The 70,661-nt window shown below is 42.8% G+C and overlaps 7 non-coding genes and 27 pseudogenes across 7 annotated transcripts; all 34 read left to right on the forward strand.

The window, feature by feature from the left end:
* The first annotated feature begins 19,813 nt into the window (after positions 1–19,813).
* On the forward strand, positions 19,814–19,932 carry LOC136733155 (uncharacterized; annotated as a pseudogene).
* Positions 19,933–20,147: 215 nt separating this feature from the next.
* Positions 20,148–20,266, forward strand: LOC136732975 (uncharacterized; annotated as a pseudogene).
* Positions 20,267–20,477: 211 nt separating this feature from the next.
* LOC136733145 (uncharacterized) lies at positions 20,478–20,596 on the forward strand (annotated as a pseudogene).
* Positions 20,597–20,815: 219 nt separating this feature from the next.
* LOC136732901 (uncharacterized) lies at positions 20,816–20,934 on the forward strand (annotated as a pseudogene).
* A 215-nt stretch (positions 20,935–21,149) lies between these two features.
* On the forward strand, positions 21,150–21,268 carry LOC136733072 (5S ribosomal RNA). Its single transcript, XR_010810089.1, has one exon. It is a non-coding gene; the product is annotated as a 5S ribosomal RNA (ribosomal RNA).
* A 215-nt stretch (positions 21,269–21,483) lies between these two features.
* Positions 21,484–21,602, forward strand: LOC136732886 (uncharacterized; annotated as a pseudogene).
* Positions 21,603–21,817: 215 nt separating this feature from the next.
* LOC136733190 (uncharacterized) lies at positions 21,818–21,936 on the forward strand (annotated as a pseudogene).
* Positions 21,937–22,157: 221 nt separating this feature from the next.
* On the forward strand, positions 22,158–22,276 carry LOC136732691 (5S ribosomal RNA). Its single transcript, XR_010809975.1, has one exon. It is a non-coding gene; the product is annotated as a 5S ribosomal RNA (ribosomal RNA).
* Positions 22,277–22,492: 216 nt separating this feature from the next.
* LOC136733171 (uncharacterized) lies at positions 22,493–22,611 on the forward strand (annotated as a pseudogene).
* A 220-nt stretch (positions 22,612–22,831) lies between these two features.
* On the forward strand, positions 22,832–22,949 carry LOC136733065 (uncharacterized; annotated as a pseudogene).
* A 209-nt stretch (positions 22,950–23,158) lies between these two features.
* Positions 23,159–23,277, forward strand: LOC136732985 (uncharacterized; annotated as a pseudogene).
* A 224-nt stretch (positions 23,278–23,501) lies between these two features.
* LOC136732762 (5S ribosomal RNA) lies at positions 23,502–23,620 on the forward strand. The gene has a single exon (XR_010810042.1). It is a non-coding gene; the product is annotated as a 5S ribosomal RNA (ribosomal RNA).
* Positions 23,621–23,840: 220 nt separating this feature from the next.
* On the forward strand, positions 23,841–23,959 carry LOC136732943 (uncharacterized; annotated as a pseudogene).
* Positions 23,960–24,169: 210 nt separating this feature from the next.
* Positions 24,170–24,288, forward strand: LOC136733007 (uncharacterized; annotated as a pseudogene).
* Positions 24,289–24,512: 224 nt separating this feature from the next.
* LOC136732942 (uncharacterized) lies at positions 24,513–24,631 on the forward strand (annotated as a pseudogene).
* Positions 24,632–24,842: 211 nt separating this feature from the next.
* LOC136732913 (uncharacterized) lies at positions 24,843–24,961 on the forward strand (annotated as a pseudogene).
* A 210-nt stretch (positions 24,962–25,171) lies between these two features.
* Positions 25,172–25,290, forward strand: LOC136733043 (uncharacterized; annotated as a pseudogene).
* A 215-nt stretch (positions 25,291–25,505) lies between these two features.
* LOC136733027 (uncharacterized) lies at positions 25,506–25,624 on the forward strand (annotated as a pseudogene).
* A 210-nt stretch (positions 25,625–25,834) lies between these two features.
* On the forward strand, positions 25,835–25,953 carry LOC136733058 (uncharacterized; annotated as a pseudogene).
* Positions 25,954–26,168: 215 nt separating this feature from the next.
* On the forward strand, positions 26,169–26,287 carry LOC136733083 (5S ribosomal RNA). The gene has a single exon (XR_010810090.1). It is a non-coding gene; the product is annotated as a 5S ribosomal RNA (ribosomal RNA).
* A 220-nt stretch (positions 26,288–26,507) lies between these two features.
* LOC136732835 (uncharacterized) lies at positions 26,508–26,626 on the forward strand (annotated as a pseudogene).
* Positions 26,627–26,842: 216 nt separating this feature from the next.
* Positions 26,843–26,961, forward strand: LOC136733028 (uncharacterized; annotated as a pseudogene).
* Positions 26,962–27,172: 211 nt separating this feature from the next.
* On the forward strand, positions 27,173–27,291 carry LOC136733090 (uncharacterized; annotated as a pseudogene).
* Positions 27,292–27,508: 217 nt separating this feature from the next.
* Positions 27,509–27,627, forward strand: LOC136732763 (5S ribosomal RNA). The gene has a single exon (XR_010810043.1). It is a non-coding gene; the product is annotated as a 5S ribosomal RNA (ribosomal RNA).
* Positions 27,628–27,844: 217 nt separating this feature from the next.
* On the forward strand, positions 27,845–27,963 carry LOC136733170 (5S ribosomal RNA). Its single transcript, XR_010810098.1, has one exon. It is a non-coding gene; the product is annotated as a 5S ribosomal RNA (ribosomal RNA).
* A 219-nt stretch (positions 27,964–28,182) lies between these two features.
* On the forward strand, positions 28,183–28,301 carry LOC136732971 (uncharacterized; annotated as a pseudogene).
* A 217-nt stretch (positions 28,302–28,518) lies between these two features.
* On the forward strand, positions 28,519–28,637 carry LOC136732935 (uncharacterized; annotated as a pseudogene).
* Positions 28,638–29,185: 548 nt separating this feature from the next.
* Positions 29,186–29,304, forward strand: LOC136732856 (uncharacterized; annotated as a pseudogene).
* A 214-nt stretch (positions 29,305–29,518) lies between these two features.
* On the forward strand, positions 29,519–29,637 carry LOC136733189 (uncharacterized; annotated as a pseudogene).
* A 213-nt stretch (positions 29,638–29,850) lies between these two features.
* Positions 29,851–29,969, forward strand: LOC136733091 (uncharacterized; annotated as a pseudogene).
* Positions 29,970–30,184: 215 nt separating this feature from the next.
* Positions 30,185–30,303, forward strand: LOC136732776 (5S ribosomal RNA). Its single transcript, XR_010810056.1, has one exon. It is a non-coding gene; the product is annotated as a 5S ribosomal RNA (ribosomal RNA).
* Positions 30,304–30,518: 215 nt separating this feature from the next.
* LOC136733138 (uncharacterized) lies at positions 30,519–30,637 on the forward strand (annotated as a pseudogene).
* Positions 30,638–30,853: 216 nt separating this feature from the next.
* On the forward strand, positions 30,854–30,972 carry LOC136733117 (uncharacterized; annotated as a pseudogene).
* A 213-nt stretch (positions 30,973–31,185) lies between these two features.
* Positions 31,186–31,304, forward strand: LOC136733092 (uncharacterized; annotated as a pseudogene).
* Positions 31,305–70,661: the final 39,357 nt, after the last annotated feature.

Consider the following 70,661-nt stretch of genomic DNA (forward strand, 5'->3'; position numbering starts at 1 on the left):
TCATATTCCCATGCTTTGCGATCTAAATCATCCCAATCGGGCCTGTCGTCCTCGGAGTGATCTGTGTCGCGACGCGCTCCTAACACGGCAGCACATCGCGCACCTACACCTTCACCTTTTCTGACCACTTTTCTTGCCCTTCTAATTTGCCTTGTAGTTCTATTAATTCTATCGTATTTTTCACAACTTCTTCTCTCAATTCACATTACTGTTTATGATGATCTTCCATTTCTGTTATTTTCTTTTCTTGATTCTCACCAACCTGACACAATATCACAATTCCTTTCTCTGTCTTATCTGGTTGTTGTTGCTTCCACCAGTCCCGGTGCTCCTTCGGAGACCAGTCTTTCTCCCAACTTCCTTCCAACATTTTCTTCTCTACATTCTGTTTTTTTATTTCTCAAAAAACCAATAATGCTGGTGTCACTCACTGTGACGATTTATCTGAAATATTACATTATTATATATTATATTATGTATATATATTATAATAAAAACAAACACTCCAGTAAGGTACGGACACCCGTACATGACACTGGCTAAGGTAAGGGAACCCATAAACAACCATAAGCACCTAGGACCTAGGACAGACTGTAACTTGCTAACTTGCTAACTGTTTTGTTTGCTTCACATCGTTTGCTGCTAGTTGCATGCCAAACGAGTTCGTTCTGTCCAAAATATAAGCTTTTTTCTTCTAATAAATTCAATAAAAATACAGTGCACTAGCAACTATTTCCCTTTCAAAAGTTGTAGTCCCGTTTCAGTTAAAACAAAATGTGTTCTTCAAACAAAGAAAATACTTGTGTTTCTTTTCCCTCTTTACCTGCTCTTATCACAAAGCTTCTCAACACAATCTCAGGTGCAGGTGCACTCTGCGCTATCCTTTGCCCGAGCTTTGTCCAGGAAAACTCACTGTAGCCATCTTAGTTCAACACGGGCTCTCCTTACCTGCGAGTCACACGGGTCCAGTTCACTTTGCAAGTGAACAGTCTCTTCTCAGAAACAATAAGGAAACTTGGAAAGAAACACAATCCCAGGTCGGTGTTAAAAAAAAGTTCTTTGTTTTCATATTAAAAGAAAACATTTGTATTTTCTCTGCACACTTCACAGCTCCAATTAGCACACTCAACTAATCCCTGCCCCCCTCAGAACCGTCACTAAAGAAAGGTACTCACAGTCATTTTAAATATGACATCCTGTAGTGTTTGTTTTCAAAATATGATCTTATTATCACTTGAACCAAATAAATCCTTTGACCCAATAATACCAAATTACAGTTATGGGGGCCACAGATGTGATTTGAAAATACGATCTTCCATGTCTTTCTGTTGTGTTTTGACCTGGGGATCTGTAATTGTCCAAGTGGCTACTGCACATGTACTTATTTAATATTAAATGTGTTATTTAATTAGGCTTGGTTCTGGTGAGCATGTACAAGACGTCAGCTTTTTAAATAACTGTGTGTATTGGATCATACACATTTTAGAAATACTCTCTCAAACTTCCCGCATTGGTACCTCACCAGGGAGGTAGAAAACAGCAATAGCATTGAAAAAGTGTGATTGTAGTTCTGCTCTTCTGCAATATATTTCTACAATATCTTTAACATCTTCTTTAACATTGTTTTAAAGGCTGGGACCAATATGGTGGAATATCTCCAACACACGGACATTGAGAGACTCGACCCCTTTGTGCTGCTGCTCAGAGACCAACTCTCAGTTGTCTCTGAGTAGGCTATGGATCAACTTCCTTTCCTAATATGAAGGAGACCATGGATACAAAACCTATGAAAAACAGGTGATTATTGTTATTCTTCTCATTATAAACTACTTAATACATCTCTCCCATAAAGTACAACAGGATAGTGGTGACGTCATTCAGGATTGGATTGCCATTGGTCAAAAGCCCTCTGAGAGAAATTGTGTGGCGACATTCCACACTCTTAGAAGAAATTGTTCTGCACAGAACCATAAAGGGTTCCTCGAGTAATCGCTCTGGTGGATCCCTTTATGGTTCTATGTAGAACCCCTTCAAAGGGGTTACATGAAGAACCCCCAAACATAGCGTTCTACACAGAACCATTCGTTTTAAAATGTTATATATAGAACCCATTCAAAAGGGGGACACGTGCTATACCTGAATTTGTTTTCCAAATACAATCTTTAAAAAATGTATGAGTTCATATATACAAACACACATACACAACGTAGAAATCGCACTACTAGTGAAGTAACTTCATTTACATTATATGCCACAACTCCTCAATTTGGAACGCAAAAACAAGACATCTGATGTAAAAGTGTAAACTAATTACGAACAGCACTTTTGATTTTTATCTTCAATTCAGGGGCTACTTATTCGAACAGTAAACTGTATTCTCTCTTCAGAGTGACTGGAATGTTTTTGCCTACATTCAACTTAAATATGAAAGTTTCCAAAAACGGCATAGTTTTCTTTAAGGCTATTCAATGCCAAACACAAAATTCTCTCTGCTTTCAGTGCTTGTCCTTCAGCACAATTACACAGGTTCATGATGTTCTCATTTCAATACATTGTTTTCTTATTTAAACTATTTGACTTTGAGCTTACATTGAGAATAAAATCACTTTTGCAAGTAAAACCTGGCCAAGAAAGGAAGCAGCACTACAATAAAACAATACACAGAATACAAAGCAGTTCCTTCAAAAGTGAAAGTGATAAAGAGTGATGTCTGTCAGTAAATTACGTTGAGATACATATTGGTTATTTTGAATTAGGAGTCCAACTTCAATAACTTCTATTAACAAGCCAAAATACAGATCAGAATTACGGGTAATTGAAAATAATATGTAGCGCCTAGGTAAGCTTGGATGTGTTCAGAGAAACACTAAAAACGGACCTTCCTCACACCCGTCTTGTTGAGGTGGACGTGGTCATACAGGTGATGTGGCTGGATGTCTCAGTGGTGTGCCAGGTGGACGTTGGGGAGGAGGGCACATCTTCGGGATACTTCTGCGTTGATGGCCTGGATGATGTGCAGGGGCACGTCTGTGCGGGGCAGCAGTGTGGAGATGGTGATTTTGGCAGTTTGGAATTCCTCTGTGGCTTTCTTTGCCACCTGTCTCAGGGCTGAGGCCACATCGCCCCTGCGGGCACTCAGGTCGTTAGTGCCGGTGTGGATGAGGATGTGTTTGACCTGGCACAGCCTCCTCTTGGAGAGCAGCTCCAGGGCTCTCTGTGCTGTCGGGCACCAAAGCTTTTTCACTTTTCGCCCAGGGAAGAGGCGCCTCTCATCCAGGAACTTCCCATTGGAGTCGCTCAGAATGACCACCTCTGTGTTGACCTGCCACTCCGGGTTTTGCGTCGGGAGTGGTGGGGGCAGCGGGTGTGTTTTAGGGGAGTGGCGTTTCAGGGGTTTGTGTATTAGTGGCAGGTCTGGTGATAGTGGGGGTGTCAGGAGTGGTGGGGAGTGTGGGTGGATCAGTGGGTGCGTCAGTGGGTGCGTCAGGGGTTGTAGGTGTTGTGGGGTCAGTGCAGTGCAGTCTCTGTGCTCCTCTCTTAGCTTCTCCAGCTGGCTCTGCAGGCTCCTCAGCTGGCTGTGCTGGGGTGTCCTGGTCAGCTCCTCCCTCGCTCTGTGCAGCTCCGTCCTCAGGGTTTGGCTCTGCTCCTCCTGGTCTCTCACTGCTGCTCTCAGCTTATGGATCTCAGCCTTGTGGTGCATCTTTAGTCCCTGAACTCCGCAAACTTCAGCTCCAGCACTGATAGGCATTCCTTTAGTGTTTTAATGTTGCTGGAGAGTTTGGGTAGACAGGGGGGCAGTCTGTGGGAGATGGGGCACTGTCTGGCTCCGTGTGGCTGGGGGCAGACTGCAGGGTGGCTGGCTCTGGCTTGTGTTTCTCTACCTCAGTCTGCTGCTTTGAGGTGTGGAAGCCGAGAGACAATTGGTCCAGGCTGCTCTCGCTGTCCTGCACCATGATGGTCCCGTTGTGGTATACATTAAAAGTGAGCATCACACTGTCTGTGTCTTTCTCTACCAGCACTGAGATCTGCCTGCCTCTGCAAATGCCCCTCTTGTTGTTATTGGGGTATGTCTGGCACAGGGTTTTGTGAAAGGCGGTGGGGTACTGAGTGTAGAACAGAAGATTGTTCTTGACCCTGTTTTCTCCTTTACCGGTGTAGTCTAGGATGAGGGTCTCAGGAGATGCTCTCATCACAGCTTGTTTGTAGTCCTTCTTAGCCTGTGCAGAGCGAATGTCTTCAGGGTATCGGATTTCAAAAGGCAGCTCTGCAGTCAGACTGCTGTTCGATAGATTTGTATCAGTCTCAGTGGCAGTTGGGCTCTCTCCTACTGTCACTCTATTCAAATCGGAGCTCTGCATTTTCATTGGCTGAGTCAACTACTGAGAATGCTTATTTATTTTATTAATACATATTTTTTTGTTTAATTATTTGTCTCTATAGGTGAAAGGTCTTACCTCCAATTCTTGTCTTCAGCTTTTCTTTTCTGACTTTTCTTCCTGAACTGTCTCTCTGCTTTCTTCTTTTTGTGTTTCTCTTAAAATTATTATTTTTTGAATACTTTTCCTTCTGAATTTCTATTCCATGTCTTCTGTGTATGTTTATAGTGCTATATATTCATTTGTAAATGACAAATTAAATCCGCTTATGTATAAAAACAAATGTTTTTTAGGAGCTCATATTCCTCTCTCTCTCTCTCTCTCTCTCTCTCTCTTTCTCTCTCTCCCTCTCAATTCAATTCATTTGTATTGTCAAAGCAATTGGACATACATACATATACATACATACATACATACATACATACATCTACACGGAAAATAAATAATAGAATTATGAATCACAATAAGATGTAATGAAGTACAGAAAATGAAAATGTAAAAAAATGTGATCTTTAATACATACAAATAAAGAAAATAGGTTTACTATTTCCAGATTCCTTTTTTGAAATACAATGACATGCATAACAAACAAGTATTTACATTATATTTACAGCCGGTGCTCGTGTGTCACTGTGTCCCTCAGGCTGTGGTAGGCGCTGACATATTGGGCAGCCAGGGTGGCTGTGTGTCCCTCCCCCAGGAGGACTGGCGTTTTTCTTTTTTCTCAGTTTTGTCACAGGTTGGGTGGGCATCCATTATGTTGTTACAGAATTTGTCCCTTATTTTGGGCTAAAGCTTTCCGTGGAGGGGAACGTGGATCAGTTTGTACCATTTTTGGGAGAATCTGCCTTGTTGGGGCGGAGCTGTGACCAGGTGAACAGCAGATCGGGCATAGGTGGGCATGTGGGCAGAGGAGTTGGAAGGCCGGTCAAGCAAATAAGCTTGCTAAGGTACGCAGCAGCAGCAAGCATCCCCCACATCCAGCCAGCCAGCCAGTCTGGCTGGCAGTGACTGAGTGGTTGTCAGACGGCAAGCAACGGAATGTACGTGCTCTGTGATGTCATAGCAGTCAGCTGAGAGAGGCTCGTGATGTCATCGCTGAGCTGGCTGGCTGGCTGGCTCTGTGTGTGTGTGTGTATGTCTGTGTGTGTGTGTGTGTGTCTGTTTGTCTGTTTTTCAGTCTGTCTGTCTCTCTCTCTCTCTCTCTCTCTCTCTCTCTCTCTCTCTCCCTCTCAATTCAATTCATTTGTATTGTCAAAGCAATTGGACATACATACATGCATACATGCTAGAAAGTCATTACTATGTTATCTTAAAGGCTAACTAAGCAGAACATATATCATTATAGAACAGAGTCCATAGGTCTACACATGGTTTTAGGGAACAGGCACGTAGGTCATACCGTTTGACATTGTTTCCAAGGTTCTCATCGTAAATAACAAACAGAAATCAAACTAGCTTCTGGCCTGACCTTCTAGCTTGACTCTATCTTTCCGCCTTATATACTTGGTGAATAATTGAGGAAGTAGCACCAAGTGACCACATTAGGCTGCCTGAGGGTTTCTGGGGAGTGTAGTTGTCTAGGGTCGGTTTTCTTCCCTAGAGTGCAGACCTTGCAGCAGACCTGGCCTGACATGTCTGCCATGTATGACCCTGCCCCTTGGTTTGTCCCACATCCTCCCCCCCAGCTGCGACCCCATAGGTCGAGCGACAGCCGCAAAAAAGCATGCACCCGGGACAGCCCATCAACATTCCCCATGGCCTTCCCTGGCCTGTGCTGCAGGGTGAAATGAAAATGTTGGAGACTCAAAAACCACCTCATCACACGGGCATTCCTGTCTTTCGAACGATGCATCCAAGTGAGGGGGGCATGGTCAGTGATCAGGGTGAAGTGCCTGCCCAACAAATAGTATCGAAGACTGTCCAAAGCCCACTTCACTGCCAAACATTCTTCTTCAACTACCAAATAATTTATTTCATTGGATTCCAACTTTCTGCTAAGGAACAACACCGGGTGTTCGTGATCACCCATTCTTTGGGACAAAACCACTCCGATCCCCACCTCAGAGGCGTCCGTCTGGACTATAAATTCTTTCTGAAAGTCAGGTACCATTAAAACGGGGTTGCGGCAGAGCGCCTCCTGTAGGCTCCGGAAAGCCCGGTTTGCTGTATCACCCCATCTAACCATATTGGGTTCTGTAGCCTTAGTCATATCAGTCAGAGGGGCCGCTAAGGTAGCATAGTTGGGAATAAACCTCCGGTAATACCCAGTTAACCCTAAAAATGCCCTAACCTGCTTTTTATTGACAGGCCTAGGCCAAGAGTTTATGGCTTCAACCTTGGATATTTGGGGTTTCACCATACCCCTCCCTACTGTATAGCCCAAGTATTTGGCCTCTTCCAACCCCAAATTGCATTTGGTTGGATTAGCCATCAGGCCTGCTGCATGTATTGAATCCAATACCGCTTGGAGCTGAGACAAATGTGATTCCCAATCTGGACTGTGAATGACCACATCATCTAAATATGCTGCCGCATACGTCCTGTGTGGTCTAAGTATGTGGTCCATCAACCTTTGAAAGGTGGCAGGAGCACCATGCAGGCCAAAGGGCATCACTGTGTAGTGAAACAGACCATCTGGGGTTGCAAAGGCTGTTTTTTCTTTGGCACCCGGGGTCAAGGGAATCTGCCAGTAGCCCTTGGCTAAGTCAATAGTTGAAATATAGCGAGCATTCCCAATATTCTCTAACAATTCATCTACTCGGGGCATTGGGTATGCATCAAACTTTGAAATTTCATTAACCTTTCTAAAATCATTACAGAATCTCCAGGAGCCATCAGGTTTGGAAACCATGACTATAGGGCTGGACCACTCACTGTGGGATTCTTCAATAACCCCTGCCTCCAGCATTTCCTTAACCTCATTTCTAATAGTGTTCCTGCGAGCTTCTGGTACCCTGTAAGGCCTCATATTTACCTTCTTTCCTGGGAGAGACACAATGTTGTGAGAGACTAAATGGGTACGCCCCGGTATGCCTGAGAAAACTTCCCTATTACGTATTATCAAGTCGTTCACCTCCTTCAACTGGTCAGGTGACAAGGCAGCTGCAATATTCACCTTCGGTGTCCCTAGTGGCTGAGGGGGGTAAGTCAACATCAACACTTCCCTGTCCTTCCAGGCTTTTATTAAGTTGACATGATATATTTGTTCTGGGGGTCGGCGGCCGGGTTGCTGAACCTTATAGTTCACTTCCCGTATTCGCTCTATAATCTCATAAGGTCCCATCCACGTAGCCAGAAATTTACATTCTACAGTGGGAACCAACACCAACACCCTATCACCAGGCTGGAACACCCTCAGTGTAGCCTGACGATTATAGGCGAATTGTTGGTGTTCCTGTGCCTGCCTTAGGTGCTCTCTCACAATGGGAGTGACTGTGGCTATTCTCTCTTGCATAGCATTGATGTGCTCGACTACACTCCGGAAAGGAGTGGACTCGTGTTCCCACGTTTCACGGGCTATGTCTAATATCCCCCTGGGGTGCCTCCCATATAACAGTTCAAAAGGCGAAAAGCCCAGGGAAGCCTGTGGGACTTCCCTAATGGCAGACATCAAGTAGGGCAGCATGAATTCCCAATTTTTCCCATCCTTATCGATTACCTTTCTTAGCATGGACTTCAGGGTCCTATTAAATCTCTCAACCAACCCATCTGTTTGTGGGTGGTAGACTGATGTTCTCAACTGCTTAACCTGCAACAATTTACACAGATCGGTCATAACCTTAGACATAAAGGGTGTGCCCTGATCTGTTAATATCTCCCTCGGTATCCCCACCCTACTACACATCAACATTAGCTCTTTTGCAATACCTTTTGAAGCCATGGTCCGCAGTGGAATGGCTTCTGGGTACCTGGTGGCATAATCCAAAATAACCAGTATATACTGATGCCCTCTGGCTGATTTTGGGAGAGGTCCCACCACATCCATAGCTATCCTAGCAAAGGGGGTCTCTATGATGGGCAAAGGGACCAGTGGGCTTCTGAAGGCTGGTTTAGGAGCATGTAGTTGACATTCAGGACATGAGCTACAATGTTCTGTCACGTCTGCATGTACGCCTGGCCAGTAAAACCTCCTCAGGAGTCTATCCTTGGTTTTGTCCATCCCCAGATGTCCCCCGAGGATATGCCCATGTGCCAGATTGAGAACTGTTCGTCTGAATGGGGTGGGAACTAGCAATTGCTCCACAATGTCCACCCCTATCTTATTTACACGGTACAATAGGTCATTTTTTACCATAAAATAAGGATAAGCTGTTGGCGGGTCTGCAGTAGTCATAGGGGTCCCATTTACTACCTTCACATTTTCTTTAGCATAGTGTAGAGTGAGATCTCGCACCTGTGCGCTGCCAAAATCAGTGGGGAGTCCCTCTAACACTGACACTTCTACATTGTCAGCTTCAGGGGTCTCTATGAATGGATTCTCACCCACCCTGCTAGTGCTGGGTTCCTCACCCTCCATAGGGTCATCTACGTCACTACATTCCACCCTTATGTTTTCAGTTTAATTTTCCCCAACCAAAACCTTCACTGTCGACTCAACTGGAACCAGGTCTACTTTTAGCTCTAGTTGTGGGATCGAGGCAACTTCTGGCTTACAGTTTTCAGTGTGCATTTCCAATTTACTATGTTTTCTATCTAGTTTTCCAAAATTAGGAAAATATCGTCCCAGTATCACATCATATGGCATGTTGGGTACCACACCGACTTCGTAATCTAGTTTCCCGGCCTCTGTCTGTATGTTTACAAGGGCTGTGGGATAGGGGCGTGTGTCACCATGTGTGCATGTGATACTGAGCTCCTGATGTCTATCCAGCTTGTTGGTCGCTACTAATTTTTCTGTGACCAGTGTAACCATACTGCCAGAGTCGAGTAGAGCAGCCACTTCTTTCTCATCGACTATCACTGTACACATGTGTTTTGGATTAGGTACTCCGCCTATGAAAACATCCGTCCCAACAGGGCAGGCATAAAATACCGGTTTCTCTTTCCCCATATCACACACATTACATTGCATTGGTTCCTCTCTACCTGGGCAGTGGGCCGGAATATGTCCTACTTTGTCACAATTGTAGCAGACAATTGGTTGTGATGGTGACCCCCTATAACCCTTAGTCTCGGCTTTAGGCCCCACCTTTGCCCCCCCCAGTCTTGCTCTTTTCTTCCAATCCAGCGCGTCATGTTTCCCAGAGTACTTTGGAACCATCTTACCCGGTCCGCTGGTTCGTCATGGCCTGGGGAACGAGTTTTTAACCTCCGGTACATGCTCTGCTGCTCCGGCTGTATAGAACCGCTCTACAATGGCCACCAAGGTGTCAGCGGACAGCACCTCATTCTGGCCAACCCAGCGTCGAACGTCCTTGGGCAAACAGCGTTGGTAGTTGTCAAGGACTATGGCCTCCACCACCTCGGCTGATGAATGGACCTCTGGCTGTAGCCATTTCCTGGCCAGATGGATCAGATCAAACATCTGCGTTCGGATTGGTTGTCCTGGTTGGTAGGCCCACTGCTGAAACCGATGTGCCCTCACTGCGGTGGTCACGCCCAATCGGGTCATTATCTCCGCTTTCAATTTATCATAGTCCTGGGCGTCCTTCAGCTCCAGATCAAAGTACGCTTTCTGTGCATCCCCTGCCAGATAAGGTGCCACAAGCCCTGCCCAGGAATCTTTTGGCCATCCCTCTCTCTGCTGTCCTCTCAAAGGTCATAAGGAAGGCCTCAACATCGTCCTGTTTTGTCATTTTCTGCAGAAAGTGATTGGTGCGGGGAGTGGAATGGGTTGCAGCCCCCTGTGGCCCAATCCTGGTTGCAAGTGCTTCAACACTCTCTTTCAGCTCTTTAGTCACCTTTTCCTGCTCTTCTCTAAACATTTTATTTGTATCATGCTGGACCTGCAGTGCTTCCTGATGCATCCGCATAGCATCCTGGTGAGCCACCTGCTGCACCCTGGTCGCTTCCTGTTGGGCTATTACAGCCTGTAGTTTTTTTTTTTTTGGATAAAAAAATTCACTCAGCCAGTCTGGGTTTCATGAGGTGCTGCCCGCTTTCTACACCAAATGTGACAAAACGCCTTGGCTGTACACATGTGCGGGTCTTCTCTGTGATCTTCTTAGGAGTAAAAACCAGTCATGACCCAGGGAGGAGGTTGCAAATACAGGGCTGTGCCTGTATGTTTACTTCAAACAAAACAAATCTGAAAACAAAACCTAACTCACACTGGAGTTGTAACTAATCTTACATAATCATTCTATTTTAAACAAAGTCTGGAATAAATAAGTCTTGGCTTTCTCCTTATGAGCTACCTCTGTTTTCCAGATAACTCACCCTATTGTCTCTCACTTCTCTCTCTCTCAGGCCCGCCTTATATACCTGGTGAATAATTGAGGAAGTAACACCAAGTGACCACATTAGGTGCTAGAATGGCTGCCTGAGGGTTTCTGGGGAGTGTAGTTGCCTAGGGTCGGTATTCTACCCTAGAGTACACACCTTGCAGCAGACCTGGCCTGACATATCTGCCATGTATGACCCTGCCCCTTGGTTTGTCACAATACATACATACATACATATACACGGAAAATAAATAATAGAATTATGAATCACAATAAGATGTAATGAAGTACAGAAAAAGAAAATGTAATAAAATGTGATCTTTAATACATACAAATAAAGAAAATAGGTATACCATTTCCAGATTCCTTTTTTGAAATACAATGACATGCATTACAAACGAGTATTTACATTATATTTACAGCCGGTGCTCGTGTGTCACTGTGTCCCTCAGGCTGTGGTTGGCGCTGACATATTGGGCAGAATGTGTCCCTTATTTTGGGCTAAAGCTTTCTGTGGAGGGGAACGTGGATCAGTTTGTACCATTTTTGGGAGGATCTGCCTTGTTGGGGCGGAGCTGTGATCCAGGTGAACAGCAGATCGGGCATAGGTGGGCATGTGGGCAGAGGAGTAGGAAGGCCGGTCAAGCAAATAAGCTTGCTAAGGTACGCAGCAGCAGCAAGCAGCCCCCCCATCCAGCCAGCCAGCCAGTCTGGCTAGCAGTGACTGAGTGGTTGACAGACGGCAAGCAACGGAATGTTCATGCTCTGTGATGTCATAGCAGTCAGCTGAGAGAGGCTTGTGATGTCATCGCTGAGCTGGCTGGCTGGCTGGCTGGCTGGCTGTGTGTGTGTCTGTGTGTGTGTGTGTGTGTGTGTGTGTGTGTGTGTCTGTTTGTGTTTGTCAGTCTGTCTGTCTGTCTGTCTCTCTCTCTCTCTCTCTCTCTCTCTCTCTCTCTCTCTCTCTCTCTCCCTCTCAATTCAATTCATTTGTAATGTCAAAGCAATTGGACATACATACATACATACATACATGCTAGAAAATCATTACTATGTTATCTTAAAGGCTAACTAAGCAGAACATATTTCATTATAGAACAGAGTTCATAGATCTACACATGGTTTTAAGGAACAGGCACGTAGGTCATACCGTTTGACATTGTCTCCAAGGTTCTCATCGTAAATAACAAACAGAAATCAAACTACCTTATGGCCTCCTGACCTTCTAGCTTGACCTTATCTTTCTTAAGTATACAAGAGAGAAAAACAGGTTTGTGAAAATCATTTCTAACTTTCCTTCCATACAATAATACATACATACATACATACGGAAAATAAATAATAGAATTATGAATCTCAATATAATGTAATGAAGTACAGAAAAAGAAAATGTAATAAAATGTGATCTTTAATACATTCAAATAAAGAAAATAGGTTTACTATTTCCAGATTCCTTTTTGAAATACAATGACATGCATTACAAACGAGGCTTAGGTGGGCATTTGGGCATAGGAGTAGGAAGGCCGGTCAGGCAAATTAGCTTGCTAAGATACGCAGCAGCAGCAAGCAGCCCCCCCATCCAGCCAGCCAGCCAGTCTGGCTGGCAGTGACTGAGTGGTTGACAGACGGCAAGCAACGGAATGTACGTGCTCTGTGATGTCATAGCAGTCAGCTGAGAGAGGCTCGTGATGTCATGGCTGAGCTGGCTGGCTGTCTGGCTGGCTGGCTCTGTGTGTGTGTGTGTGTGTGTGTGTGTGTGTGTGTGTGTGTGTGCGTGTGTCTGTCTGTCTGTCTGTCAATTCATTTCAATTCAATTCAAAGGTGCTTTATTGGCATGATCTATCACAATATTGCCAAAGCAGATACAAATGTTCTATCAATCAAGACAAAACATTGCAATACAAGATTCAGTGGAACAAATATAGTACACATTGAAATAAAATTAAGTAGGATATAAACCATATTTGTTGTTTGTATCAAAATTTGTGTCATGACATCAGAAAAATCACTGTTTTTATTTTGTTTTGCAAATGGAGTGCCACAGGCTGGTGTCTACACACTGTCTCGCAGGCTGTGGCAGGTGGATACATATTGCGCTGCTAAGAAGGCAGTGCGCTCCTCCTCTCCCAGCAGGACGGGGAGTTTGCAGCAATCGGGGATCATGCTGAACTCAGGGATATGCATTTTTAATATTTTAAAGTATGTCTCCCTGATTTTTGTGTATTTAGGGCAGGACAGCAGGAAATGCGCCTGTGTTTCGACCTCCCCTAGGTCACACTGGCTGCACAGCCGCTCTTCTCTGGCAACCCAGAATTTTCTGTAGCGGCCTTTTTCAATGGCGAGGCTGTGGTCACTGAGCCTGTATTTAGTTAGATTTTGTCTCTCTTTTATATTTTGGATTTTTAAGTATTCAGCCAATGTAATGTTTCTATTCAGGGCCCGGTAGCATTCCAATTTGTTTTGTAATTCTAATTCGTGTCTCTAATCTTTTGTGTATTTGCTTTTCAGGTACATGTCAATTTTCCCAATTGTAGTTGTTTTGGTCATTGTGTGTTCGGGCTCTGTGAGCCTCAGAGCCGTGGGGGCGTTTCTGTGTACGTGTAAGATGTTTTTATTAAATTCTAGGTGGAATATTTCCATGGGGCTTTTGTCCCAATTGCTGTTATTGAGGTTCATGAGGGGACCCCACACTTCGCTCCCATATAGCAGGATTGGTTGGATGATGGAGTTTAATATTTTAATCCAAATAGTTATTGGTATTGTTGTTTTCCCAAATTGTGTCTTTATGGCATAAAATGCCCGGCGTGCCTTGTCTTTTAATGCGTTTATAGCCAGGCTGAAGCTCCCTGACGCACTGATGGTCAGGCCAAGGTAGTTGTATCTGGTGCAGTGCTCTAATCCAGTGCTGCCCAGAGTGAAGCGGTACCTGTTTCCCTGAGATGGGGCTTTTTTCTGGAAAACCATAACTCTGGTCTTGTCCAGATTGACTGCCAGGGCCCATTTCTGACAGTACTGCTCTAGCAGCGCCAGGTTCTGCTGAAGCCCCTGCTCTGTGGGCGACAGCAGCACCAGGTCGTCTGCGTAGAGCAGGAACTTGATCTCTGTGTCATGGAGAGTTAGGCTGCGGGCGTCAGACTGCTCCAACACTGTGGCCAACTCGATGATGTAGATGTTGAACAGTGTTGGACTCAGACTGCAGCCCTGTCTCACTCCCCGCCCCTGAGTGAAGAACTCTGTTCTTGAGTTGCCAATTTGAACTCCGCATTTGTTTTCAGAATACATTGATTTAATGATGTCATAAACTTTACCCCCTACACCACTCTGTAGAAGTTTATAAAATAATCCCTTGTGCCAGATTGAGTCAAATGCCTTTCTAAAGTCTACAAAACAGGCAAATATTTTTCCTTTATTGTTTTGGGTATATTTATTTATGAGGGTGTGTAGAGTGTAAATATGATCGGTTGTGCTGTGTTTTGGTAGGAAGCCAATCTGACTCTTATTCAGGACACTGTGCTTGGTAAGGAAGGCCAGTATCTGGGCGTTGATGATACTGCAGAACACCTTCCCCAGGTTACTGCTCACACAGCTGCCCCAGTAGTTATTGGGGTCTAATTTGTCTCCACTTTTAAAAATCGGGGTGATCAATCCTTGATTCCCGACCTCAGGGAAACACCCGGCTCTCAGCACCAGGTTAAAGAGTTTGAGCAGAGCCTCCTGCAGCTGCGGGCTGCTGTGCTTCAGCATCTCAGGGCTGAGGATTTTGAGGATTTTGAGTTGATGTTTTAGTTCCTGTATTGTAAATGGGTTATCTAAGGGATTTTGGTTATTCTTAATGATTTCTTCCAATTTATTTAGGTTTTTTAATATTTTAACCTGTTCTGGCTATGGATTGTTTTCAACATTTTGGTAAAGTTTTTCAAAGTGTGTTTTCCAGATTTCTCCATTTTGAATTGGTATTTCATTTTTTGTTTTTGGGGTATTTATTCTGCCCATATAGTGGTCTTTTTTCTTACTGAGGAGTTGCTTGTAGTGCCGCAGGGCCTGGCAGTAGCTGAGGCGAGCCTCCTGGTTGTCGGGCTCTCTGTGTTTAGTGTTGGAGAGATGTCTCAGGTGTTTCCTAGAAGTTTCACACTCCTGGTCACACCACTGTTCTTTTTTTCTTTTAGACGATTTCATATTTTGGTTTTTAATTGTTTTAATGTTTGATTTTAAAGCCAGTCTCTCAAATATTTCATTCAGTGTTTTGGTGGCTGAGTTTATTCCGTTTTGGTTTATTTGATAGTGTGAGGATTGATATCTGTCTAACATGTTTTCAATCTCATCACTATTCAGGGCTCTTGTGTAGTTCTCTGTGCTGGGCTCTGACCATCTCTAACTGGGTGGCAGGGAGACCAGTTTTGTGGGAAGTTTGGCTCTGACTTGTGGCTGCGCTGATCTTTTTAGGTAAAGTGTTATTTGGCTGTGGTCTGATAGTGGAGATTGTTGTCTGACTATAAACGCATTGTTGGCTTGTGGGTCCAGGTCAGTTATGGCGTAGTCCACCACACTGCTGCCCAGAGCCGAGCAGTATGTGAATCTCCCCAGAGAGTACCCCCTGGTCCTGCCATTGATGATATATAGACCCAGGCTTTTACATAGGCGCACTACCTGCTTCCTGCTCTTGTTTACCACGCTGTCGTGGCTGTGTCAGTGTGGAGGTGTGTGTGTGGCACAGCGGGGAGTCTCCGAACAGGTGTGTGTTCCCCTCTGTATTGATGTAGTCCATCTCTCTGCCAGTCCTGGCATTGAGATCGCCACACAGCAGTACAGAGCCCAGGGTCTGGAAGTGGCAGATTTCGTTTTGAAGCTCATGAAAGCCTTCCTCATTATAGTAGGGGGAGTCTGCGGGTGGCATATAAATTGCACATAGGTATATATCTGTGTTATTTTGTAGGGTGTCTTTTCTGATTTTCATCCACAGGTGTGTGTCTCCTCTCTGTACTGGGCATAGGGCTGCTCGGAGCTCCTCCCTGTACCACACGATAATCCCCCACGAGGCCCTGCCACACCTGACTTTGGGTTTTTTATAGGAGGGCACAATCAGCTCCCTGTATCCATTGTATCCATCCAGTGTATAGACATATCTGCACAGCACCAAGTCTCTACAAGAATGAAAACATCTGAACTATTTACAGTGTTGATCAGTTCAGGGCCTGTGCTCTTCATTCCAAAAGTTGAGGAGCGTAAACCCTGCATATTCCAACTGCTTATTTTAAAGGACATGTTAATATATTTTATTATACTTGTCTCTTCTACATAAGAAAGTTTAATTTGTGGTCTACAACTGATATTATATTACTATTAATAATTATATATGGATATACATAATAATCACTCAAAGATTTTATCTTTGCATCAAAATATCAGAATAATTAAATCACATTTTTTCTTACTCTCCATCTCCACAACCATATATATGTGTGTTGAGGCTCAGTTAACTCAGCAGTGTGGTACAGATGACACTGAGGAGTTGCCTTATCTGGGCCAGCTGGGCAGCATCGGGCCTCCAGGCTCTGGAAGCCGCTGCTGCGTGGCTGTGTGGCTGTGCTGGTCCCCGGCTGTCCGCTCTGCTGTGCTGGACGGGCCCTCTGGGGATGGGGGGGTGGGGGGTGGGGAATGGGGCCGCGGGGTCTCAGGGGCTGGGGCTGGGGTGGAGCCGGTGGCTGGGGATGTGGCCGGGGGCTGGGGGGTTTGCTCCTGGTCTCGAGGTGGGGGTGTGTGGGGTTTCGGCCCAGGGTTGTGTCCTTGAGGACCTTTGAGATGATCCTCACACCCGTCTTGTTGAGGTGGACGTGGTCATACAGGTGATGTGGCTGGATGTCTCAGTGGTGTGCCAGGTGGACGTTGGGGAGGAGGGCACATCTTCGGGACACTTCTGCGTTGATGGCCTGGATGATGTGCAGGGGCACGTCTGTGCGGGGCAGCAGTGTGGAGATGGAAATTTTGGCAGTTGGGAATTCCTCTGTGGCTTTCGTTGCTACCTGTCTCAGGGCTGAGGCCACATCGCCCCTGCGGGCACTCAGGTCGTTAGTGCCGGTGTGGATGAGGATGTGTTTGACTTGGCAAAGCCTCCTCTTGGAGAGCAGCTCCAGGGCTCTCTGTGCTGTGGAGCACCAAAGCTTTTTCACTTTTCGCCCAGGGAAGAGGCGCCTCTCAACCAGGAACTTCCCATTGGATTCGCTCAGAATGACCACCTCTGCGTTGACCTGCCACTCCGGGTTTGCGTCGGGAGTGGTGGGGGCAGCGGGTGTGTTTTGGGGGAGTGGCGTTTCAGGGGGTTGTGTATTAGTGGCAGGTCTGGTGATAGTGGGTGTGTCAGGAGTGGTGGGGAGTGTGGGTGGATCAGTGGGTGCGTCAGGGGTTGGAGGTGTTGTGGGGTCAGTGCAGTCTCTGTGCTCCAGTGATGTGTAGCTCCTCTCTTAGCTCCTCCAGCTGGCTCTGCAGGCTCCTTAGCTGGCTGTGCTGGGGTGTCCTGGTCAGCTCCTCCCTCGCTCTGCGCAGCTCCGTCCTCAGGGTTTGGCTCTGCTCCTCCAGGTCTCTCACTGCTGCTCTCAGCTCATGGATCTCAGCCTTGTGCTGCATCTTTAGTCTGTGCATCTCATCCCGGAGCTGATCGCACAAGGAGGTCTGGGCCAGGGTGCTCAAGGTCTGCTCCCTGAACTCCGCAAACTCCAGCTCCAGCACTGATAGGCATTCCTTTAGTGTTTTAATGTTGCTGGAGAGTTTTGGGGAGACAGGGGGGCAGTCTGTGGGAGATGGGGCACTGTCTGGCTCCGTGTGGCTGGGGGCAGACTGCAGGGTGGCCGGCTCTGGCTCTTGTTTCTCTACCTCAGTCTGCTGCTTTGAGGTGTGGAAGCCGAGAGCTAATTGGTCCAGGCTGCTCTCGCTGCCCTGCACCATGATGGTCCCGTTGTGGTATACATTAAAAGTGAGCATCACACTGTCTGTGTCTTTCTCTACCAGCACTGAGATCTGCCTGCCTCTGCTAATGCCCCTCTTGTTGTTATTGGGGTATGTCTGGCACAGGGTTTTGTGAAAGGCGGTGTAGAACAGTAGATTGTTCTTGACCCTGTTTTCTCCTTTACCGGTGTAGTCTAGGATGAGGGTCTCAGGAGATGCTCTCATCACAGCTTGTTTGTAGTCCTTCTTAGCCTGTGCAGAGCGAATGTCTTCAGGGTATCGGATTTCAAAAGGCAGCTCTGCAGTCAGACTGCTGTTCGATAGATTTCTATCAGTCTCAGTGGCAGTTGGGCTCTCTCCTACTGTCACTCTATTCAAATCGGAGCTCTGCATTTTCATTGGCTGAGTCAACTACTGAGAATGCTTATTTATTTTATTAATACATATTTTTTTGTTTAATTATTTGTCTCTTACCTCCAATTCTTGTCTTCAGCTTTTCTTTTCTGACTTTTCTTCCTGAACTGTCTCTCTGCTTTCTTCTTTTTGTGTTTCTCTTAAAATTATTATTTTTTGAATACTTTTTCTTCTGAATTTCTATTCCATGTCTTCTGTGTATGTTTATAGTGCTATATATTCATTTGTAAATCACAAATTAAATCCGCTTATGTATAAAAACAAATGTTTTTTAGGAGCTCATATTCCTCTCTCTCTCTCTCTCTCTCTCAATTCATTTCATTTGTATTGTCAAAGCAATTGGACATACATAAACATACATACATATACACTCACCTAAAGGATTATTAGGAACACCTGTTCAATTTCTCATTAATGCAATTATCTAATCAACCAATCACATGGCAGTTGCTTCAATGCATTTAGGGGTGTGGTCCTGGTCAAGACAATCTCCTGAACTCCAAACTGAATGTCTGAATGGGAATGAAAGGTGATTTAAGCAATTTTGAGCGTGGCATGGTTGTTGGTGCCAGACGGGCCGGTCTGAGTATTTCACAATCTGCTCAGTTACTGGGATTTTCACGCACAACCATTTCTAGGGTTTACAAAGAATGGTGTGAAAAGGGAAAAACATCCAGTATGCGGCAGTCCTGTGGGCGAAAATGCCTTGTTGATGCTAGAGGTCAGAGGAGAATGGGCCGACTGATTCAAGCTGATAGAAGAGCAACTTTGACTGAAATAACCACTCGCTACAACCGAGGTATGCAGCAAAGCATTTGTGAAGCCACAACACGTACAACCTTGAGGCGGATGGGCTACAACAGCAGAAGACCCCACCGGGTACCACTCATCTCCACTACAAATAGGAAAAAGAGGTGAGACATTCAGATGGTAGAGTCAGAATTTGGCGTAAACAGAATGAGAACATGGATCCATCATGTCTTGTTACCACTGTGCAGGCTGGTGGTGGTGGTGTAATGGTGTGGGGGATGTCTTCTTGGCACACTTTAGGCCCCTTAGTGCCAATTGGGCATCGTTTAAATGCTACGGCCTACCTGAGCATTGTTTCTGACCATGTCCATCCCTTTTTGACCACCATGTACCCATCCTCTGATGGCTACTTCCAGCAGGATAATGCACCATGTCACAAAGGTCGAATCATTTCAAATTGGTTTCTTGAACATGACAATGAGTTCACTGTACTAAACTGGCCCCCACAGTCACCAGATCTCAACCCAATAGAGCATCTTTGGGATGTGGTGGAACGGGAGCTTCGTGCCCTGGATGTGCATCCCACAAATCTCCATCAACTGCAAGATGCTATCCTATCAATATGGGCCAACATTTCTAAAGAATGCTTTCAGCACCTTGTTGAATCAATGCCATGTAGAATTAAAGCAGTTCTGAAGGCGAAAGAGGGTCAAACACAGTATTAGTATGGTGTTCCTAATAATCCTTTAGGTGAGTTCATCGTAGCTCTTAATACTCTCTTTCTGTCTGGAGGAGATATAATTGAAGTATTGTACACGTACCCGGCTACTTTCAACACCCATTGCTGCACTGATATTTTTCCCTCCATTTTTCTTTATCCATTTTTTTTTTGCTGGAAGTTCCGTCAATACCCGTCAGCCTTTAAGAGACATCATGCAGCCAGGCCTCTTGGCTTGCGGCCACACCGTCCTGAACGCGCCCAATCTCATCAGATCTCGGAAGCTAAACGGGGCAAGGGTTCGTCAGTACTTGGATGGGTGACCTCCTGGAGATATCAGGTGCTGCAAGTTATTTCGTCTGCTGGGTAACTTTATCGTAGCTCTAAATACTCTCTTTCTGTCTGGAGGAGATATAATTGAAGAATTGTACACATACCCGGCTACTTTCAACACCCTTTGCTGCACTGATATTTTTCCCTCCATTTTTCTTTTTTCTTTTTTATTTTGCTGGAAGTTCCGTCAATAACCTCCAGCCTTTAAGAGACATCATGCAGCCAGGCCTCTTGGCTTGAGGCCACACTGGCCTGAACGCGTCCGATCTCGTCAGATCTCGGAAGCTAAACGGGGCAGGGCCTGGTCAGTACTTTGATGGGAGACCTCCTGGAAATACCAGGTGCTGCTAGCTTTTTCGTCTCCTGGGTAACTTCATCGTAGCTCTTAATACTCTCTTTCAGTCTGCAGGAGATATAATTGAAGAATTGTACATGTACCCGGCTACTTTCAACACCCTTTGCTGCACTGATATTTTTCCATCCATTTTTCTTTTTTTTTTTTTTGCTGGAAGTTCCGTCAATACCCGCCAACCTTTAAGAGACATCATGCAGCCAGGCCTCTCGGCTTGCGGACACAAAGTCCTGAACGCGCCCGATCTCGTCAGATCTCGGAAACTAAACGGGGCAGGGCCTGGTCAGTACTTCGATGGGAGATCTCCTGGAAATACCAGGTGCTGCCAGCTTTTTACGTCTCCTGGGGAACTTCATCGTAGCTCTTAATACTCTCTTTCTGTCTGGAGAAGACATAATTGAAGAATTGTACACGTACCCGGCTACTTTCAACACCCTTTCCTGCACTGATATTTTTCCCTCCATTTTTCTATTTTTTTTTTTTTTTTTTTGCTGGAAATTCCGTCAATACCCGCCAGCCTTTAAGAGACATCATGCAGCCAGGCATCTCGGCTTGCGGCCACACCATCCTGAACGCGCCCGATCTCGTCAGATCTCGGAAGCTAAACGGGGCAGGACCTGGTCAGTACATGAATGTGAGACCTCCTGGAAATACCTGGTGCTGCAAGCTTTTACGTCTCCTGGGTAACTTTATCGTAGCTCTTAATACTCTCTATCTGTCTGGAGGAGATATAATTGAAGTATTGTACACGTACCCAGCTACTGTCAACACCATTTGCTGCACTGATATTTTTCCATCCATTTTTCTTTTTTTTTTTTTTTTTTGCTGGAAGTTCTGTCAATACCCGCCAACCTTTAAGAGACATCATGCAGCCAGGCCTTTCGGCTTGTGGCCACACCGTCCTGAATGCGCCCGATCTCGTCAGATCTCGGAAGCTAAACGGGGCAGGGCCTGGTCAGTACTTGGATGGGAGACCTCCTAGAAATACCAGGTGCTGCAAGCTTTTACGTCTCCTGGGTAACTTTATCGTAGCTCTCAATACTCTCTCTCTGTCTGGAGGAGATATATTTGAAGAATTGTACACGTACCCGGCTACTTTCAACACCCTTTCCTGCACTGATATTTTTCCATCCATTTTTCTTTTTTTTTTTTTTTTTTGCTGGAAATTCCGTCAATACACGCCAGCCTTTAAGAGACATCATGCAGCCAGACATCTCGGCTTGCGGCCACACCGTCCTGAACGCGCCCGATCTCGTCAGATCTCGGAAGCTAAATGGGGCAGGACCTGGTCAGTACTTGAATGTGAGACCTCCTGGAAATACCTGGTGCTGCAAGCTTTTACGTCTCCTGGGTAACTTTATCGTAGCTCTTAATACTCTCTATCTGTCTGGAGGAGATATAATTGAAGAATTGTACACGTACCCGGCTACCTTCAACACGCTTTGCTGCACTGATATTTTTCCCTCCATTTTTCTTTTTTCTTTTGTTTCTTGCTGGAAGTTCCATCAATACCCTCCAGCCTTTAAGAGACATCATGCAGCCAGGCCTCTTGGCTTGAGGCCACACCGTCCTGAAGACGCAAGATCTCGTCAGATCTCGGAAGAAAAACTGGGCAGGGCCTGGTCAGTAATTGGATGGTTGACCTCCTGGAAATACCAGGTGCTGAAAGCTTTTTACATCTCCTGGGTAACTTCAGCGTAGCTCTTAATACTCTCATTCAGTCTGGAGGAGATATAATTGAAGAATTGTACATGTACCCGGCTACTTTCAACACCCTGTCCTGCACTGATATTTTTCCCTCCATTTTACTATTTATTTATTTTTTATTTTTTGCTGGAAGTTCCGTCAATACCCGCCAGCCTTTAAGAGACATCATGCAGCCAGGCCTCTTGGCTTGCGGCCACACCGTCCTGAACACGCCCGATCTCATCAGATCTCGGAAGCTAAGCGGGGCAGGGCCTGGTCAGTACTTGGATGGGTGACCTCCTGGAAATACCAGGTGCTGCAAGCTTTTTACGTCTCCTGGGTAACTTCATCATAGCTCTTAATACTCTCTTTCAGTCTGTAGGAGATATTATTGAAGAATTGTACACGTACCCGGCTACTTTCAAAACCCTTTGCTGCACTGATATTTTTCCCTCCATTTTTCTTTTTTCTTTTTTTTTTTGCTGGAAGTTCCGTCAATACCCGCCAGCCTTAAAGAGACATCATGCAGCCGGGCCTCTCGGCTTTCGGCCACACCGTCCTGAATGCGCATGATATCGTCAGATCTCGGAAGCTAAACGGGGCAGGACCTGGTCAGTACTTGAATGTGAGACCTCCTGGAAATACCAGGTGCTGCAAGCTTTTACGTCTCCTGGGTAACTTTATCGTAGCTCTTAATACTCTCTCTCAGTCTGCAGGAGATATAATTGAAGAATTGTACACGTACCCGGCTACTTTCAACACCCTTTCCTGCACTGATATTTTTCCCTCCATTTTTCTATTTTTTTTTTTTTTTTCTTTTGCTGGAAGTTCCGTCAATACCCGCCAACCTTTAAGAGACATCATGCAGCCAGGCCTTTCGGCTTGTGGCCACACCGTCCTGAATGCGCCCGATCTCGTCAGATCTCGGAAGCTGATCGGGGCAGGGTCTGGTCAGTACTTGGATGGGAGACCTCCTAGAAATACCAGTGCTGCAAGCTTTTTACGTCTCCTGGGTAACTTCATCGTAGCTCTTAATACTCTCTTTCTGTCTCCAGGAGATATAATTGAAGAATTGTACACGTACCCGGCTACTTTCAACACCCTTTGCTGCACTGGTATATTTCCCTGTATTTTTCTTTTTTTTTTTGCTGGCAGTTCCGTCAATACCCGCCAGCCTTTAAGAGACATCATGTAGCCAGGCATCTCGGCTTGCGGCCACACCATCCTGAACGCGCCCGATCTCGTCAGATCTCGGAAGCTAAACGGGGCAGGACCTGGTCAGTACATGAATGTGAGACCTCCTGGAAATACCTAGTGCTGCAAGCTTTTACGTCTCCTGGGTAACTTTATCGTAGCTCTTAATACTCTCTCTCTGTCTGGTGGAGATATAATTGAAGTATTGTACACGTATCCAGCTACTGTCAACACCCTTTGCTGCACTGATATTTTTCCATCCATTTTTCTTTTTTATTTTTTTATTTTTATTTTTTGCTGGAAGTTCCGTCAATACCCGCCAACCTTTAAGAGACATCATGCAGCCAGGCCTTTCGGCTTGTGGCCACACCGTGCTGAACGCGCCCGATCTCGTCAGATCTCGGAAGCTAAACGGGGCAGGGCCTGGTCAGTACTTGGATGGGAGACCTCCTAGAAATACCAGGTGCTGCAAGCTTTTTACGTCTCCTGGGTAACTTCATCGTAGCTCTTAATACTCTCTTTCTGTCTCCAGGAGATATAATTGAAGAATTGTACACGTACCCGGCTACTTTCAACACCCTTTCCTGCACTGATATTTTTCCCTCCATTTTTCTATTTTTTTTTTTTTTTTTTTTGCTGGAAGTTCCGTCAATACCCGCCAACCTTTAAGAGACATCATGCAGCCAGGCCTTTCGGCTTGTGGCCACACCGTCCTGAATGCGCCCGATCGCGTAAGATCTCGGAAGCTGAACGGGGCAGGGTCTGGTCAGTACTTGGATGGGAGACCTCCTAGAAATACCAGGTGCTGCAAGCTTTTTACGTCTCCTGGGTAACTTCATCGTAGCTCTTAATACTCTCTTTCTGTCTCCAGGAGATATAATTGAAGAATTGTACACGTACCCGGCTACTTTCAACACCCTTTGCTGCACTGGTATATTTCCCTCTATTTTTCTTTTTTTTTTTTGCTGGAAGTTCCGTCAATACCCGCCAGCCTTTAAGAGACATCATGCAGCCAGGCATCTCGGCTTGCGGCCACACCATCCTGAACGCTCCCGATCTCGTCAGATCTCGGAAGCTAAACGGGGCAGGACCTGGTCAGTACATGAATGTGAGACCTCCTGGAAATACCTAGTGCTGCAAGCTTTTACGTGTCCTGGGTAACTTTATCGTAGCTCTTAATACTCTCTCTCTGTCTGGAGGAGATATAATTGAAGTATTGTACACGTATCCAGCTACTGTCAACACCCTTTGCTGCACTGATATTTTTCCATCCATTTTTCTTTTTTCTTTTTTTCTTTTTCTTTTTTGCTGGAAGTTCCGTCAATACCCGCCAACCTTTAAGAGACATCATGCAGCCAGGCCTTTCGGCTTGTGGCCACACCGTCCTGAATGCGCCCGATCTCGTCAGATCTCGGAAGCTAAACGGGGCAGGGCCTGGTCAGTACTTGGACGGTAGACCTCCTTTAAATACCAGGTGCTGTAAGCTTTTACGTGTCCTGGGTAACTTTATCGTAGCTCTTAATTCTCTCTTTCTGTCTGCAGGAGATTTAATTGAAGAATTGTACACGTACCCAGCTACTGTCAACACCCTTTGCTGCACTGATATTTTTCCATCCATTTTTCTTTTTTTTTTTTTTGCTGGAAGTTCCGTCAATACCCGCCAACCTTTAAGAGACATCATGCAGCCAGGCCTTTCGGCTTGTGGACACACCGTCCTGAATGCGCCCGATCTCGTCAGATCTCGGAAGCTAAACGGGGCAGGGCCTGGTCAGTACTTGGATGGGAGACGTCCTAGAAATACCAGGTGCTGCAAGCTTTTTACGTCTCCTGGGTGACTTCATCGTAGCTCTTAATACTCTCTTTCTGTCTCCAGGAGATATAATTGAAGAATTGTACACGTACCCGGCTACTTTCAACACCCTTTGCTGCACTGGTATATTTCCCTCTATTTTTCTTTTTTTTTTTTGCTGGAAGTTCCGTCAATACCCGCCAGCCTTTAAAAGACATCATGCAGCCAGGCATCTCGGCTTGCGGTCACACCATCCTGAACGCGCCCGATCTCGTCAGATCTCGGAAGCTAAACGGGGCAGGACCTGGTCAGTACATGAATGTGAGACCTCCTGGAAATACCTAGTGCTGCAAGCTTTTACGTCTCCTGGGTAACTTTATCGTAGCTCTTAATACTCTCTCTCTGTCTGGAGGAGATTTAATTGAAGAATTGTACACCTACTAGGCTACTTTCAACACCCTTTGCTGCACTGATATTTTTCCCTCCATTTTTCTTTTTATTTTATTTTTTTGCTGGAAGTTCCGTCAATATCCGCCAGCCTTTAAGAGACATCATGCAGCCAGGCTTCTTGGCTTGTAGTCACACCGTCCTGAATGCGCCCGATCATATCAGATTTCGGAAGCTAAACGGGGCAGGGCCTGGTCAGTACATGGATGTGTGACCTCCTGGAAATACCAGGTGCTGCAAGCTTTTTACGTCTCCTGGGTAACTTCATCGTAGCTCTTAATACTCTCTTTCTGTCTCCAGGAGATATAATTGAAGAATTGTACACGTACCCGGCTACTTTCAACACCCTTTGCTGCACTGGTATATTTCCCTCTATTTTTCTTTTTTTTTTTTGCTGGCAGTTCCGTCAATACCCGCCAGCCTTTAAGAGACATCATGCAGCCAGGCATCTCGGCTTGCGGCCACACCATCCTGAACGTGCCCGATCTCGTCAGATCTCGGAAGCTAAACGGGGCAGGACCTGGTCAGTACATGAATGTGAGACCTCCTGGAAGTACCTGGTGCTGCTAGCTTTTACGTCTCCTGGGTAACTTTATCGTAGCTCTTAATACTCTCTATCTGTCTGGAGGAGATATAATTGAAGTATTGTACACGTACCCAGCTACTGTCAACACCCTTTGCTGCACTGATATTTTTCCATCCATTTTTCTTTTTTTTTTTTTTTTTTGCTGGAAGTTCCGTCAATACCCGCCAACCTTTAAGAGACATCATGCAGCCAGGCCTTTCGGCTTGTGGCCACACCGTCCTGAATGCGCCCGATCTCGTCAGATCTCGGAAGCTAAACGGGGCAGGGCCTGGTCAGTACTTGGATGGGAGACCTCCTAGAAATACCAGGTGCTGCAAGCTGTTTACGTCTCCTGGGTAACTTCATCGTAGCTCTTAATACTCTCTTTCTGTCTGCAGGAGATATAATTGAAGAATTGTACACGTACCCAGCTACTTTCAACACCCTTTCCTGCACAGATATTTTTCCCTCCATTTTTCTATTTTTTTTTTTTTTTTTTTTGCTGGAAATTCCGTCAATACCCGCCAACCTTTAAGAGTCATCATTCAGCCAGGTCTCTCGGCTTGCGGCCACACCGTCCTGAATGCGCCCAATCTCGTCAGATTTCGGAAGCTAAACGGGGCAGGGCCTGGTCAGTACTTGGATGGGAGACCTCCTAGAAATACCAGGTGCTGCAAGCCTTTTACGTCTCCTGGGTAACTTCATCGTAGCTCTTAATACTCTCTTTCTGTCTCCAGGAGATATAATTGAAGAATTGTACACGTACTAGGCTACTTTCAACACCCTTTGCTGCACTGATATTTTTCCCTCCATTTTTCTTTTTATTTTATTTTTTTGCTGGAAGTTCCGTCAATATCCGCCAGCCTTTAAGAGACATCATGCAGCCAGGCCTCTTGGCTTGTAGTCACACCGTCCTGAATGCGCCCGATCATATCAGATTTCGGAAGCTAAACGGGGCAGGGCCTGGTCAGTACATGGATGTGTGACCTCCTGGAAATACCAGGTGCTGCAAGCTTTTTACGTCTCCTGGGTAACTGCATCGTAGCTCTTAATTCTCTCTTTCTGTCTGGAGGAGATATAATTGAAGAATTGTACACGTACCCGGCTACTTTCAACACCCTTTGCTGCACTGATATTTTTCCCTCTATTTTTCTTTTTTTTTTTTTGCTGGAAATTCCGTCAATACCCGCCATCCTTTAAGAGACATCATGCAGCCAGGCATCTCGGCTTGCGGCCACACCATACTGAACGCGCCCGATCTCGTCAGATCTCGGAAGCTAAACGGGGCAGGACCTGGTTAGTACATGAATGTGAGACCGACTGGAAATACCTAGTGCTGCAAGCTTTTACGTCTCCTGGGTAACTTTATCGTAGCTCTTAATACTCTCTATCTGTCTGGAGGAGATATAATTGAAGAATTGTACATGTACCCGGCTACTTTCAACACCCTTTGCTGCACTGATATTTTTCCCTCCCTTTTTCTATTTTTTTTTTTTTTTTTTGCTGGAAGTTCCGTCAATACCCGCCAGCCTTTAAGAGACATCATGCAGCCAGGCCTCTTGGCTTGCGGCCACACCGTCCTGAACGCGCCTGATCTCATCAGATCTCGGAAGCTAAATGGGGCAGGGCCTAGACAGTACTTGGATGGGTGACCTCCTGGAAATACCAGGTGCTGCAAGCTTTTTACGTCCCCTGGGTAACTTCATCGTAGCTCTTAATACTCTCTTTCAGTCTGGAGGAGATATAATTAAAGAATTGTACACGTACCCGGCTACTTTCAACACACTTTGCTGCACTGATATGTTTCCCACCATTTTTCTTTTTTCTTTTTTTTTTTTGCTGGAAGTTCTGTCAATACCCGCCAACCTTTAAGAGACATCATGCAGCCAGGCGTCTCGGCTTGTGGCCACACCGTCCTGAATGCGCCCGATCTCGTCAGATCTCGGAAGCTAAACGGGGCAGGGCCTGGTCAGTACTTGGATGGGTGACCTCCTGGAAATACCAGGTGCTGCAAGCTTTTTACTTCTCCTGGGTAACTTTATCGTAGCTCTTAATACTCTCTTTCTGTCTGGAGGAGATATAATTGAAGAATTGTACACGTACCCGGCTACTTTCAACACCCTTTCCTGCACTGATATTTTTCCCTCCATTTTTCTATTTTTTTTTTTTTTTTTATGCTGGAAATTCCGTCAATACCCGCCAGCCTTTAAGAGACATCATGCAGCCAGGCGTCTCGGCTTGTGGCCACACCGTCCTGAACGCGCCCGATCTCGTCAGATCTCAGAAACTAAACGAGGCAGGACCTGGTCAGTACTTGGATGGGAGACCTCCTGGAAGTACCAGGTGCTGCAAGCTTTTTACGTCACCTGGGGAACTTCGTCGTAGCTTTTAATACTCTCTTTCTGTCTGGAGGAGATTTAATTGAAGAATTGTACACGTACCCGGCTACTTTCAACACCCTTTACTGCACAGATATTTTTCCCTCCATTTTTTTTTTTTCTTTTTTTTTTTTGCTGGAAGTTCCGTCAATACCCTCCAGCCTTTAAGAGACATCATGCAGCCAGGCTGCTTGGCTTGCGGCCACACCGTCCTGAACGCGGTCGATCTCATCAGATCTCGGAAGCTAAACGGTGCAGGGCCTCGTCAGTACTTGGATGGGTGACCTCCTGGAAATACCAGGTGCTGCAAGCTTTTTCGTCTCCTGGGTAACTTCATCGTAGCTTTTAATACTCTATTTCTGTCTGGAGGAGATATAATTAAAGAATTGTACACGTACCCGGCTACTTTCAACACCCTTTGCTGCACTGATATTTTTCCCGCCATTTTTCTTTTTCTTTTTTATTTTTTCTGGAAGTTCCATCAATATCCGCCAGCCTTTAAGAGACATCATGCAACCAGGCATCTCGGCTTGCGGACACACAGACCTGAACGCGCCCGATCTCATCAGATCTCGGAAACGAAACGGGGCAGGACCTGGTCAGTACTTGAATGTGAGACCTCCTAGAAAAACCTGGTGCTACAAGCTTTTACGTCTCCTGGGTAACTTCATCGTAGCTCTTTATACTCTCTTTCTGTCTGGAGGAGATATAATTGAAGTATTGTACACGTACCCGGCTACTTTTAACACCCTTTGCTGCACTGATATTTTTCCCTCCATTTTTCTTTTTTCATTTTTTTTTGCTGGAAGTTCTGTCAATATCCTCCAGCCATTTAGAGACATCATGCAGCCAGGCCTCTTGGCTTGCGGCCACACCGTCCTGAACGCGCCCGATCTCGTCAGACCTTGGAAACTAAACAGGCCAGGGCCTGGTTAGTACTTGGATGGGTGACCTCCTGGAAATACCAGGTGATGCAAGCTTTTTACGTATCCTGTGTAACTACATCGTAGCTCTTAATACTCTCTTTCAGTCTGGAGGAGATATAATTGAAGAATTGTACACGTACCCAGCTACTTTCAACACCCTTTGCTGCACTGATATTTTTCCCTCCGTTTTTCTTTTTTTTTTTTTTTTGCTGGAAGTTCCATCAATACCCTCCAGCCTTTAAGAGACATCATACAGCCAGGCCTCTTGGCTTGCAACCACACCGTCCTGAACGTGCCCCATCTCGTCAGATCTCGGAAGCTAAACGGGGCAGGGCCTGGTCATTACTTGAATGTGGGACCTCCTGGAAATACCTGGTTCTGCAAGCTTTTTACGTCTCCTGGGTAACTATATCGTAGCTCTTAATACTCTCTTTCTGTCTGGAGGAGATATAATTGAAGTATTGTACACGTACCTGGCTACTTTCAACATCCTTTGCTGCACTGATATTTTTCCCTCCGTTTTTCTTTTTTTTTTTTTTTGCTGGAAGTTCCGTCAATACCCGCCAACCATTAAGAGACATCATGCAACCAGGCCTCTCGGCTTGTGTCCACACCGTCCTGAACGCGCTCGATCTCGTCAGATCGCGTAAGCTGAACGGGGCAGGTCCTGGTCAGTACTTGGATGGGTGACCTCCTGGAAATACCAGGTGCTGCAAGCTTTATACGTCTCTTGGGTAACTTCATCGTAGCACGTAATACTCTCTTTCTGTCTGTAGGAGATATAATTGAAGTATTGTACACGTACCCGGCTACTTTTAACACCCTTTGCTGCACTGATATTTTTCCCTCCATTTTTCTTTTTTCATTTTTTTTTGCTGGAAGTTCTGTCAATATCCTCCAGCCATTTAGAGACATCATGCAGCCAGGCCTCTTGGCTTGCGGCCACACCGTCCTGAACGCGCCCGATCTCGTCAGACCTTGGAAACTAAACGGGCCAGGGCCTGGTTAGTACTTGGATGGGTGACCTCCTGGAAATACCAGGTGCTGCAAGCTTTTTCGTCTCCTGGGTAACTTCATCGTTGCTTTTAATACTCTATTTCTTTCTGGAGGAGATATAATTGAAGAATTGTACACGTACCCGGCTACTTTCAACACCCTTTGCTGCACTGATATTTTTCCCGCCATTTTTCTTTTTATTTTTTATTTTTTCTGGAAGTTCCATCAATATCCGCCAGCCTTTAAGAGACATCATGCAACCAGGCATCTCGGCTTGCGGACACACAGACCTGAACGCGCCCGATCTCGTCAGATCTCGGAAACGAAACGGGGCAGGACCTGGTCAGTACTTGGATGGGAGATCTCCTGGAAATACCAGGTGCTGCCAGCTTTTTACGTCTGCTGGGTAACTTTATCGTAGCTCTTAATACTCTCTTTCAGTCTGGAGGAGATATAATTGAAATATTGTACACGTACCCGGTTACTTTCAACACCCTTTGCTGCACTGATATTTTTCCCTCCATTTTTCTTTTTTCTTCATTATTTTGCTGGAAGTTCCGTCAATATCCTCCAGCCTTTAAGAGACATCATGTAGCCAGGCCTCTTGGCATGCGGACACATTGTCCTGAATGCGCCCGATCTCATCAGATCTCGGAAGCTAAACGGGGCAGGACCTGGTCAGTACTTGAATGTGAGACCTCCTAGAAAAACCTGGTGCTGCAAGCTTTTTACGTCTCCTGGGTAACTATATCGTAGCTCTTAATACTCTCTTTCTGTCTGGAGGAGATATAATTGAAGTATTGTACACGTACCTGGCTACTTTCAACATCCTTTGCTGCACTGATATTTTTCCCTCCGTTTTTCTTTTTTTTTTTTTTTGCTGGAAGTTCCGTCAATACCCGCCAACCATTAAGAGACATCATGCAGCCAGGCCTCTCGGCTTGTGTCCACACCGTCCTGAACGCGCTCGATCTCGTCAGATCGCGTAAGCTGAACGGGGCAGGTCCTGGTCAGTACTTGGATGGGTGACCTCCTGGAAATACCAGGTGCTGCAAGCTTTATACGTCTCTTGGGTAACTTCATCGTAGCTCGTAATACTCTCTTTCAGTCTGGAGGAGATATAATTGAAGTATTGTACACTTTGTCTTAGGGACAGTCTGGCTAGCAGTGACTGAGTGGTTGACAGACGACAAGCATCGGAATGTACGTGCTCTGTGATGTCATAGCAGTCAGCTGAGAGAGGCTCGTGATGTCATCGCTGAGCTGTCTGTCTGTCTGTCTGTCTGTCTCTCTCTCTCTCTTTCTCTCTCTCTCTCTCTCTCTCTCTTCCTCTCAATTCAATTCATTTGTATTGTCAAAGCAATTGGACATACATACATACATATATATATATATATATATATATATATATATATACATACATATATACATCTATACATGCTAGAAAGTCATTACAATGTTATCTTAAAGGCTAACTAAGCAGAACATATATCATTATAGAACAGAGTTCATAGGTCAACACATGGTTTTAGGGAACAGGCACGTAGGTCATACCATTTGACAATGTCTCCAAGGTTCTCATCGTAAATAACAAACAGAAATCAAACTATCTTCTGGGCTGACCTTCTAGCTTGACCGTATCTTTCTTAAGTATACAAGAGAGAAAAACAGGTGTAAGAAAATAATTTCTAATTTTCCTTCTACACATATATACATACATACATACATATGTAGCGTTATGTTGGGTGTATTTTGATAAGAGCATTTGGGCTCTGAGCTGAAGCACTGATCTAAAGAAGACCTCTCCCCCCCCAAAGTTATCAGATTTCCTTAGCTCATCAGCTTGGAACTGGTTTGCATCAAAGTGACAGTTTTGGGGAGGATGGCACCGAGAAGAGGCCAAATAGTTTCGAATTCTGCTATGAGATGTCTGGAGAAAGGGGCCTGTAGGTGATAAAAACTCTTTGAAGTGGATGAGAGCCGAAATCCCGACATAGAGCTACGAACCCAGGCCAACCGACATTTCCAAAAGATGGCATGGATTGACATCAGTCATAAATAAAGCCTCCCTCCAATAGGACACTTGGGGCTGAAACCGAAATCCAATCTCAAGAACTCAGGGACCAATCACCTACTGATCTGACAGACTATAAGGAACAGCGGACAGTCTTTCTCTCTCTCTCTCTCTCACCTGAACCAGAATCTCGCTGCCACAGCTCAACCTGTAGCTCTGTTGCCAGAACCGGAATCAGAAACCAACCAAGTCTTTGCCGGCAACAGAAGAGTTAAACTGGGAGAAGGAGATTGAGCGAATAATTATTTTAAAGGACTTTATTAAATAAATAACTTCACAGACCCACCTGATCAGTGGAGTTTTACAGCTGGACAATTGACTAAGTCGACTGAATACGAAAGTGTCAGTCACTTAAATAGCTATTTGAGTCTTAAGAAACTTGACCCTTGGAATAAACAGGGCCCTGCTTTCCTCAAAGACTTTGTCTTCAAGTAACTACGGTGGAACCCTGCTTACAAAGAAGATTTTGTGCACTACCTTGGAGCCTTCAAACCAGTGGAAAATCTGTTTGGAAAAGACTCTACATTCGCGAAACCCCAACTTCCAGGTGCATCGACTGAGTGGAAGTTCTTGGACAAAGCCGAACCGGACTGCCTTTGTTCCAAACCACACGGACCTCGTGCCGTGTGCTGTTATCTGAGCCCGAAGCCAGAGAGGCCTCTCTGCGACGAAGTTCACATAAGTTTAACAGTTTGGAGTTCATGATTCATGACATTTGAGAAATCAATTAGAAATGTTAATCTGTGATTCATAACTCTAGAATGTGTAATATCATTTAGTTTTCTTAAATATAAATGTGTGTTGCATTCAACTGTTTTGTTGATAATTTTAGAAATAAAATCTGACAACGCCGAGAAATATCTTCTCATTCCTGTTTAACTGTTTAGTCTGAAATTGACACAAGTTAATAGACACCAGATTATAGGTGGCCCTGCCTATCCTTAATCATTGAATAATAATCAGTTAAGGGAAATTGTGGTAACAAGTAATGATAGGATCTTTCTCTCCACCTAAACGTTAATGAGACTGATATATATATAACGAGAAGTTACCTGACATAAATACTAACCTGCGTAGTTATTGAATGTCTGACTAACAATACTAATGAGAGACTCACCTTCGTCTTACTAACCGGTATTGTAGTCAATGTGTTTATAACCTTTTTTGTTTAATGATTTGTGTGTTATCATATGCGATCCCATGGTCTTTGATTTGGTCACGGAAGTGATTTGTCTTTGATTTGTTGATCTAGAGTTGAATTTTAATTAGTTTTTCCCTTTTGTATAATTAGTGTAGTGCTACATTTAGTCTTTGTTTTTGAATAAATTTGACAATTTATATCTTTGGAATTGGTGTCTGCATCCAATTATTACAGAAAATGAGTTCTACAAGATTCCAGGATTCGTGATAAGGTGATACTATAAATTCACTTCTTTCATTGAATTTTATAAGTGTACCTTACGCTACACCTTTGACCACCACGTCTTCCTCCTCCCACTGCTTGACCTCTATTGTGACCTGGATCACCTGCCGGCTCCATGTTATCGCTGTGTTGTTGAGGTGGATAGCACTCATTTCACTCGATACTCGTACCACAATGTGAAATCAATCATCAATAACCAGTTGGCAGTATTGGAAAAGCAATTACAAGGGCCTGCATACATACAGTAATGTCAAATCTGATGTGGAAGAACAATTCCTTTATCCCTCTGTTCTCCACCAGGGTTGTGCTGATCGCCTCAATTGGCAAGTTTGCAGTGTGAGGAGTGGATCCATGTCGTCGTTCCTAGGCACTTCACAGCTGTGTGGGTGGTCAGGAGCACCTGGTAGGGCCCTGTCCACCTGGGCTGTTGGGAGGACTTTCTCTTGTGTGCTTTGATATACACAGTCATCTTGCTGGAAGGGGTGGTAAACCTGCTGGGATGGTTCAGTCTGGGCGGCTTTCATCTGTGAATGGACAGCTTCGAAAGCACGTGTTAGTCCCATACAAAGAGACAACATAGCATCATCCATCAAGTGGATGTCCATTTCCCTTACAGACAATGGAGGAGTGATGGAGAGTCTCATAAGTCATCCCATAATAATCTCACACGGAGAAAGACCTGTTTTTCTCAATTTGCTGACGATTTCATTGTCATTAGGACTATAGGAAGGGGATCTGGACGTTTGAGTCCTGTTTGTTTGCATATATTAGACAGCTTATTCTTTAATATCCCATTTTGTTTCTCCACTGCTCCAGCTGACTGAGCCTGATGGGGCAGTGAAAATGTTGTTTACCTCGCAGGGCTTTGCATAGTTCCTGCACTATTGTCCCAGTGAAGTGAGTGTTCCTATCACTGGAAATTTCCCTGGAATGCGAAATCTACATATAACATCCCTTAACTGTATTTTTGCTACTTTTACTACTTCAGCCTTCCTACGGGATAGGCTTCAACCCATTTAGAACACCTATATATTATTACAAGTATATATTCATATCCACAACATTTAAGCTTTTGAACACAATCTATTTGCATATTGCAGGATTATGAGCTTGACAAATGTGGCAAGTTCTACAATATTGCTAAGCTGTTACTATAAAACCTGGGGCAAACCAATTTAAAAGACTGATGCACACATCCCCCCTTTGCCCGTGTGGCCAACACCATGCGCCACATGGGCAAACCAGGGAAAGAGTGCCTGTGAGGCAACCAATGCATTAGCAAATGTTTGAGCTCTCTTATGGAAGGTGCAGTGGCCAGTTGCAATTTCCTGGAGCTTTTACAGTGCATCTCAAATTAAATTTCATCCAGCCCCAGGTCATAAAAGTCAAACCCTAGTTACGACATACATAACACATACATTTTGTTGCTTCAAAGAGAATACAAAAGTCAGCAAAACATTATTTTTTACAAATTCAGTTTGTAAACTGTATTGTACATATATTTGTTGCGTTTTGATTTATAAACATTATACATTGTACAAATCTTAAGTGAAGGGCAATGGACTGATTCTGACTTCATGGCTGTCATTCTATTCATTTGAATAATGTGACATCTCCACTAATAGTACATTATAAATTAAACTATCAATAGAAGAATATGTGCTACTGCGGACGTCATCTGAGCAGTTTCACAATATATTGTAGATTCCTATAATCTGGAAAACCTTTAATTATAGTATTTTAACTTATTTCTCCACTGAGTCAAGCATCACTTCAGCGTAGTGGACCTCAGCATTGGTCTGTTCAAGTTGCTGTGAGGCTGTCTTTAAAGCCGCGCCCTCGGCCTACTGTGTCTCAACAAGAACACCAGCATCTTCTCCATATGGGTCAGACATCGGTTCCTTCAGGACACGATTCATAATATGCATATCTGCCATGTGGAATAAATCAGTCTGAAGACACAATGTGTGGTTCACACAACATCAGAGATCGTCCTTATAAAAGGCATCTCTATCACATTAGTTGACATTCGCACAATCTATAAGGTTTCTAGTAAAGGGACAATTCAAAATAATAATAATCTTGATTCCAATTTATCTCATTTATCAAATTATTTCAGTACAGCACTCAGCTGTCGTCAGCAGCATCATATCTCCTGTGTTTATTGAATCAGCTTTACTTCCTAGTGTAGATACTCTTTTTGTGTGGAGTTGTCAAAGTTTCAAAACAATGTGCTTATCTTTGTCCTTTTATCTAACTTAAATACCTGAGAACATTACAATAACTATTACAGCAGCTCCTTCAACACCATAGTTAATAGTAGTTGGGTAAATGATGGCAGTTATTAATCTTTGTTTCTCAATTCATTTTTTACCAATAAACCATAATTTGAAATTATTTCCATACTCCTATTATTCCTATTTTCATTATTATTAGTTTTATGCGGTTGTCATCTAGTATGTGATGTATTCGTCTGTATCAACATCAATATTATTATCATTATTAATACAAGCAGTGTAAATTACCATTCATTACACTCTTGCTCTGTTTGTAATAAGTTATGAACCCTTACACGTACTTACAGTCTCTGCCTTGTCTCTGACTTCTCTCTCTCTCTCTCTCTCTCTCTCTCTCTCTCTCTCTCTCTCTCTCTCATCTCAGGCTGCTTGTCTGCTCAGGCGAACAGGGGGAGCAGAGGAGCACATACGGCCCTTGCCCCCTGCCCCCCTCTTCCTAATTGATAGGGTATTTCTGTTTGTGAAAGGACTATTTCCAAACAGTTTTATAACTTGCCATGACTATGTTTCATTAAATTAGTTATGTTACACCTTTAGTTATACCTGTAGTAACTTCATTATTTTCCCTCATATTCCAGTCAATCACCATCAGAGTCTCTCGTGGCAGTACATTTGTCTCACACAGAACAAACTCTCCTTTCTCAACCGCTTTCAATTTTGGATAACATCGCACTGCATCCCAACAGCTGTTCTTTCTCCTATTCCTAATTTCTTACAAGAAAATGCAAGTTATATTTGATCGATTTGTATTATTACTATTTATATACATTTCACTACATTATTGTAGTTAATGAATGTATTTAATCTTTGGAAAATAAGCCTTTTCATTGATCTCAATAATGATGTCCAGGTACTTCAGGAAAGCACATTTTCAAAAAATGTGTCCAGTCAATGATTTCCCCAACTAAGAACCTGCGTGGGCACTAAGACTGTCCTCCTGCGCGGCTCATGTCTTTATTGTGTCACTTCCTCCTATTGAAGTCCAATCTACACCAGTACAGGTTCAGAAGAACTGTTCCCGAATCCAGATTGAACTGATCAATAGTTAATTTCTTACCTACACATTGTATTTAGGGATCTATTACTAGGGATTTAAAAACTCTTCATTGTGGAACTCATAGCTTCCAAATGAGCACATCGTTAATTTCCTGGAGTATCTGGTTATCTATTTATCAATATGTAAGAAACCTTCACCGAATGTTTGTGGTTGCCTCGGATTCCTATTTCTAAATTTGGCTCTAATTCCATTTCTAACATGTTACTTTTAACTTCTGTATTCGTAAGACCTATTTAAATAACTTAATTTTGTATTATTATTTCTGTTTGCAATAGCATTCTGTGTACAGTTAAATGCTGACTTTCTTGTAGGTCTGTTATTACAACATATTTAACTGGCGTTTTTTAGCTATCATTCTGTAACTATTTGTGACTTATGACTCTCTTAGTCATATTCTGGACTATACAGTACATGAAAAAGTCAAAATATGGACATTTACCTTGCGCAAACTGAAAACGTACAAACATACAAAGAGACACATATTAATTTATATCCATAGTAAATTCAGATACCATGGTTTTGGTTGGCATGTCATATTGACCTGCAGTGTCTCAAACTACCCTTATTTATTACTTATCTAGTAATTTTCCTTCAGTATCTTGAGGACTGTCATTTATACTGAAAAACATATATATATATATATTTTTAATTTGTCTTCGGGGCATTCAGATTGAATTATGCCTGTTGTCTTTTCTTTCTTTTCTCTAACAAATGTTTTAAGATAGCTAGCTTTGGTTTCTCATTTCTTAATGCTTTGTATTCCTATTTTGCAAAACCGTTTTTAGGTGCTCAAGTCTATCTGAATCAAAAGTCCCATCTTCTGGAAACCTTAATTTTCTGTCACCTATTGTCCAGTCAAACGCACCGCTTCACTCCATAGTTATCATACATGTACCTTACATGTGTACCTTTAAGTGGCGCGTCGCCCGTCTTACTAGAGCTGTTCCCACACAGTAACACGTTTTCCCATTTTCTATGTATCGTTTTGTACACAACAACCAAGGCGTGCAAGCCCGCAAAATAACAATAAACGACAGGGGAGAAAACATAGCAAAAAACAAGAAAACACAAATAATACTAAATCCTATATAGGAATAACAACAAACATGCTTTTCAATGTTTGCATTTATAGAACTTGTATATAACTTAATGACTTTTCTTCATTTACCATAAACACTATAAACTTCTATAAACTATAAACACGTTATTTTATATTATCACCGGCGTATCAGATATTGAACAATTAATTAGCGCTCCTTTTTTTTTTTTTTTTTTCTAATAGTAGGTCAAACCCACTTAAGCCTGCGGGAACCCAGACAGGAAAACACAGTCCTGTTCCTTCACAAACAAGAAGACACAGTCAAGTCTATGGTAACCCTAAGAAACCATGCTCCTCGGTTATTGGTGTCAATGGATCTCATTATCCTGAAACTTTCATGATCGAAACATGGAATACTGTTTGTCAGTTTCCATAAAACTATGCATTAAGAGTAATGCAACAGTCACTTATCATTTTGAGCAGCTGTATCAATTGATAGTTAGATCTCTGTAATGAAATGAATAGACAGTGATCTCAGATGTAATGTGTGAATTGCATTTTGAAATGGTAATACTTTGATGTAAGTTGTGTCATTTTAGTTCAATGAACAAATGATCTGAGGTTGATGTGTATTGTATCCAAGCAATTGTAAAAAAGTGTTAGAGTTTTGAAAAATGTGCATTTTGATCATCGGGTGTGAGTTTAGTGTCTAGAGTTTTGAAAAATGACATCAAGGTTCTGAAATGAGTGCCAAAGTGATTGTGAAAAAGTGTAATATCAGGGGACAGTGGCTATTAGTGATCTGGCCTTCCGTGGCCTCTGTATTAATGTAACAGGTCACATTGTATGTGTACACTGATACTTGATAGTATAATATAGTACAAGTAAAAAACATACATAGGTATCATAGAAGTATTTTGCAGAAATGATTATGGATAGTTATCAAAATGGAGAGGAAATGCTAAATCCAGTCTCCCCAGGCTGAGCTTCTATTGCTGCACCTGCTAAGTGGCTGCTGGCCCCACTATATGGATAGAGCCACACCAAGTACAAGAGTCTCCCCATTGCTATTTATATCTCCCTATCCAGTCTTCTGTAGGTGTCAGGGTGGGGTGCCTATTCCCCTGCATGCTTTGAAACCTATAGCACCTGGGACGCACACTTGGGATCCGGTTCCTCTGCCCCTCACATACACATGAAGAATCCTAGGTGCTCAATACGTCATACTGTCTCTTTCATCTCATGTGTAAACTATGGACAAATACATGACTAAACGTGTTTAGTTGCTTTTCCCAGAATGCTTTGCGCCACGATATGCAAATAACGGGGACTATGATTGGCTCCCTGACATTACCCACACTGCGACTGATGCTACCCATTTCACTACCCAACAAAGACCCATAATATGCGTGTGTCTGTCTGTCTGTCTGTCTGTCTGTGTGTGAAAGTGTGTGTGTGTCTGTCTGTCTGTCTGTCATGTAACTTGCACATCTGTGAGGGCACCACTAATGCCGAAAGAGATGTACACATATTGTTTATTTTCCATATATATGTATGTATGTATGTATGCATATCCAATTGCTTTGACAATACAAATGAATTGAATTGAGAGGGAGAGAGAGAGAGAGAGAGACAGACAGACAGACAGACAGAGAGACACACATACACACACACACACACACACACACACACACACAGAGCCAGCCAGCCAGCCAGCCAGCTCAGCGATGACATGACGAGCCTCTCTCAGCTTACTGCTATGACAGCACAGAGCACGTACATTCCGTTTAACAAATCGTTAAACAAAAAAGGTTATAAACACATTGACTACAAGACCGGTTAGTAAGACGAAGGTGAGTCTCTCGTTAGTATTATTAGTCAGACATTAAATAACTACGCAGGTTAGTTTTTATGTCGGGTAACTTCTCGTTATATATATATCAGTCTCATTTACGTTTAGGTGCCGAGAAAGATCCTATTTGTTACCACAATTTCCCTTAACTGATTATTATTCAATGATTAAGGATAGGCAGGGCCACCAATAATCTAATGTCTATTAACTTGTGTCAATTTCAGACTAAACAGTTAAACAGGAATGAGAAGATATTTCTCGGGGTTGACAGATTTTATTTCTAAAATTATCAACAAAACAGTTTAATGCAACACACATTTATATTTAAGAAAACTAAATGATATTACACATTCTAGAGTTATGAATCACAGATTAACATTTCTAATTGATTTCTCAAATGTCATGAATCACAAACTCCAAACTGTTAAACTTATGTGAACTTCGTCGCAGAGAGGCCTCTCTGCCTTCGGGCTCAGATAACAGCACTCGGCACGAGGTCTGTGTGGTTTGGAACAAAGGCAGTCTGGTTCGGCTTTGTCCAAGAACTTCCACTCAGTCGATGCACCTGTAAGTTGGGGTTTCGGGAATGTAGAGTCTTTTCCAAACAGATTTTCCACTGGTTTGAATGCTCCAAGGTTGTGCACAAAATCTTCTTTGTAAGCAGGGTTCCACCGTAGTTACTTGAAGACAAAGTCTTTGAGGAAAGCAGGGCCCTGTTTATTCCAAGGGTCAAGTTTCTTAAGACTCAAATAGCTATTTAAGTGACTGACACTTTCGTATTCAGTCGACTTAGTCAATTGTCCAGCTGTAAAACTCCACTGATCAGGTGGGTCTGTAAAGTTATTTATTTAATAAAGTCCTTTAAAAGAATTCTTCGTACGGCTCAATCTCCTTCTCCCAGTTTAACTCTTCTGTTGCCGGCAAAGACTTGGTTGGTTTCTGATTCCGGTTCTGGCAACAGAGCTACAGGTTGAGCTGTGGCAGCGAGTTTCTGGTTCAGGTGAGAGAAAGAGAGAGAGAAAGACTGTCCGCTGTTCCTTAAAGTCTGTCAGATCAGTAGGTGATTGGTCCCTGAGTTCTTGAGATTGGATTTCGGTTTCAGCCCCCAGTGTCCTATTGGAGGGGGGCTTGATTTATGACTGATGTCAATCCATGCCATCTTTTGGAAATGCCGGTTGGCCCGGGTTCGTAGCTCTATGTCGGGATTTCGGCTCTCGTCCACTTCAAAGAGTTTTTATCACCTACAGGCCCCTTTCTCCAGACATCTCATAGCAGAATTCCAAACTATTTGGCCTCTTCTCGGTGCCATCCTCCCCAAAACTGTCACTTTGATGCAAACCAGTTCCAAGCTGATGAGCTAAGGAAATCTGATAACTTTGGGGGGGGGAGAGGTCTTCTTTAGATCCGTGCTTCAGCTCAGAGCCCAAATGCTCTTATCCAAATACACCCAACATAACGCTACATATGTATGTATGTATGTATATATGTGTAGAAGGAAAATTAGAAATTATTTTCTTACACCTGTTTTTCTCTCTTGTATACTTAAGAAAGATACGGTCAAACTAGAAGATCAGCCCAGAAGATAGTTTGATTTCTGTTTGTTATTTACGATGAGAACCTTGGAGACAATGTCAAACGGTATGACCTACGAGCCTGTTCCCTAAAACCATGTGTTGACCTATGAACTCTGTTCTATAATGATATATGTTCTGCTTAGTTAGCCTTTAAGATAACATAGTAATGACTTTCTAGCATGTATGGATGTTTGTATGTATGTATATATATATATATATGTATGTATGTATGTATGTATGTATGTCCAATTGCTTTGACAATACAAATGAATTGAATTGAGAGGAAGAGAGAGAGAGAGAGAGAGAGAGAGAGAGAGAGACAGACAGACAGACAGACAGCTCAGCGATGACATCACGAGCCTCTCTCAGCTGACTGCTATGACATCACAGAGCACGTACATTCCGTTGCTTGCCGTCTGTCAACCACTCAGTCACTGCTAGCCAGACTGGCTGGCTGGCTGGATGGGGGGGCTGCTTGCTGCTGCTGCGTACCTTAGCAAGCTTATTTGCTTGACCGGCCTTCCTACTCCTCTGCCCACATGCCCACCTATGCCCGATCTGCTGTTCACCTGGATCACAGCTCCGCCCCAACAAGGCAGATCTTCCCAAAAATGGTACAAACTGATCCACGTTCCCCTCCACGGAAAGCTTTAGCCCAAAATAAGGGACACATTCTGTAACAACATAATGGATGCCCACCCAACCTGTGACAAAACTTAGAAAAAAGAAAAACGGTCAGTCCTCCTGGGGGAGGGACACACAGCCACCCTGGCTGCCCAATATGTCAGCGCCTACCACAGCCTGAGGGACACAGTGACACACGAGCACCGGCTGTAAATATAATGTAAATACTCATTTGTAATGCATGTCATTGTATTTCAAAAAAGGAATCTGGAAATAGTAAACCAATTTTCTTTATTTGTATGTATTTAAGATCACATTTTATTACATTTTCTTTTTCTGTACTTGATAACATCTTATTGTGATTCAAAATTCTATTATTTATTTTCCGTATGTATGTATGTATGTATGTATGTATGTATGTATGGAAGGAAAGTTAGAAATTCTTTTCTCACACCTGTTTTTCTCTCTTGTATACTTAAGAAAGATTAGGTCAAGCTAGAAGGTCAGGCCAGAAGGTAGTTTGAATTTTGTTTGTTATTCACGATGAGAACCTTGGAGACAATGTCAAACGGTATGATGGCAGCATCACTTACAATTTTGACAGCCGGAAGTCCCGCCCTCCCTACGTACCATAGACCGGAAGGCCCACCTCACCTTCCGGTTACCCCCACCTTTGAACCGGAACTTCTCTCTCCTTCCCATCACCCCCAGGGTTACCCTTTTACCCTCCCTTGTCAGCCATCTTGGATGATATCGGCCATATTGGATGTCAGCCATTTGTAAGGTCATAGGTCATCTGGTAAGATGGGAGCCATTTTGTTACCATTTGTAAGGTCATAGGTCATTTGGTAAGATGGTAGCCATTTTGCTAGGGTGACATCCATCATGGTGAGGGTCCGAGTGTACCTCACCCTGCTTGTGTGGAGGTGTAATGTTTTATAGCATAAACTGTGTTTTTAAGGTTATATTGTCTTATGATACTGTTTTAGTAAATTAAAAAATACAAGTTTTAAATACACACATATATATTGGACTTGGTCATGATAGGGATGGTGTTTCCAAAAGAACTCTGGAGAACTTTTTGAACAGCTGTAAAAGCAGGTACACCAGGACGTGGATCTTTATACAGCATTCTCTTGAGCATGTTGGGGAGGGCATCCACTGTTTTCACAATATCCTCAACCAGCAATGTCACATTAGGATTACTAGTGTCATACAAATCACCAAACTTGTGAGCTATTAGAGTGAGGATGGCATCTTCAAGCAGAGATTCCTCAAACATACGTATACATAAACCCACGGCAGCAGGAGTTTTCTTTCTCTGGAAAAAATATATATAATGTCTTATTGCAAAACAAATTTGTAAAACATCTTATAAGGCTTGTTATTTATAACCTTCTCAATTAATTGTATCACTTACTCATCTACACTTTCCAACAAGTCACTTAACCATCTCGAAGGTAGAGTGCATGTTTCTAAGCTATGCAAAAGAGATTTCACTTCTTTCTCAGTCTGTCTGGTGATGCATAGCCCACATAGGGCACGTGCAACACATAACACAACATTTAGAAAGTGGGTGACACTTATTTTGTTACATATAAGAGCGACACTACTCCAGACACTCCCTTGCTCGTGATCTAAAGTTAGACAGAGATGCTGTGCTTGGCTGGGGTCACCTATCAGACAGGCCTCACACTTATCAACTAATTCACGGCCAATACAATGTTGTAACACTAGCGCAATAATGCCCTTTATGGTGTGTGTCATCACTAGTGTTACATGATCATCATAGTTTTTACAATTATATCTCGGAACTTCCCTGTCTGAATCAAAACTCTTGTGGGTTCTAGCAAGGCAAGAACAGAAGCATGCAATGTTCAATCTTGTTCGGGGTCTTAAAGAGTTGACAGAGGAATCCATATCACTGGTGTCTGGTACTCCACTATTCTAATGAAGAGAAAAGAAAATAACACTTAAAACTGTAATGTGTGTCGGTCAGTAAAGAAGTACACAACTATACACAGTTGTAGGACCTCTATATTTACCTCTCTTTCCATTGATGGTCCAACTCCATCATCAGTGTCTGAGGTTTTATCCTCCCTGCCATGTTCATGGTCCTTGTCATCATCTTCAGACTCATCACCAGTGTTGACACCTTCGTCTTCATCAGACATTGGGAGAGCATCCCTGGGGCTCGGAGGAGGAGCGCTGACACTATTCTTTTGATAAACATACAAAGAAGAAAACATGCATTTAAATTCACTTTGCATTGAAATTTATATATACACACATACGGCCTAACAGCATGTAAACACCGGCATACGTTTAAAATTAATAATAATATTCTAAACACGTTTTTAAAGTAAAATAAAGTGTTACCTCTTTTGGGTCCCTGTCTTCCGACCATCTTAATTTTGTGTTAGGTGCCCCCGCATCTTCATCAGCAGTGTGGTCGCTAGGGGGTGTCTTCTTAGCTGGTGTAGCCATAGTGCGCTATGGGGGTTTCCACCAGTTACCGCAGACCTGTTCTGTCCCGAACGGGTGACATGTTTTCTGTGTTTACCAGCATGCTCTTTATACTGTAAATGGTGGCCGGCGGCTCTACAGAGGAGGCGTGGTGTGGGTGGGGTTGGGGGCGTGTGTGGGGACACGTGGGTAAATGGGGGGCAGTGGCTCTACAGAGGAGGAGGAGTGTGGGCGGAGTTGGGTGCGTGTATGGGTGCCACGTGGGTACAGTCATTTGTACCCATTAGGCTCGTGTCCATAACAAATATGTGATAACAATTTATCTCTCCAAATGGTCACCTCACCCAGTGTGTACACGTTGTTTTGAACGTGAGACCATGACCATAGCACGCATAGATACAGATGTCTGTTGGAGATCAACTTTATCGGAGTGAAATAGACACCCCAACATACCGCCCCAACTGAATTCTGTAATAAGAACAACATTTTTGGCGGTTTCCTGGTATGTTATGTGGAATACAATTTTGTGTGATTCTTAGAAAAATTATGAAATACCATTTTGCCCCCCCATAAATAAGCCGCTCCAAGCAGTTAATTTTACACATCCAATATAATATATGAAGGGACACACTCTTCATAATGGCATCTGACTGGGGTCCATTTGATGAGGAAGAGCTAGTAAATGCGTTATCATGTATTGATGGTAAGAATGTTTTTTATAGTAATAGAGTTGGGTTTAAAAGTGTTAGTATATCATGCATAGTTCATGGTTTGTATAATTTAAGGTGAGAGAGAACCGAGATATTACAGCACAGAATAACAGAGCCGAGACTGTCGGGCCGAGCACCCCGCAGGGGACCACGGAGAGTGGAACTCGCAACCCCCAATGCCTACGTCCCGAACAGCGCCTTCCAAACCGCAGGAGACACGTGTTCTGAAGGTGGGCCAAAGCAATGTGTTTAATGGCCAGTTTTATTCAGATTTCATGGTATGCCATAGAACAAGTTGTTACATATTATAAATTAATTACATCTTCTAAAACATTATATTGTGTACATTTATGGGACCAATGTTTGTTTTTTGATTTGACAGTTGTTTAACCCATATAACTAAGCACTCCCCCACCCACCCCAAGTCACAGAGCAAACTTTGAATGGAGGTGTGTAACATTCACCGTTTTTACCAATGTTATTAATAATAATAATAATAATAATATATTTTGTATTTGTTCGAAATGTAGTGAAAAGTCACTGTATAAAGTGTAATTGACATGTTTGTTTTATTATAGCTAAAAATGCGGCACAGCCTGCATTGCCCTGCTTGAGAGGCTTGTCAAGTGGAAAACAGGTGAAGAGATCCGATCGTGCTGATGAAGGGAGGTCCGTTCTACAGCGGGGGAGACAGCCACCAGTCACACAAAGGGGAAACACAGCGCCCAGAAAAGCCCTGAGTAAGACAAACCGGGTGGCACACGACACCACCGATGTGGGGGTGCAATGTGTGAAAGTGAACCGACCGAGCTCCGCTACTGTAAAAAGAGGTAAACGGGGTAAAAGCACGGTTAAAGCCACCACTAGTGGGGATACTGAGATGAAATGTGATCAATCACCCTGTGTTGACATACAGACCCCTGGTGATTGTAGGGCCCTGGTGTTTAGCAAGATATGCAGTCAGCTTGTGGAGGCGTTAAACACCGCTCAGTGCATAATACATGTTTTGACAAATTTGTTAAAACAAATAGGGAATTGCCCCGTTTCTGATGAGAGTTTGATGAATCTGTAATTCACACTGTGAATCAATCAGTCTCTGCAAGATCGAGAAGGGTTGTTACAAAAAACAACCAATTCTGAAAACAACAATTGACAAACAATGAAAAAGGAGAAGCACAAAATCTGTCAGTCTGCTTGTGTAATTAGGGGGGTAATGCGAAATAAAATTAATGCTGCGAAAAGAATGCTGCGTAGGCTTAAATTTAGAACAAATGTGTCACAATTAGCACGGTCACAGACACTGTTGCACACTCTCCAGACGGGAGGCCATCCGGTAAACTTGGAAATTCAGGAATATATAGATCAGGATGTATCTAAGGAACTAGCATCGGTAGCTAATAACAATGATAATCAGATCGGGGGTGGTGATGCTGCAATGTTAGAGATGAATAATGAAAATGATGAACAAATGGCTGAGGGTGGCGTTGGCGGGGACCCTCCTCGGGGGTTTTTGGAGATTATTCGTCGCTATGACCGAGAAATTAATAGGTTTCGGGGTATGGAGTTTTATGAAGAATTCAGGTTTGTGAACCTGGATCTGGTACAATCTTATATGAATGCTGTCCGTATTGTGCATGGAGCTGTGCAAGGATTGCTAAATGAAATATCACACAATGTGGGTCCTAATGATTTTGTACAGCTGAGACCGAGCTCGGGGTCATTACATAATCCTTTCTAATCGAGGAGTCGAAATGTGGGGGAGCTGGACGCTGCAGATTTCTTAGAGAGCATAGCTAATTTACTACAAAGTCACAACAAAATTCTATCACATTTGAGTTTGCGAATAACGGTCACTGTGATTAGAAATATGCAAGGTGGTGGTGGTGCGCGGAGGCGCTTAAAAGGTATTTTATTTTGTAAAATAATAGACATAAACCAAGGTAACAATTTATGTTTTGCTGCCAGTGTGTACCGCCTGTGGAAGGGTAAAGAATGCACAGATTCCGAAATGTTAGATGGTGCCAAACGAATGCATAGCCAGCTAGGGTTTTCAATTCAGAAAAAAAAAATGTTTTTCAGATATTCAGGCATTTGAAAGACTATTGGGGGTCATTATCAAAGTATTGTACCATGAAAACGGATGGGAATATTTTACTACGGGGCCTACACCTATAAATTCTAAGTATCCGTTGCTCTTATCCTGTATCAAGTGTTGCTCATTGCTTCGCTGTCCTCGTCCTGTACCCTCAGTGTTTTCAGAGCCCGTTCTTGATCTTGTAGAAATATATTGCAGAAGAGCAGAACTACAATCACACTTTTTCAATGCTATTGCTTTTTTCTACCTCCCTGGTGAGGTACCAATGCGGGAAGTTTGAGAGAGTATTTCTAAAATGTGTATGATCCAATACACACAGTTATTTAAAAAGCTGACGTCTTGTACATGCTCACCAGAACCAAGCCTAATTAAATAACACATTTAATATAAAATAAGTACATGTGCAGTAGCCACTTGGACAATTACAGATCCCCAGGTCAAAACACAACAGAAAGACATGGAAGATCGTATTTTCAAATCACACCTGTGGCCCCCCTAACTGTAATTTGGTATTAGTGGGTCAAAGGATTTATTTAGTTCAAGTCATAATAAGATTATATTTTGAAAGGAAACACTACAGGATGTAATATTTAAAATGACTGTGAGTACCTTTCATTAACATTGTTTTAAAGGCTGGGACCAATATGGTGGAATATCTCCAACACACGGACATTGAGAGACTCGACCCCTTTGTGCTGCTGCTCAGAGACCAACTCTCAGTTGTCTCTGAGTAGGCTATGGATCAACTTCCTTTCCTAATATGAAGGAGACAATGGATACAAAACCTATAGGCAACTATGAAAAACAGGTGATTATTGTTATTCTTCTCATTATAAACTACTTAATACATCTCTCCCATAAAGTACAACAGGATAGTGGTGACGTCATTCAGGATTGGATTGCCATTGGTCAAAAGCCCTCTGAGAGAAATTGTGTGGCGACACTCCACACTCTTAGAAGATATTGTTCTGCACAGAACCATAAAGGGTTCCTCGAGTAATCGCTCTGGTGGATCCCTTTATGGTTCTATGTAGAACCCCTTCAAAGGGGTTACATGAAGAACCCCCAAACATAGCGTTCTATACAGAACCATTCGTTTTAAAATGTTATATATAGAACCCATTCAAAAGGGGGACACGTGCTATACCTGAATTTGTTTTCCAAATACAATCTTTAAAAAATGTATGAGTTCATATATACAAACACACATACACAACGTAGAAATCGCACTACTAGTGAAGTAACTTCATTTACATTATATGCCACAACTCCTCAATTTGGAACGCAAAAACAAGACATCTGATGTAAAAGTGTAAACTAATTACGAACAGCACTTTTGATTTTTATCTTCAATTCAGGGGCTACTTATTCGAACAGTAAACTGTATTCTCTCTTCAGAGTGACTGGAATGTTTTTGCCTACATTCAACTTAAATATGAAAGTTTCCAAAAACGGCATAGTTTTCTTTAAGGCTATTCAATGCCAAACACAAAATTCTCTCTGCTTTCAGTGCTTGTCCTTCAGCACAATTACACAGGTTCATGATGTTCTCATTTCAATACATTGTTTTCTTATTTAAACTATTTGACTTTGAGCTTACATTGAGAATAAAATCACGTTTGCAAGTAAAACCTGGCCAAGAAAGGAAGCAGCACTACAATAAAACAATACACAGAATACAAAGCAGTTCCTTCAAAAGTGAAAGTGATAAAGAGTGATGTCTGTCAGTAAATTACGTTGAGATCTATTGCATAATCTACAACACCTTATACATCAAACCCAATTTACTAATATTATTGTTATGCATTAATTTGTCACATCTGCCTTTGTTGGTTAGGATAACAGTACAGGATCATCAATATGTACTGAAACGAAACCTGTCCTAGTAAGGTCGTGTCCTAACTGGATTTGACAGAGGAGCGTGTAGCTGCCACCACCTTTGGTTTACCGGACGGTCCGGTCGAATAACCCTGGAAGCTAAAATTAGTGATGTAAAGGGAGAGTGAAAAGCCAAGAGGAAGTATATAACCAAGTCTTTTTAATAACCAATTTAATACGCTGGGTACACAATGTGCAATTTAGGCAAATAGAATAACAATCACAGTATCACTAAACAATCCATAAAAAGTCAATATCCATTAAACAGTTAAGTTAATTTCTCCCTCAAATACATACGACCAATTATTATAATAAAACCGCAATTGACCTTCATTAAAGAAATACTAAAAAAAAACATACAATAAACACCAATGTAAGTGAAAAGAAACCACAATATAAACATCAGATAAACCATACAATAAACACACCAATATAAGTTACCACAATTACAACAGCAATTTCAACTAAAAAAGGACACAATACAAACTCTTCAATGTAAAGCCAAAATTCACAACAAGCCAAAAAAAAAAAAGACAGAATAAAAGTATGAATGTTGTGTTGATGTGCTGCGTATGATGACATTGTCCCGGTGCTCCCGTTTGGTGCAGCACACACCTCAACACAACATTCAGTCAGTGCGAGTGGTGCGGCCGAGCAGTGTGGCGAAAAAAAAATACGATCTTCCAACCGCAATTTCAACTACAAAAGAACACAATACAAACTCTTCAATGTAAAGCCAAAATTCACAACAAGCCAAAAAAAAACAAAAAAAAAACGGGTTAATTGCTGTTTTAGATCAATTGATTGGAATATAGCTAATAGGATCAGCAAAATCCAATCAATCAATCACTCACTTGGCCCTGTTACACAGACTGATTAATAGCAGTATGTTTAAGTCTAACCATAAATTCATAAATTAAAGCAAAGACATTGTTACTATTGGCAAGGACTTGTATAAAACCAAGTTTAAACAATGAAAACATGTAATCAAATACACATAATCCCACAAACAAACACATATAGATTTAAAATAGAGTCAGAGAGCTCCCGTCAACTGAACAGCTCCCCAGTGGCTCCAGAGGTTCAGCTCCAGGCTGGATCTAAACATTTAACTGTATATAGAGTGCATATAGAGTGCATAAGGCATCACAAATTATAAATAAATTATATATTCTATTATGAGAATAATGTTAAAGTAATACACAATATACACTAAATAATAAAAATAAAGTAATAATAAAGTAAATAAATAGTAATGGTGTCGTCTAAGACCCAGAAGGACAAGGATTTGTTTGTTAAAAATCATATTATGGACAAATTCTATAAAGTCAAATTAAAGGGAAATGAAAGGCTGAAATCCACAGGAGCAGCACTCTGGTGCAGCCCTGACAGCCTGATGTAAAATCCAGGCAGGAGAATGTAAACAGAATAGTGATATATTATAGTCTTATTTTCAGAAAATGTTTGGGGCCAGCATAAAATACCTGAAATAAATTAGACCTTGGATTTAAGATGAGTGAAGTAGTCAAAGGGTACGAATTTGAAGGATACTATAGAAATATAAAATGACAAGCATTGAAGAAGTGAGCTAAATTAACATTGAACCATTTAAAGGAGAAAATAAAAATAAAATACTATTTTACAACCCAGAAATACAAAATAAAATGTTGAAAATTGAATTTGAGCTAATTTCTGAAATGGGAATCTGAGGAAACAGTAAAATATGGTGAAGATATGAATACATAGATGTAGAACCGTCTCGGAAATCAGTGGAGAAATCGTGGAGATAAAGCAAATAGAACTTTAATCGAGCCGCTCGGAAGCCCCACGTCAGGAATAATTCCTTCAGTGAGAACTTAATGTTTACCAACATGAGTGCAGCTTTATAGGAAAATGACGTAACATCTTATGGCCGTTCATCCAATCAGAAGATACAGGTCCGGGTCCGTTTTATGATCTGTCCTCCCGTGAAGAGGTGATGGATCCAAAGCAGATGTCCGTCTTTGATGTGCACTAGGAAGATGCGATCCCACGGTCGTCATTTACCTAGTGTCAATCGCTCGTTAACAGAAACAATTCCTGCCTATCTGGAGAAACGATTAAGTCATAAACAAATTCTCAGCAGACATCTGTAGGCTATTTCGGCACTGGGTGATCTTTCATTTCTGACAGGAGTTTCTAACAAATCAACCTTGTTGACCCTTTACTTGTGCTGCTAAATCTAATCTGCTCAGTCTGTATACAAACTACTTCTAATGCTAGTATTAATATAAAACATTATATAATTATCACAAAACACTTTCTTCAACTTCCTATACAGAGTCTTCAATAGATAACCAGATACTCCAGGAAATTAAAGGGTCGTTTGGTAGCTGTGAGTTCCACAATGAAGAGTTTTTGAAATTCCCAGATATAAGATCCCTAAATACAATGTGTAGGTAAGAAATTAACTATTGATCAGTTCAACCTAGTTTCGGGAACAGTTCTTCTGAACATGTACCGGTGTAGATTGGACTTCAATAGGAGGAAGTTGACACAATAAGGACATATGAGCCGCGCAGGTGGACAGTCTTAGTGCCCACGCAAACTCTTCATTGGGGAAATCATTGACTGGACACATTTTTTGAAACTTTGTTTTCCTGAGGTACCTGGGAATCATTATTGAAATCAATTAAAAGGCTTATTTTCTAAAAGATATTTTGTTAAGTAAATATTTTAGTTAAAATAATGGAGTGAAATGTGTGTATAAATAGTAATAATACATGTCAATAAATATAACTTGAATTTTCTTGTAAGAAATTAGGAAAAGGAGAAAGAACAGCTTTTAGGATACAGAGCAATTTAGTGGGTCTGAGCGATGTTGAGGAAGGTTTGAGGAAGTTGACGAGGGGTTTAAGAGTTGATAAGGCTTGGGAAGCTGGAAAAAGGGAGTTTGATATGTGTGAAAGACATGTGCTGCCACTTTCAGCATGAGAGTTGTGAAGGTGGTTGAATGGAATATGAGGGAAAATAAGGAAGTTACTGAAGGTATAACTTAATGTAAAATAAATAAATCATTGAATGAGATATAGTTTAAAGTCTAAAGGCATGATATTGTATGGAAATAGTCCTTTCACTAACAGAAATACCCTATCAATTAGGAAGGGATTCACCCCCCAGGAAGGAGGGGGGGTCAGTGAAAGTGTCTGTGAGCTCAGCTGGGAAATTGAGAATAGTTACATTACTAATGCTAATAATATTGATGTTGATAGTCTTTGGCAAGATGGGCAAGATGGGCACTGCCTGTGGTATCTGTTCCAACACAGCTCTCGATTGCTTAATTGAACCTTAATCAGAGCATTTTCATTATTTTTAACTGTAGAGGGTTTAAGTTAAGCATAGAATTGTATGAATAACATATTAAAGAACCAACTATTTTTTACACAATTTGAAAAGTACAATCTAAGCCGGTTGTTCATTCAATGGAGTCATTGAGTGTCCGGTTGAACAGAAAGCAGCAGGTCGGGGCCTAACCGATGAGCCGCTGCCCTCTGCTCAAACCTGCAGCTCGCCAGGCAGGCGAGTAGATCCAACACAATTCATATTAAAGATGCGACTCGGGTCCGAGACCGGCAGCAGCCAATGAGAGTCGAGCACATCCACGAAAACAAGTTACATTATTTTGAGTTTTTGATTTTGACTTTCATAAGTATTGATTCAAATACCTCAAATAACAATAGTTGTTTTGGGGCATCATGATGCAAAAGACCTAAATTCCGTGAAATCCTGCCTGTCGTTAAATGTGAGCAGCCCACCATTTTAAATATCGTCTGGGATTTAAAGAATCGCGTTAGCGTGGGTCTAGCTTTAATTTCAACACTTGTCAAGACACTTTTGGACTTTTGCACTTTTTTTACACAACATGAAATGAAAGCTTTTACTTTGCAGAACAATCTGAAGCAGAGTGACCATGATTTCACTTCGCTGTAAAATCATGGTTGCTCTGCGTCAGATTGTTGTGCAGAGTAAAAGTGTGGAAGTGGAAACAGTGTAGCTCATTGCCAGAGCCAGGGATCGGACCTGGGGCTTCATACCTTCAGTCTGACGCGCTCCCGACTGAGCTACTCGGGCAACTCCGGAAAGACCCGGAAGAGCGCTATTAACTGTGCGCTGTTTCTGCTGTCACTCATCTCCTGCAACAGGCCCGTAGCCAGCCTAGTGGAAGGGGGGTTCTTTTTTTCAAAAAGTGGACCTTTTTGCAGTTTTTCCCCTCATTTTGTATTCAATTATGAGGTTTAAATACTTCATTTTGGTTACTTTTTATGCACTAATTTGTGCTGGATTAGCTTGTCTGCTGCTATCTTAACGAGGACGCTTTTTGATGCACCGAAAATATTTACTACAATGTTGTCAAATTGCTTACCAAGATCATGTACCACCTTTTTCAGTCCAAACACACGCATGCACGCACGCAGACACACAGACACATGCGCACACACACACACACACGTGAATGGAGCGCCGACACATCACACATATTCAGGGTAAAAATCTTCTGAATCGGTCACTGTAGCTAGCTAGTCCCACTGGATGGATAATGGTCAGAATTTACTGTGTTCTTCCTTGACCCATGCTACACCCCTCCACTGAGTTTCGTGAAAATCGGTCTTGTAGTTTTTGTGTAATCTGACAGACACAGACACACACGAGTAAAAACATTAGCTACCTTCTGCGTGGAGTTGACGACTGTTTGCTAGCACGTAGTTAGCGTTATCTATCTCAACTGTTAGATTAGGTAGTAAATATAACAACCTTACCCTGTTTGGCAGTGTTTTTGAACATATGTTCAATATTCTGCGACAATGACGCTGCTGCCTGCTTTCTCTCCCGTCTCTCCTGCTCTTTTCACCCCATACTCACTATCCAGCTTGATGTCGTTTGCATAACGTCAGTTGCTGCGCACAGGGCCAATTTGGTGCCCTAGGCAAGATTTTAAGTGGTGCCCCCTGCATCGCAGGGTCATTGTGTTCATACACTCACAGACTGCATAGCTTTATGTCTTTGAGATCTTCTTTATTTTAGAAACAAAACCCCCACACAAACAGTATAAAAACAGTATTAAAGAAACAAGTGACATAAAATGAATTATAAATACAGTATTAAAAAAGTATTGCACGAAAAAACGATATTACAGACACCTTAGTGCAATATGCATAATGTAGCAATGTTCTACAGCAGGGGTAGTCAATTATGTTGTGTCAGGGTCCACATTTCTTGGTCAAGGTATAGTCAAGGTCCAGACATGGACTAAATCTGTGAATTAGTCATTTACCCCGTTGCTTATATTTAGTACATTCATTTCACAAAGTACAAAAATCAACTGGTTAAATAAATGTATATATTTGTATTAAAACGGTTTCAGACCACTTACATTTTAATTTGTTAAAGATTATTGTAGTCATATAGATAAACATAATAGAAACTTTCAAGCATTTTGTGTCTTATTAGATTAAAGTCTGTACCATTTCCCTTTGTCCCACTGTGCACTGCACAAAATTAGTGTTGAAAAATGAGGGCGAAGACGATTGAGTAATTCAGGGTGCGGGTTCTGGGGAAGATGTTAACAACTGGAGACAAGTCAAAAAACAGCTCAAAATCTCCATGAAATCAGGCAGATTTGGACTCAAACATATCTTTGCTTCACAACCACACATCAGCAGCGGAAAATCCCATATCAAGCAACATTATATATGCAAACTGGACGCGGTGCCGGTGGGTGTGATGGAAACGTGTCGCTGCTGAAACGCGTCTGCACTGAAATCCGCTGCGTCCGCCGCTGCCGGACGAGTTTCTAGGTGAACACAAGCTATGGCACCGTGACCCCCGGTCGTGTGCGCACTTTTATATTTTAGAGGCGAGGTTGACAATGTCCAATTTTAGCTGCTTATGTATAGAAATCAGCAAAACCCAATAGCTGTGTTTGTGTTGTTTTTGACAGTACAAAGTGCCGCTGTTGCCCAGTGCAACTCACTGACTGACTCCCTAACAGCAGCTCTATACAGGACATCCCATATTAACACTCACATCCTATTGGCTAATAACCAGGAATTGCTGTGACTTGGTTCCACACAATAACAAGCACTGAGTGCAACAAACCTCCGTACAAATGTTCACTCTTTCGGGCGCCCCTAGCATTTGCCTATTCCGATAGGGCCGGCCTTGGCTTCGCATGTAATACTCCTGTAAAGGATCATTTTAATGAAGACAAAAAAACGGACTTTGGCTACAGGCATGTGCAATGCCGTGTTTATGTGAGAGCTGTGACGCGCTGTAGCAGCAACTACATGTTTTCTACATCTCATCTCTAATGTGAGACAATAAATACATGCATGTGCAAATAGTGCTACATGTTCAATGAATCGCCAACATTGGAATCGGCAGGGACATGTATCTATGTATTTAATATTGGTTTAGTTATTTATTCCTGTAGTGTAAAATAAAAACCGCAAGAGTAGAAAAAGCATTTTTGCACGACCACGGTGTATCTCTGCGCTCGATCATTGTAGCAGTGAATGACGTCATACAAGCCCGCTGTGTCAATCACAGCCAGTGGGCGGTGTCCAGTGCGCTTATTGGCCGACATTATACTTCAGCGTTTAGTGTCACCGTCTCACAAACACTGAAACCCCAGAGGAGATGAGATGTAGTAAACATGTAGTTGCTGCTACAGCGCGTCACAGCTCTCACATAAACACGGCATTGCAGGAGATGAGTGACGGCAGAAACAGCGCACAGTTAATAGCGCCCTTCCGCGCCGATGCTCCGTTGCCGGAGTAGCTCAGCTGGAGAGCAGCAGGGTGACGATCCGGAGGATCCGGGTTCGAGGTCTGGCCCGGCAATGTGTGACTTGACATCCAGCCAATGTTTTTTTATTTGCAGGACGATGTCAAGCAGCGACCATGATTGCACTGCGCTGTATAAGTCATGCTCGCACTGTCCCGGGCCTTTGCTTTTGTATGCAGGATAATCCATGCCAGAATTAAAAATGAATACACAGAGAAAATCATCAATGAATCAATACATGTTGAAATAAATAAATGAATACATCAATAAATAAATAGACATTTAGACAATAGACATAGGTCAATATGCAGCGGCTCGTTTGGAAAACCGAGCTCAACATCCTTCCCCAACAAATAGGCCACGACTTGCCGCAGCCCTGTAGACGGGGCGTCCATTTTCCACATGAATTTACTAGCTAAGAGTTGTATTGTTGTGCAGAAGCTATTTTTGACTTTGTTCTGAATCGCACTGTCTGTTACACGTGGCTCGAAGCCCAATGTTTGCGCTACAATGTTAACGTTCATATTTCACACTTTCTATGTTTGTCTTTTTTTTAGCCCAAGTGTCCAGGCTTTTCGCGCATGTAGACGATGTGCAAAAAGAAGCGCACTTTCCCGCTCCAGCGCCGCGCTGTTATGTCATGCTGTAAATATAGTAGTACTGTGATGAGCCAGTCGGCTCTGTCACTGATTGAATTGGCTCTTATTAACCCTAATTGGACTGAGCATTGCGACCAATCACGGGATGTCATACCGGGAGCAGATGGGGATATAAGCAGTGCTCAGAAGACACAAGAGAGACTCTTTCTACGGCTAGCATTGCTTGTGTTGGTTTGTGTGCAGATAATAGGGGGCTGCTTGTTTTTACATGTGCAGTGTGCAGTGTGCAGTGTGCAGTGTGCAGTGTGCAGTGTGCAGTGTGCAGTGTGCAGTGTGCAGTGTGCGCCAAATGCTGGGGAGCTGTTCAGTTGACGGGAGCTCTCTGACTCTATTTTAAATCTATATGTGTTTGTTTGTGGGATTATGTGTATTTGATTACATGTTTTCATTGGGCAAGGACTTGTATAAAACCAAGTTTAAACATAGTAACAGTTTCTTTGCTCTAATTTATGAATTTATGGTTAGACTTAAACATACTGCTATTAATCAGTCTGTGTAACAGGGCCAAGTGAGTGATTGATTGATTGGATTGTGCTGATCCTATTAGCTATATTCCAATCAATTGATCTAAAACAGCAATTAACCCGTTTTTTGTTTTTTTTTGGCTTTACATTGAAGAGTTTGTATTTTGCTTTTATAGTTGAAATTGCTGTTGTAATTGTGGTAACTTATATTGGTGTGTTTATTGTATGGTTTATCTGATGTTTATATTGTGGTTTCTTTTCACTTACATTGGTGTTTATTGTATGGTTTATTTTAGTATTTCTTTAATGAAGGTCAATTGCGGTTTTATTATATTAATTGGTCGTATGTATTTGAGGGAGAAATTAACTGTTTAATGGATATTGACTTTTTATGGATTGTTTAGTGATACTGTGATTGTTATTCTATTTGCCTAAATTGCACATTGTGTACCCAGCGTATTAAATTGGTTATTAAAAAGACTTGGTTATATACTTCCTCTTGGCTTTTCACTCTCCCTTTAACATCACTAATTTTAGCTTCCAGGGTTATTCGACCAGACCGTCCGGTAAACCAAAGGTGGTGGCAGCTACACGCTCCTCTGTCAAATCCAGTTAGGACACGACCTTACTAGGACAGGTTTCGTTACAGTACATTTTGATGATCCTGTACTGTTATCCTTACCAGCAAAGGCAGATGTGACAAATGAATGCATAACAATAATATTAGTAAATTGGGTTTGATGTATAAGGTGTTGTAGATTATGCAATAGAGGGCGGTGACGTGCACTAGGAGACTATACTATTTTGTGCATATGGCTCTCCTAATATTTTCGGTCAGCTTATTACCCAAAATATCAAATACTCTTCAGGATTGCATTCCACAAATAAAGCCAATCCGTTTTTAGTGTTTCTCTGAACACATCCAAGCTTACCTAGGCGCTACATATTCTTTTCAATTACCCGTAATTCTGATCTGTATTTTGGCTTGTTAATAGAAGATATTGAAGTTGGACTCCTAATTCAAAATAACCAATATGTATCTCAACGTAATTTACTGACAGACATCACTCTTTATCACTTTCACTTTTGAAGGAACTGCTTTGTATTCTGTGTATTGTTTTATTGTAGTGCTGCTTCCTTTCTTGGCCAGGTTTTACTTGCAAACGTGATTTTATTCTCAATGTAAGCTCAAAGTCAAATAGTTTAAATAAGAAAACAATGTATTGAAATGAGAACATCATGAACCTGTGTAATTGTGCTGAAGGACAAGCACTGAAAGCAGAGAGAATTTTGTGTTTGGCATTGAATAGCCTTAAAGAAAACTATGCCGTTTTTGGAAACTTTCATATTTAAGTTGAATGTAGGCAAAAACATTCCAGTCACTCTGAAGAGAGAATACAGTTTACTGTTCGAATAAGTAGCCCCTGAATTGAAGATAAAAATCAAAAGTGCTGTTCGTAATTAGTTTACACTTTTACATCAGATGTCTTGTTTTTGCGTTCCAAATTGAGGAGTTGTGGCATATAATGTAAATGAAGTTACTTCACTAGTAGTGCGATTTCTACGTTGTGTATGTGTGTTTGTATATATGAACTCATACATTTTTTAAAGATTGTATTTGGAAAACAAATTCAGGTATAGCACGTGTCCCCCTTTTGAATGGGTTCTATATATAACATTTTAAAACGAATGGTTCTGTGTAGAACGCTATGTTTGGGGGTTCTTCATGTAACCCCTTTGAAGGGGTTCTACATAGAACCATAAAGGGATCCACCAGAGCGATTACTCGAGGAACCCTTTATGGTTCTGTGCAGAACAATATCTTCTAAGAGTGTGGAGTGTCGCCACACAATTTCTCTCAGAGGGCTTTTGACCAATGGCAATCCAATCCTGAATGACGTCACCACTATCCTGTTGTACTTTATGGGAGAGATGTATTAAGTAGTTTATAATGAGAAGAATAACAATAATCACCTGTTTTTCATAGGTTTTGTATCCATGGTCTCCTTCATATTAGGAAAGGAAGTTGATCCATAGCCTACTCAGAGACAACTGAGAGTTGGTCTCTGAGCAGCAGCACAAAGGGGTCGAGTCTCTCAATGTCCGTGTGTTGGAGATATTCCACCATATTGGTCCCAGCCTTTAAAACAATGTTAAAGAAGATGTTAAAGATCTTGTAGAAATATATTGCAGAAGAGCAGAACTACAATCACACTTTTTCAATGCTATTGCTGTTTTCTACCTCCCTGGTGAGGTACCAATGCGGGAAGTTTGAGAGAGTATTTCTAAAATGTGTATAATCCAATACACACAGTTATTTAAAAAGCTGACGTCTTGTACATGCTCACCAGAACCAAGCCTAATTAAACATTTAATATTAAATAAGTACATGTGCAGTAGCCACTTGGACAATTACAGATCCCCAGGTCAAAACACAACAGAAAGACATGGAAGATCGTATTTTCAAATCACACCTGTGGCCCCCCTAACTGTAATTTGGTATTAGTGGGTCAAAGGATTTATTTGGTTCAAGTGATAATAAAATCATATTTTGAAATGAAACACTACAGGATGTCATATTTAAAATGACTGTGAGTACCTTTCTTTAGTGACGGTTCTGAGGGGGGCAGGGATTAGTTGAGTGTGCTAATTGGAGCTGTGAAGTGTGCAGAGAAAATACAAATGTTTTCTTTTAATATGAAAACAAAGAACTTTTTTTTAACACCGACCTGGGATTGTGTTTCTTTCCAAGTTTCCTTATTGTTTCTGAGAAGAGACTGTTCACTTGCAAAGTGAACTGGACCCGTGTGACTCACAGGTAAGGAGAGCCCGTGTTGAACTAAGATGGCTACAGTGAGTTTTCCTGGACAAAGCTCGGGCAAAGGATAGCGCAGAGTGCACCTGCACCTGAGATTGTGTTGAGAAGCTTTGTGATAAGAGCAGGTAAAGAGGGAAAAGAAACACAAGTCAGCAGCAATAGTATTTTCTTTCTTTGAAGCACACATTTTGTTTTAACTGAAACGGGACTACAACTTTTGAAAGGGAAATAGTTGCTAGTGCACTGTATTTGTATTGAGTTTATTAGAAGAAAAAAAGCTTATATTTTGGACAGAACGAACTCGTTTGGCATGCAACTAGCAGCAAACGATGAGAAGCAAACAAAACAGCAAGTTAGCAAGTTACAGGCTGTCCTAGGTCCGGGGGTGCTTATGGTTGTTTATGGGTTCCCTTACCTTAGCCAGTGTCATGTACGGGTGTCCGTACCTTACTAGAGTGTTTGTTTTTATTATAATATATATATATATAATATATAATAATGTAATATTTCAGATAAATCGTCACAATGAGTGACACCAGCATTATTGGTTTTTTGAGAAATAAAAAAACAGAATGTAGAGAAGAAAATGTTGGAAGGAAGTTGGGAGAAAGACTGGTCTCCGAAGGAGCACCGGGACTGGTGGAAGCAACAACAACCAGATAAGACAGAGAAAGGAATTGTGATATTGTGTCAGGTTGGTGAGAATCAAGAAAAGAAAATAACAGAAATGGAAGATCATCATAAACAGTAATGTGAATTGAGAGCAGAAGTTGTGAAAAATACGATAGAATTAATAGAACTACAAGGCAAATTAGAAGGGCAAGAAAAGTGGTCAGAAAAGGTGAAGGTGTAGGTGCGCGATGTGCTGCCGTGTTAGGAGCGCGTCGCGACACAGATCACTCCGAGGACGACAGGCCCGATTGGGATGATTTAGATCGCAAAGCATGGGAATATGAAAAAGGAGGTTTTGCTAGCGCTCCTCCCCCATATAATCCGGAATATAAATCAATCACTGATTTTGGTTATAATAATACATTGTATCCAGATCTGACCGCTCTGAAAACGGTCCCAGCTGCACCCATGCAAGTCAAAACTAGACAGAGTAAAGAGGAAGGTCAATCAATAGTCTATACGACTAAAACCCATGTCCCCTTCTCCCCAGGAGAAAAAGAAATGATATGGGCGTCCCTCCCAAAATTAAAACCAAACCAGGGTAACACAACTTTTTGGGATATTCTAGATGAAAAGATGGTTATTCACCTCCTTCACCCGCACGATGTACACATCATCGTGAAGGCTAAATGTCCGCCCAACATTTGGATACAGTTACTACGAGAATATCAGACCGGGGAGTGGGCTAATGTAGCCTCTACAGATGAGGAGGAAATAACAGAACTTTTTCACAATGGATCAAGAAAACTGAGATAGTGAAATAATGAAATAATCGAGTGGGATTATTTGACATTTTATGCTAAATAATCATAAGCTTAAATAATAAGTTATAAGGGCTGTTTGAGACACTGCAGGGTCAATAAAACATGCCACAGATCGGATATCTGAATTATCTTTAGATATCAATGTGTATGTGCTTTGTGTGTTTATGTATATGTATAGTTTGAAGGTGATATAAGGTAAATGTCTATGTTTTGGCAATCATTTTAGAATTATATTTAAAAATGTAACAACAGATTTATCATATTCATGAGGATCTTTGGCTCTATACAGAGTGCCTCAAGCATCAGAAATCAGAAAGAAAGACTATTATAAGAAAAGTAATCCAAAATATACATTGAATAAACAGATGGATAATAATAGTAATACATAAATAGTCATGGTGTCTCCACAAGAAGAACCAGAATTTGTTTGTTAAACATCATGTTATGGACAAGCTCTGTCAAAAGTCAAATTCAAGGAAACGAAAGGCTAGAAGAGAGCCTGGTGCAGCCCTGACAGCCTGTGAAAGCAGGAGAATGTAAACAGTCTGGTGACATGTTACAGTCTTTCAGAAAATGTTTGGTTATTGGTGCCTAGCATATAATACCTGAAATGAAAGTCAAAGTAGACCATGGTTTTAAGATGAGTGATGTAGGAAAAGGGTAAGATACCGCAGAAGTATAAGATTACAACTATAGAATAAGTAAGCTCAAGTAATATAAAATGCTTTACAGGAGAAAAGGAAGAATGGAAAGGAAGAGTAAAAGAGAAGGTGTCCTAGGATTATGGGAATCATTATTGAGATCAATGGCCTATTGGCTAATATTTTGTTAGGTACATATATGACTTCAATAAACGAATAATGGAGTGACATCTGTATAAATATAAATAAAACATATTGATAAAAAAACCTGAATACATTTCTTGTAAGAAATTAAGAATAGGAGAAAGAATAGCTGTTAGAATGCAGAGCAATGTTGACCAAAGTTGAAGAGGGTTTGAGTAAGTTGACGAGGGTCTGAGTAAGTTGATAAGGCTTGGGAAGCAGGAAAAGGCGAGTTTGATGTGTGTGAGACAAATGTGCTGCCACTTTTAGCACAGAGAGCTTCTGATGGTGATTGAATGAAACGTGGGAAAATACGGACGTTACTGAAGATATAACTTGATGTAGAATAAATGAATAAATAATTGAATGAGATATGAGTTAGTTTAAAGTCTAATGTCATGAAACTTTGACTGTATGGAAATAGTTCTTTCACAAACAGTAATACCCTATCAATTAGGAAGGAAGTCCATAAATAAACCAGTGTAAGGGATTGAGATTAGGGAACTGCCTTATGAGTAAATGCAAGTGTTCTACTACAAACGGTGCAACAGTGTCTATAAACTAATGTCCTGGGATATAAGGAATGGTTACATTACTAGACGCAACACCACTTTTGCAACAGGGCCTAACCATCCTCACTGCTCCCTGGACAAGTCGGTGGCTCCCCCTGTCCAGTCCACGGTCCCTGTCACCCCCTGTGTCTGGACCGGACGGACCCCCACTTCTACCATGTCTGGATATCGGAACTGGAATGTCGCCTCATCCTCAGTGATAATGTCCTGCTGGTCTATACGGGAGAGTCTAGCCAGTGGGCAGCGCTGGGGCACATCTACAGGGTAGGGGAAAAGATTTAACACTGGCAACGGGACCCTACCCTGGCATACCCACGTGATGGTCCGTGCCACCTGCCGCTCTCGCTCCTCATCCCAAGCCTCGATCAGGACACAGTATTCCGCTATGTGGGGGAACTCTGGCACCTGTGCCCACAGCACCATCTCACTGCAGGGCGGAATCTGGACAGTGGACTGCCGGGTCAGCCTCGTTAACGTTAATGTTAACCCTCTTCTCGCTTTCTCTGTTTGCCGGTTTCCCTGTTTGCCGGTTTCCAGCTGCCCTGCCCACTGCATGGAGGAATACCCAAGCAACACAGCGCCCAGGTTAGTAGGTCCAGTATGTAATCAGACACTGTAATGTTCAATGTCTTTCCTCGATCGCTTATAATCCAAGGAGGGGAGAGGGGTGGGCACAGCAGGAAATCACTCGCAGCTTGGCGTCTTAAACTTCTCTACGTTTCCACACTCCATGGAAATCAGCGAAACCAAAGGTGCACTCACTGTAGCCTCCAGAGGAATCCATCTCTCTCTGCTTCTGTCCTAGTGATGGGAATTCCGGCTGGTTTCAGTGAGCCAGACCATTTGGCTCAATTCAGCAATAAGAGCCGGCTCTTTCGGCTCCCAAATGGCTCTTCATTTAGTACCACTTCTGGCTTTTATAATTCAGGCAAATTTAGCAATGTTTGGACCTATGATTGGTATGTGTGCACATACATCACTTATTCAATGTAATTATACTTAATCTTATAATTTCCAGAATACCATAATTTACATGTTTTGTATTAAAAAAAAAACGTAAATCATGTGAAAACATCAAACACTATTACACATGTGTATTGAACGTTTTATTTATATTGAACTATCCAAAACACAAACCATTCCAAGCAAACCACACTCAAAATGGAACCATATAACAAATAAAAAATGAATTACAATGCGCATAACGGCAGCATCCAACAGTTCTAGATGTATATATTACCAGTGACCTTGTCTTTAGTGCAGACTGGCATTAAGAAAGTCTAAGTGCCTCATCTTACAGGGGCTGATCCGGTTTCTGTTATTATCTGCCCTGTTTTGGAGAAGATTCTTTCTGAAGGGACTGATGTTGCTACGATGCAGAGTCTCCCTGCCATCACCTTGACCAGTCGTGGGTAGACTGAAGCCTCGGTCTCCCACCAGCTCAGCGGGTCTGTGGCTCTTTGGATAAGGGGCTCTTCAAGATAGGATCTTACTTCCAGTATAGCATCTGCTGTGGGATTCCTTCTTGCAGTGTCTCCTGTTGCTCTTTCATCAAAGAACCTCCAAACAGCAGACGTTTGTGGCTCCACTTCTAGTGCCCCTGCTCCCTCTTCTCCCTCTTGGCCTCCTAGTGGTGTAGCCTGCTGGCTGCTGGGGCTGCATCTTGCTGCTGCTGTTACTCTTTGAGGTGCCTCATCAACAGCTCTGTTGTCATTGAAGGACAGCTGTTTGAACCTTGGGTCCAGTATGGTGGTTTCTGAGAGAACAGTATTGTATTCCATTCTGTGGAACTTTCTTTCCATAGATGCACAGAGAGCAGTCACCAACTCTCTCTCTTTCCCTTTGGTTACTGTTCCTCCTGTCTGGTGGTGGGCTGTTATTCTCTGCAGACCCTTGCACAGGAGTAGCATTTTGGAGGCTGTCACGTAGCTGAAAAAAAAAGAGAAAACTCAGAATTATGCTTTGTTTTATTATGTGGTATATGGACTTTGTTCAGTTTATTCTTGTCTATTATTACTGCCATTCCCCTCTAATATGCACCTCAAATATGCAATTATGTAATACTAATGTAAAAACAGTTGTCCATTGTACCTGTCTGCACTGATCTCCTCAGTGACTGCTCAAAGGGTTCCTGAACAGTGCATGTCTCTTGCACTTCCTCCCACTCTTCTTGGCTCAGAGCATCAACAGGTGCATTGATAATGGCCAAGGTAGAGATGATTGCATCCTTGGACTCCAGAACCCGTTTCAGCATATGAAATGTTGAATTCCACCTTCTTGTTTGGACCTCAGCTCAGGCATACCCATCTGGCGTTGAGAAGACTTAAGCTTCTCTGTGGCTCGTGTGCTCTTATGGAAGAATTCCCGCATCGCCTTCACTTTGTTCACAGTGGGCTTCATCACCTTCAGGGCATCTCTTACAACCAGGTTGATTGTGTGCACGAGACATGGGTGGTGGGTCCATTTCAAGATGTTAAAAAGCTTTGGTGATGTTAGCTGCGTTGTCAGTAACACAGCAATCCACTTTGTTTTCTACTTGCCACCCTTTTTTTGCACTCTTAGCAGTCCCTCTGCCAAGTTATCTGAAGTGTGTCTGCCACTAAACTCAAAACAGTCCAGAAGATTGGACACCATTTTTTATAATTTTCAATGAAGTGACATGTAGCAGACATGAAGGAAGTGGTGGCTCTGGATGTCCAGCAGTCAGTTGTCAGGCAAACTGCTGTAGCCTTTTTAACCCTTTCTTGCAGTGAAGCACATTGTCTGTCATACAGTCTTGGAATAGTTGTTTGGGAGAGTGTTTTCCTGCTTGGAAGAACATACATTGGATTGAGAGCATGGGTGTAGCTTCTAAATCCCTTGTCCTCCACGACTGAGAATGGTTGGAATTCCCTTGCAATAATTTTAGCCAATACCTCATCAATTGTGTTTGGTCTTGCTGGGGTCATGGCCTTCGGCATAAATTGGCTTATAGAACTATGGGTTGCAATAGGTCGCAGTACCTGATGCCTGAGGGGTGGCTGTGAGCACTGCAGCAGCAATGGTTCCAGTAATCGCACAGGTATTTTCATTTTCAGTAGCAGGCATGCTAGCTTGCCTGTTTTCTTCCAACTGCATTGATGGATTTATAATTCTAATGTGTCTGTGAAGGTTGTTAGTAGACCCTGCTTGATATGATACTTTACAATTTTTACATTCTGCCTTTGTTGTTTATATTATCAAAATGCATCCAAATGCTACTTCGTTTGTGCCTGTCACTCATCTTGTTTTCTGACCCGTAATTAAAGATGAACTTTTCGCCACACTGCTCGGCCGCACCACTCGCACTGACTGAATGTTGTGTTGAGGTGTGTGTGCTGCACCAAACGGGAGCACCGGGACAATGTCATCATACGCAGCACATCAACACAACATTCATACTTTTATTCTGTCTTGTATTCATTTATAAGAAATAAAAACATAAGAACAGACATCCTTTCTCAGACGGGACCCGGCACATTCGCGAACGACATCACTATTCTGTCCCTGTGCGCCGTGTTGATCTGGGTCCTGCTCCCAGGTCTGCCACCTCCCCTCCTGTCTGCTGAAGTCCACTTTCCAATGTGGGAGGTCTCTGCGGCTCGTATCAGACGCTCCCTCCTCTCCTCTCCCAGGGCAGGGTGATTAAGTGGGGACGCGTGTGAAGAGTGCAGGTGGACCCAGGTGAGTTGTGCGGTGGTGATTGGCTCAAAGAAACACAAATAATAAGGCACGCGTGCAAACAATCAAAATAATACTAAGTGAATAACAAATTAAACAATAAAGTGAAAGATAATCAACACACAAAATAATGGCAATATAGAACCAAACAAAATACACAAGCCATATTGCATAAAGTGAAGTGAAATATAAATATAATAAGTAATGGTGATTAAGGAGCTAATTAACACCGTCCGTGACATTTACATTGGTTGGGTGTGTGGATACCAGTAATTATTTTTGTTTTATTGAAATACAAAATAATTCTATTTTTCCGAAGTGCTGAACTTTAATACAGTCTAGAAAGATTAATATTTTTTGTCTTGGGCTATATTATTATTACCATAGTTTTTCTATTGTATAAGTATCTTGGAGTAGGGGCATCTCACCTGTCCTGTAAGATTTGGGAGGGTAGGAATAGTGTAGTTATTTTCTCTGTTTACTTGTTGTGTGCCCCATTACTGTTAGTTCAGGTAGCCACTGTGAATTTAAATCCTGAACCCTACTTTGCCAAATAAGGTCACAGCTTTACTTTGGTATGTAAAAAAAAAGAAATAAGAAAGAAAAGAAAACGCAGGATAGGCACATACCTCAAATTTGGCACATACCCCCTGTGGCCCCCCTAACTGGCACCGTGGACAAAACACTGTCAGCACCCCTCCCCACCACTAACATCATGGACAATACACCCCCCCGATGATGGCCCCGCTACGATTACAACTGGCCCCAGCCATGCCCCCCGAGATGAAAGGGGCTAGAACCACCGCTGAATGGCTTGTTAGTGAGTTTGACTTAGGATCATGTTTTTAGTTGTTTAATATCTGCAATATGAATAGCCTACAATCATTACACATAAGTTTGATTTAAAATAACTAATTAAAGGTTAGATATACTGTATAACTTTGAATACTATTCTATACGGAGACATTATGTATTCTTACCATGGCAACTTCGATATTCTTGTTTCTATTAACTTTTGCATGTAAAGATTACATATTGTGGTTATGGGATACTTCGTTGCATTTTTTGGCATGTTGTTGTTTTCTTTTATGTGTGACTTTTAACTTTATACCCTATAGGATCCAATAACTTTAAACAGTATAACAATAATAATATTATAAGAGAAGACCAGCTAATGTATTGTTTACATGCAAAACCTTGGAAAAACATACTATAGTAAGCAAATGTAAACTATGAGGAAATATAATATTTGCACCCACAGTATAATGGACTGGGGGATAATCAGTATTTAAGAACTTTAAACTTTCAATATTTCCTTAAGTGACATTACGTGTACATCTAGATTGGTGATTGTTTCGTTACTCTGTAGTATTTCCTTCTTTGTGTCATCCTGCCGAGCTCATGAATTCTTGCCAAGGATGTTTTTCCTTGACTCCTTTGTCTCCGCAGTGAGGCTGACTGGGACGAAGTATGGCTGTGGAGATGGGGGTGTGGGGCCTGCACGGTCATGGTCTCGCAATACCAGCCCCAGTCCAAGAGGATACTGTATATTTTCTGTGACATCTTCCGAGGAACAGTGCCTTCATTGAAACTGTGGCGACATAGAAACTAAAGCAATCTTCTGTCCTGTCTCGAAGCAGTACAAGGAGAAGCTGACATGGGAGACGTCAAACAGCAGTTAGATTATTTATTATTATTTGTAAACCTAATAAACTGCCTGGCTTGAAATGTCTCTATGGTGACATAGTGAAAAAAGGTGTTACGAGTTGGACGCCATGGCGTAACAAACTGAAAAAAACAGTTTTCGGCTAGAGAACATTTGACAGTACCTGATATTATGGCAACTGCCCTGTTTTGGAAATTACAACATTTAATATCTTTGGTTTATATTTACAATAGGGCTATTTTGAAACATTAAGGCAGATTGCATGCTTCTCCTGAAACCTCTGAAGTTTTCCTGTCCTGTCTTCCTGTCATGCGATATGTTTATATTGTATATTGTTCAGCTCGGCTACTCTTTCTGATTAGCCAGCTATGTATTATATTGTATTTTTCTCATTGGGTCTGTGACCCGCTCCTATTGGATCAGGGGTCCACTGCCATGATATTGCGCGGAGGCCGCACAAGTGCTTGATTGCCTACACCAGACATTGTGCAAGTAGATTACGGCCTCGCTCCTAGCTGCACTAGTAGAGCAGCCGGCCTTGTTCTTGTAAGTGGAGGGCATAAGAGTTAACCTCTGTAGCCCCGCTTTGTATATGCTGATAGCAGACAGCTCCCGGTAGAGCGTGACTATGGTCCTCGCTCCTGGACGGCTCAGGTGCGGCCCTACGGGATCCCTGAGGTAACTGTCTGGAGTTGTGTTGCCTAGGCACCCTTGCGGTGCACCTCGTGGCAGGCTCCCTTATCAGCTCGCTGCCTCCGCCCCTGCGACGGCTTTGTTATACAGCAACCCCTCCCCCTTGGGCAGTGCTTCCGACTTGAAAGATAACGATAGGTTGCGTATGCAATACAGTACACACAAACCATTATTTGAATAGGCACACAAAGCGCCAACTAAGCATGAATGATAGTATAAATGAAAAACACTTGTGGCTTTTGCTTTTTCATGTACAGGGCATAGCAGTTTGCAATAAAGTTTATTCATACATGTAGTAAACACACATACACACAGGCATCCAAATGTGTAAAGTATGCTTCCAACAAGGCCGACTTCATCTCCGCCTTCGCCTCCCACCACTCTCTGGATTTCCTCGCTCTCACTGAGACATGGATCTCCCCGGAGAACTCATCCACCCCTGCTGCCTTATCCTCTGTGTTTGTCCTGTCCCACTCCCCCTGTCTTACTGGGTGGGGGGGGAATAGGGCTCCTGCTCTCCCCTTCTCTGCTATTCTCTGTGCCACCCCCCTCTCTCTCCTCTATCGCCTCCAACAGCTTTGAATTCCCTCTCACCTCTTTCTTCTAGTTCTCTACTGTCCTCCTGGTCCACTCACCACCTTCCTGGATGAACTCGACTTTCTTCTCTCCTCCCTCCCCTCGCTGTCCTCACCTACCATCCTCTCCAAACCCTCCCACTCTGCCGGATTTCTTCCTCTCTTTTACTCCTTTAACTTCTCTCTCTCCGTCTCCACCCACTCACAGTGCAGGCTGCCAGTTAGACCTCATCTTGTCTAGAGGCTGTTCCCCTTCGCAACTCTTCGTGACACCCCTGGACATCTCAGACTCAGAATCACCACCGAGACGGCTCTCCTGGCAGTCACTGACTCCCCCCGGTGTGCTCGGGCGGCCTCCCTCTCCTCAGTCCTCATCCTCCTTGATCTCTCTGCAGCATTTGACACTGTCGATCACTCCATCCTCCTCTCCTACCTCGCTGACCTCGGTATCTCTGGAACTGCTCTCACCTGGATCTCCTCCTACCTCAACGACTGGACCTACCAAGTGACATGGCAAGGTTCCTCATCCACCCCCCAACCTCTCCTCATAGACGTACCCCAAGGCTCCATCCTGGGCCCGCTCCTGTTCTCTCTCTACACTCGCTCCCTGGGCCCCCTCATCGCATCCCATGGTTTCTCCTACCACTTCTATGCAGATGATGCCCAGATCTTCCTGTCTTTTCCCTCTTCTGACCCTCTCATCCCTTCTCGCATCTCTTCCTGTTTGTCTGCTATCTCCGCCTGGATGCAGTCACACCACCTCAAGCTCAACCTCTCTAAATCGGATCTCCTCTTTTTCCCCCACTCTTCCTCACCTTCTGCTGATCTCCCCATCTCAATCCCCTTGGAATCCACCACACTTTCTCCTGCTTCTTCTGCTAAAAATCTAGGAGTCATTCTTGATCCTGCGCTCTCCTACACCCAGCACATCACCACACTGACAGGCACCTGCAGATTCTTCCTGAGCAACATACGCCGAATCCGTCCCTTCCGCACCAACTTCTTGACTCAGCTGCTCGTCCAGTCACTGGTCCTCTCCCGCCTGGACTACTGCAACTCCCTCCTGGCCGGCCTGCCTGCAATTACTACCCGCCGCTC

Source organism: Amia ocellicauda, unplaced genomic scaffold (genome assembly GCF_036373705.1).
Source record: "Amia ocellicauda isolate fAmiCal2 unplaced genomic scaffold, fAmiCal2.hap1 HAP1_SCAFFOLD_35, whole genome shotgun sequence".
Classification (NCBI taxonomy): domain Eukaryota; kingdom Metazoa; phylum Chordata; class Actinopteri; order Amiiformes; family Amiidae; genus Amia; species Amia ocellicauda.